The sequence below is a fragment of the Molossus molossus genome, unplaced genomic scaffold (assembly GCF_014108415.1).
Source record: "Molossus molossus isolate mMolMol1 unplaced genomic scaffold, mMolMol1.p scaffold_m16_p_8, whole genome shotgun sequence".
NCBI lineage: Eukaryota > Metazoa > Chordata > Mammalia > Chiroptera > Molossidae > Molossus > Molossus molossus.
The window spans coordinates 70,353,426-70,425,514 of record NW_023425402.1 but is presented as its reverse complement, the minus strand read 5'-3'; positions in this window follow the sequence as shown (position 1 = coordinate 70,425,514).

Here is a 72,089-nt window from a genome sequence, read left to right as displayed (position 1 = left end):
CCTGTTTCCCAAAGCAAAAAAAAATTAACCCTAAAGGCTACGGTCTACTTCTGTAAAGATATATTATTTTGGTTTTTAAGAATTTTCTAACTGTACACTGTTATTTTAAGCAAAGAACATTTTCCCTTTATTACCCTTCTCTATGAAACTAAGTGAGATATAACTCCAACCTGGGGAAGCTGACCATTCTCTTTAGTCTGAGAAATGGACTATGGATAACTGTGTTAAAGCTGTCATCAGGAGGATCTATGTTTGAATAGAAACAAATATTGTAAAAAGCTTACCTTAGCAAAGTTTAATATTAGGTTAAATCGTATAAAATTTCAGTTATAAGGCTCAAAAATGGATGAATAACAATGATTTTATATACTTCAGCATAAGACATTGAGATATGAAATGTTAAAGAGATATTAGTTATTAGCTCAAAGACAAAATGAAAATTGGTTCTCAAATAAAAAATTAAATTGCCTACTAGAAGATCAATATCAAGGGTTGTCAAAGTGACTCTAGACCAGCAGCATCAGAATCACCTAGGACCTTATTAGAAATGTATACTGTAGTCCCACTCTACACCCCCTAAGTCAGACACTCTGAGGAGGAGCTTACAAATCTGTTCTTTAATAAACCCTTGGGTGATTTTGATGCATGCTAACATTTAAGAAACAATGGGCTATGTGTTTTCCAGCATAAATTATGTATGCCTTCACAATCATTAAAAATTGAATTGAACTTGTATTTAATAAGTATTCATGCCAACTGATATAGGCAACACAGCATCAGCATAATCTTTCTGCTTTACAAATTTCAACATTAGTTATTATATGCTCATAGTAATATCTTTTATGCTATCTTTTATTCTCCTATTTGGAAAGTCTTTAATGGTAGTAGGAAATCATACTTCCTTATTATCAAGGAAGGAGGTGAGATTTAGAAGAAAGGAATAAAACCACTTGGCACATGTATAATCACAAAGGTAAAAACATAAATGAAATACAGATCTAAATTTATGAGATGTTTAGATAACTGAAAAAATAAAGAAAGTGATCAAGAGGAATGAACTAAGGAATAGAAATTTGACTAGGTACAGTGTTTTGAGGGGTTAAGGGTAGTGGAACATGTGTGGGAACACTGGTCTTCTAAGCAGGTCAAGGCTGGAGCTCAAAATGTGAAACAGTTCTAGCACATCTGAGCTTAGTATGTGTGTTACTTCTTTAGTGTATGGTTAGGGAACAGCAAATGCTTTTTGTATTTTAAAATTAATGTGTTTTTTTCCTCAAGTGAGAAGCAAGTGACTGTAATGAATAGAAAACACTATAAAAATGATGATTGGATTCATATCTGAAAAAGTGGGTTTTAACAAGATAATGGAACGTTTTAAACATTCTTAACTGCTAACACTCTAAGATTAACTCACTCCCTTTTTTTTTTGTAATGGTCTACTTGAAAGTGTAGATTTTACGCTTTTATCACCAAATACTTCAACCGGTTCAATTCACAAGAAATACTAGGTAAGACAAAACTATGTGATGAAAACCTACAGCACGTATCAGCCCTAATGAAGGAATTCCAAGCCCAGTCCATTTTTGGTTGGGGAAAAGACAAGAATGTCCACTTTCAACCCTGAAGACAAAATATTATGGGATCTTCTAGAAAATAAAATAAGGAAAACAAGTACATTTTAGAAGGGTAGAGACAAAGATGACCTCATTTATATATAACAGAAAATTCAAAAGATCCAATACATTATTAACATAATGAAAGGACAAAAAAGAAGACTTCAACAAACAGAAAATATATTTAGTACTTTATATGTTTATAATTCAAAATTTTACAGCCTAATCGATAAATTATATAATCCAGTCATAATCTCAGGAGAATTTTTGAGTAACTTTAAAAATGGATTCTAAAATAGTATGTAGAAACATAAAGGTCCATGAATAGTTGAAATAATCTTTAAAAAGAAGACAAGAATAGCCACAGCAATCTTGAAAAAGAAGAACAAAGTTGGAGGGATCATATTACCAGATTTCAGGTTATACTACAAAGCCACTGTAATCAAAACAGCCTGGTACTGGCACAAGAACAGGCAGCTAGATCAATGGAACAGAACAGAGAACCCAGAAATGGACCCAAGACAACATGCTCAATTAATATTTGACAAAGGGGGCAAAAGCATACAGTAAAGTAAAGACTGCCTCTTTAATAAATGGTGTTGGTAAAATTGGACAGCTACATGCAAAAAAATGAAACTAGACCATCAACTTACACCATCCACAAGAATAAACGCAAAATGGATAAAAGACTTAAATGTGACTCATGAATCCATAAAAATTCTAGAAGAAAATGTAGGCATCAAAATTTCATACATCATATGCAGCAGAATTTTCACAGATACATCACCTAAGGCAACAGAAACAAAGGAAAAATTGAACACAAGGGACTACATCAAACTCAAAAGCTTCTTTTGCACAGCAAAAGATACAACCACCAAAATGGAAAGGCAACCCACTCTATGGAAGAGCATAATTGCCAACGATACATCAAATAAGGGGTTAATTTCCAAAATATATAGAGTGCAACTCAACCAAAGGAAGACAAAGAACCCAATTAAAAATGGGCAGAGGAACTAAATAGACACCTCTCCAAACAGGACATACAAATGGCCAAGAGACATATGAAGAAAAGCTCAACATCACTATTCATCAGAGAGATGCAAATTAAAACAACAATGAGGTATCACCTCACATCTGCCAGAATGGCCGCCATCAACAAATCATCAAACAACAAGTGTTGGCGAGGGTGTGGAGAAAGGGGGACTCTAGTACACTGCTGGTGGGAATGCAGACTGGTGCAGCCACTATGAAAACAATATGGTGTTACCTCAAAAAATTAAAAATTGAACTGCCATTTGACCCAGTGATCCTAGTTTTAAGAATACATCCTAAGAAGCCTGAAACACCAATCAGAAAGAATATATGTACCCCCATGTTCATAGTAGCACTATTTACAATAGTTAAGATCTGGAAACAGCCCAAATGTCCATCAGTAGACAAGTGGATAAAAAAGCAGTGATACATATGCACAATGGAATACTATGCAGCTGTAAGAAAGAATGATCTCTTATCCTTTGAGATGACATGGAGGGACCTGGAAAGTATTATTCATCCTAAGTGAAACAAGCCAAGCAGAAGAAGACAAATACCACATGATCTCACTTATTTGTGGAATATAATGAACATAACAGTCTGAGGAATGGGGTAGTCACAGAGACGTGGAAGTGGGGTACAGACTCACAATCCCCAGAAGAGGGGGTGGGGGGAAGAGATAAACCACAGAACTTATATGCACGTGTGCATGAACAATGGACATGGACAACAAAGCTGAAGACAGGGCGGGGAGGGAAGTGGAGAGGGGAATCAGTGGGGGGAAAAGGAGAAACATCTGTAACAAAAATAAATAAATAAAGAGGAGACAAGAAAGGACTTGTCCAACCAGCACAAATGTTAAGCTTTATGAAAGAAAATATAGAAAGTTAACTTTGTGATCTCATTTAAGGGAAACCCCAATAATATTCCAAAGCACATATGAGAAGAAAGAAAGTTTATATAAGTTGCAATATCCAAATATATACATTTTATTTAACAAAGGACTCCATAAGCCAAGTTAACAGGGAGATATATTTTGAAAGAAGGTATTTACAAAGTGAAAACCAACAAATGATAATTATATTACATATACACACATAGTATACATATTGGTTTTTTATAAATAAGCAAGAAACTCTGTAAACCCAATAACACATGGATAAAAATAAATAAATAATTTCACAAAAGCATGGGGATCAAATAGCTAATAAGTAGCAGATATTTATTAATTGAAATAATCATGAGGTATCATTATTAGACTGACAAAAATTAGAAAGCCTTATAATATCAAGTGCTCATAATATCAACTATTGGTAGAGGTTAAGATGATATAGTCACTTGGTACAGTGATTTGCCAGTATTTAGTGAAATAAAATATTCATGTATCTATGATCCAACAATCCCAACTCCTGGTGTACACTCTAGAGAAACTCTCTGCACCTTCATGGGAAGATCTGTTTATTACAGTGTTAGTTATGTTAGCAAAAGCATAGGAGGCAACTACATGTGTTTATCACCAGAGGATTATGCAAGTATCATGTGTAAATGCCAACCATGAAACCTGGATTTACCAAAGCTACTGGGGTTCTGCAGGAGGCCCCCAGTAAAGAATGATCCTATTCCTTACTTGGATTCCTCAAAAATTAAGAAATAAAAGCAAGAAGAGATGAAGGCCTAAATATTGCTTTTATTACTGATAGCACAGCACTGGAAGCTGTAGTTTGGGGAGGGAGAAATGGGGCCCACTAATTGAAAACCAGAGTAAGCAGTCTACACTTCTGACAGAACATGAAGCGGACTTCCTGTAGGTAGCCAGGATTCATGAGAAAGCAGGCAGAACAGAGCAAAGCGTGCCAGCTGATCAAGAAGTCACTTCACCTCCCAAAGGCAGAGAGAAAAAAAAACGTGTAGAATGAATGAGAGGGGAAGTGACAGCCTGTGTGAAAAAATTAGCAACAGGGGTAGATCTGAAAGCAAATATTGGACCTGGCTGGTTTGGCTGAGCAGTTAAAGCATCAGCCCGTGGACCAATGAGTCGCGGGTTCAATTCCAGTCAGGGGTACGTACCTCGGTTGTGATTCATCCCCTGCCCTGGTTGGGGTCATGCGGGAGGCAGCCACTCGATGTGTCCCTTTCACATCAATGTTTCTCTCTCTTTCTCTCTCTGTCTCTTCCTCTCTCTCTCCCTCCCACTCTATCTGAACAAAAATGGAAAAAATGTCCTCAGGTGAGGATAAAAATAAAAAATAAATAAAAGCAAATATTGGTGAAAAAGTTGGAAATGATACAATTGAGAGTTTAATGTAATATATATAATTTTTTATTAACTACACAAGTACAAAACAAACAGCATATTTTTTAGGGATGCTTATCTGAGGAAATCTATGGAAGATAGATTAGAAAGGCAACATTACATTTTTACTTTTAAAAAATGTTTTTTAATGATTTCTTTTCTTTTTTTTTTTTTTTTTTAGTAGAGAGGGAGGGAGAGGGAGAGATAGACACATCAATGTGAAAGAACCATTATTAGTTGCCTCCTTGAACCCACAACCTGGGCATGTGCCCTGACTGGGAATCGAACTGGTGACCTCTTGGTGCATGGGACACATCCACTGAGCCACACCACCCAGGCCATTATATATATTTTGTGAATATCAATGTCTATGAGGGATTAATACTAAAAGTTTAAAAAAATAATAGAAGATGCAATTTGCACAGATAGAAGATAGTGTGCCCTGAATTTAGGCATATGAATAACTCACTTTTGTACTTCTGGGATTCAAAAGAAAACATTATAGATACAGAAATGATATGGCATATTATTATTCTGCTTTCATTTGCATTCATATATATGAACTCATATATATGACCAAAAATATCCTCCCAAAAAACCAGTTATTGAATGACTGCAGTGGTCCCTGGATTCAATGATGGACAAGGTCTACTCTAGAGCTTGGAGAAACAGCTTTCATTTGTATGTGACTTTTGCATCTAAGGAGAGTTCATTATTACCCTGGTGATAGGATGTTTGTGAGAGAGAAGAGAAAACAAACAAGTATTCATTTCAATGTTTCATGTATCCTTTTCACTTCCGGAGTGTGCTCTGCTATTATATCACTCACTAGTGATGGAGACATGTTAATCTAGTTCATCTTGTTGCTTTCCCAGAATCTAAAAGGAAAAACAGAGCCAGTTTTGGTGTTTTTGTTACATAAATATCTTAGGAGAAATCTACTAACAAACTGCCCCTGCATGGAGCCAGGTTGGGGGCCAGGCCAGGCAGGGAGGAGGGAGGGATTGCTAGTTGGGGTGGACCTCAGGCTCAGGGCTTCCAGAGCCTGGATGCCATCTTGAGGCAACTCATGTTTGGGCTGCGCGAACAACACAGGGCTGCTAAGCGGCATGACTACAGGGACTTGGAAAGTACCACTGAGCTCCACAGTCGACAGATGGTATTTCTTCTGCGTCTGTGTGGAGGGGGTGGGGGAGTGGTGGGAACAATAAGCAGCAGCAGCCACTTGACAGGCTCCCTGCTGCCAAGAATTTGCATGAGGAGTGCTTGCTGCCATCTGGAGAACTTCAGCTCATTGAGGAAGAATCAGCAGCTCAGCTCCACCACCCTCTCTGCCCCAGTCAGGGCTGAGAATCTCCCCTCCCAGGGGAAGTAGAGAGCAAAAGGCAAATCAATCAGATGAACCTGGCCTGGGGGAGGCAGGCTGCACCGCCCCTTCGGGAAAGGCAGGGCGAGGTGGACCTGCTGGTCTAACCCAGAGGAGGTGTGGACAGGTCTGGCACTTCAGAGTGGATTAGGTCAGCGGAGTCCGTCACCTTTTGAACGTGAGTTTGTTTATGTGCCGGTAGTTGGTGGAGGAAATGTGGAACTGGGAAGGAGAAAACTCAAACAAGTACCCCCTTTCCCATGACCTCCAGTGTCGAGTTCAGTGAGGCCAAAGGCTGACCATACACCCTGGGGATCCATTCACCGGCCACAGTCCTGTGTATTATAAACATATGTGTGGGCCATTTAATTAAACACACAACAGGTTTTCAGCTGTGGAGATTTCGGTGTTTAAAGCAAAATGTCTTTTCAAAGTGTGAAAAAAGTTTCACTCAAATCTTGGTTTTGCATGTTAGATGCTTTTCTTCTTTTCTTGTTAACTCTCTGGGAAACTTGTATGGTATTTTTTTTTTCAAACATTTGTTCTAAAGTTTTTTGCTTTTAATATGTTTCTCTAAAACATAATTTTTTTCTTCAAAATATTTCTAATTGCTATTTAAATTGTACTAGGATCAAATGCTATCTTAAATGAAACAACATTTTACTGGGAGATTATATCCTATAGCTAAAAAAATAAAGTTATCAGCATCAGTTAAGGCCTATATTTAATACACAGAACCACAGAACTTTATATATACCCTGTCTTCCCAGGATTACTAACATCAAACAGTATCAAGGGAATTCACCATAAGAAAAAAGACATGGGTCCATATACATTAATTTAGACAAATCAAATAAGTGAGACTCATACCACATTTACTTCTGATGCTCTATGAGATCTGCATAGGTGGAAACTATACACGTCTGCCCTCATTCTCCTAGCACCTAGCACAATTCCTGCTATAAAGGAGAGTGTGTGTCTGTTTCAGCTTTGGGAGTTACAAGGAACAGAAATTAATGACAAACTTCAACCCAAAAGGGGATTTAGTGAAAAGGTGCTGAGTCATCATATGGACTTTAAATGATGAACAAGCAATACTAGAAACACAAGGTCAGCACCTCAACTGCAGGAATGTGTGGACCTCGTCTCTGCAATTTGGCAGACTTTTAGTCTCTGAATCTTAAGTTCAGCTTCTCTAAAGGTAGATTTTGAGCCCCGCACGGTGTGGCTCAGGGGTTAGAGTTGGCCTGCAGTCTGGAGAGACCCAGGTTCGGTTCCCGCTGAGGGCATGTACCTTGGTTGCAGTTTGTCCCTGGCTCTGGTTGGGTTGTGCAGTGGCAGCCACTCGATGTGTCCCTTTCATGTCTATGTTTCTCTCTTTCTCCCTCTCTCTATCCGAACAAAAAATGGAAAAATGTCCTTGGGTGAGGATAAAAAAAATAAAATAATAAAAAAAATAGTAAAGGTAGATTTTGATTAACTCAGCTTGGATCAGTGTTAGGTGACCACTCTGGACCAATCAGAGAGAAGAAGAAGGTGGCGGGTGCAAATAGTACAGTAGCGATAGGTGGAGCCTAATCCAGGCATCAAGAGCAGTTTCCAGACAAGGGGAAAGCTGTGTCTACATTACTGTGTCAACACTGATGTGCGGTCGTCATGGGAGTCCTGTAACATTAGTAGGGATGAGGCATTCTGCTAGACTAAATATTGCAGAGAATTTGAGCTCAAAGCTCTGTTTACCAAAACTTAAAATTTAAATTATTTAAAACCTTTAAGTGTGTTTTCCTGCATTATTAGGTAAAATGATTCAGGTCAATTAGTATTTCAATGATTCAGAATAATAATTATGCACATTAATTATTATACATTATTTTAACATAATTCTGTCAAGAACCACTGAGGGATATGAGAGGTGCACCTGGGACTAGGGTGAGGAGAATGAGGCACCCAGGATATAACTTTTTTTGGGTAATCTTTATTAATTTATTTTTGTTACAGATGTTTCTCCTTTTCCCTCCTAGACACCCTCCTCCTGATTCCCCCCACTCCCCAGCATTGTTGTCTATGTCCATTGGTTAAGCATACATGCATATAAATTCTTTGGTTTATCTCATCCCTCCCCCTCACCCCCCTCCTCTGAGGGTTGTCAGTCTGAACCGTACTCCTTTCTATGTCTCTGGGTCTATTTTTTTCATCAGCTTATTTTATTCATTATATTCCACAAATAAGTGAGATCATGTGATATTGGTCTTCCTCTGATTGGCTTATTTCACTTAGCATAATACTCTCCAGGTCCCTCCATGTCATCTCAAAGGATAAGAGGTCTCTCTTTCTTACAACTGCATAGTATTCCATTGTGTATATGTACCACTGCTTTTTTATCCATTCATCTATTGATGGACATTTGGGCTGTTTCCAGTTCTTAGCAATTGTAAACAGTGCTGCTAGAACATAGGGGTACATATATTTTTTCTGATTAGTGTTTCAAGCTTCTTAGGATGTATTCTTAGAACTAGGATCACTGGGTCAAATGGCAGTTCAATTTTTAATTTTCTGAGGTAACACCATATTGTTTTCCATCGTGGCTGCACCAGTCTGCATTCCCACCAGCAGTGTACTAGAGTCCCCCTTTCTCCACACCCTCGCCAACACTTGTTGTTTGATGATTTGTTGATGGTGGCCATTCTGGCAGATGTGAAGTGATACCTCATTGTTGTTTTAATTTGCATCTCTCTGATGATTAGTGATATTGAATATTTTTTTGTATGTCTCTTGGCCACTCGTATGTCCTGTTTGGAAAGGTGCCTATTTAGGTCCTCTGCCCATTTTCTAATTGGGTTCTTTGTCTTCCTTTTGTTGAGTTGCACTCTATATATTTTGGAAATTAACCCCTTATCTGATGTATTATTGGTGATTATGCTCTCCCATACAGTGGGTTCCCTTTCCATTTTGATGCTTGTTTCTTTAGCTGTGCAGAAGCTTTTTAGTTTGATGTAGTCCCATGCATTAATTTTTTCCTTTGTTTCTCTTGCCTACCCAGGATATGCCATTTAAGGAGACAGTCTGCTGTGAGAGTGAGTTAGGAATATTTCTCTACATGCTATGTCCTAGGTGCCTTACTCGCTTCACCCTGCTGTGAGCCCTGACGAGAGGGCTCTTGGTCCTTATACAAAGTGGCTCCATATTACTCACCTGGGTGGTTTTGTCAGCTGTCCCTTCTCAAGAAACCCATGGTGCTTGCCCTCATCATTCGCACTTCCCTACGCATTCAAACTTTTCTAGTCTTGTTTGCCATGTACTATGGTGTCCTAACGCCTCCCCCTCCTCCCACCCCGCCCCCACCCAACTACAGCAATCTTGATGTTTACTATTCCATCCTATGGTTTCATTGCTATATGACCACAAATGTCAATGTAATATTCATATATACATACGAATTCTAAACAATCTGAAACTTTGAGAAAAGGATCATTTTGAAACAAATACAAAATGAGTAGTCATTATGTGCAAACATATTGGGATAAACACATTTCCTGTCAGAGCATGTGTCCTGAGTTTTAGATTTGAAACATGGCAGTTATGACCATAATCGGGAAGAACTAAAGTTTAAAGAAGAAACCAGACAAGTACACTCATACAAGTATATACAGTCATCCCTCATTTATCGCGGTTAATCTGTTCCAGACTCTAGGGGTTGCACTTGGCATTGAAGGATGGGGTGCTCGAATACATAGGCCTACAGTCCATACATACAGTAATTTTAATTTTAATTGCAATACAGGGGTGTATAATGGACTCAGACAACCGAGCGCACGCTGTATCATTTTCACTGTCTCGATCAACTTTTTAATGAATATATTTGAAAAAACCGCCAGAGAGTGAAAGTTGAAGCGTGAAGTGGCGAGGGATGACTACTACATTTTAAATAAAGCTCTAAGACAATACAGATTTTGTGTGAGTCCCTGAAGGTGATTATAGTTCTGGCCTGTGGAAAAACAGCGCATGACCTTTGTGATAGATTCTAAGCTTCTTTCTAGGCTTCATGTGTCCATTAAGGGCCTAATTCCAAGTATAAGAGGTGATTCCCAGACAAGGGTGATATGATGGTGATACAGTAGCAGAACATCCTTAACCTGGAGGGGAGGACAAGTCTCAGGTTATTTTCCTGGCTCTACTCTAATTTACTAGATCACCATGGACAAGTCACTTGCTCTCTGAGACATACAGTTTTCAGGTCCATAAATGGACTAAACAACTTTGAAGTCCCCTTTTAGTTGGAATATTTTGTATTCTCATATCAAAACAAGTTGACTGTTTTAATATACAACTTGGAAAATGTTCTACTGTTTCAAGAAGAGCCTGAAGTGATCCATACATATCAATAGAGAAGCCATTCATTTCAAGGGTTTTCTTTTTGGCTCCCACTTGATATTCATAAGAACAGCGTGTTGTACGCATGTGACCTGTGGTTTTCACTCTGCATCATCCCAGTGGTACAGAAGTTTTAGTTTTGCTGTTAATATTTTATAACAATTAAATTAAAAAAATTAACCATTGGCTTGTTTACCTCCAAAAACTAGGTGATGAGCTACTTCAATCTGAGGACTGAATTAAAATGTCCATGTGTTCTGGTATTAAGAACACGTCTTGGCATAATAAACAGAGTAATATAAGCATTTAGTTTTGTAAAATACGCTTGCTTGCTTGCTTGTTGTTGTTTTTTTTTATTGCCTACTCTACAATGTTATTATTCTTTTAGGGGATATGTTATTGGATCAATTGTATATCTCCCTTCCCTCAAAAGGGAACCTTATTTGAAGATAGGGTCTTCACTAAGGTCTTCAAATTACAATGAGATCTTTAGGGTGGACCCTAATCCAATATGATTGATAACCTTATAAAAAGGGAAAATTTGAATGGAGAAATGCTCATAAGGAGAATGCTATGTGAAGACAAAGACAGATCTAGGTTGAGGTGATGCTTTTCCAAGCCAAGGAATGCCAGTGATTGCCGTAAACGACCAGAAGCTAGGCGAGAGGCATGGAACAGATTCTTTCTCTCAGCCCTCAGAAAGAACTCACCCTGTCAACACCTTAATCTTGGATTTCTAACCTCCAGAACTGTGAGACAATAAATCACTGTTGTTTAACTACTCAGTTTGTGGTGCTTTATTACAGCAGTCCTAGCATATTAATACAAGTACTTACTGGAACAGTGTCTAGATAAAAACCCTTGGTTAATTTCAACACTGGTTTTAAACACACGCACATTTAAAAATTACACATTCTTTTAGATATCTTAGTAAAACAAAAAATTTGCTTTAAAGAGGGCCATATTAAATTTGTACTTTGTACACATGCTTCCCAGTGACTTGGAAACATAATTGCTCCCTGAACTTCATTTTATTAGTTGAATGGTTACTATTGAAATAATTTTCAAAATCATCTTGCTACTCAAAAGAACACAGATAATTAGGAATTTACTCTAGAGCATTTATGAAGCATTACTAGGCAAAGGAACAAGGAATGGTTTGCCCACCCCGTGGAAAAAAATGGTGTCTTGCCATTGGCGAGGTTATGGGATATAAGAGCATTCATATCTTTTTCTAGGGAATATTACTGATAGACTATTATTAAAAATATTACTTTCTTCTTTGTAATATCTTTTTAAAAAATCCATAATCTTCCTGGTTTCCTCTTTCAGTGTCTCAGAGTCCCCTAAAGGAAGAAAATTATTCCAAATGTCTAAGTAAAATCCCCTTTTTTAGGATTTATGCTTGAACTTTTTTTTACATTTAGTAAGAAAGAGCTGCTTACTGCAACTACCACATTTTATATCCTTTCACATGGATATAATGAATATGGAAATCAAGGATATTATACTTTTAGTCACTTCTATATGCTTTGCCAGTTTTAAAGTAAGATTATATACTTAGAGAAATGTTGTTTTCCTTTCTGGATCACTAGGCTGCATTTCCCCTCCCTCTTTGATATACAGGGAGCAATTTAAATATATCTTTTGAGCCAAGAAAGCTAACAAAAAAATCACAATTTTAAGAAAAAAGGAGACATGGTGACAGTGTTTAAGATTACATTGTGTTTGGATTCTGTTAATTACTGCTACCAGTCCGCAAGCTGTCGCAAAGATCCCCTAGGGACCATTTCCAATCTATTTATGGAATCTTCAGAGGCCAAGCTATGAGAATGTCTTTTTATGATATTCTCTTTAGACTTTCATTTTCAATAGCTCCCAATTAGCTGCCTGGAATGAGGATGTGTATTAGGCTAAATATGCAGGGGTCATAATTCTCTGACCCACTTCCTTTTTCATGTCCAAATACATTTGGAAAGAATTCTTCCCCAGATTCTGTTTGTCTGTTTTATTAACTTACAATGACATCTTTTCAACTGTCTTGGCTTTGAAAGTTTCTTGTAGCTTTTAAGTAACGGTTTCCTATTTGAAGGGATCCATTATCATACCTTCAAGAATGTGGGTGGATTGGAAAAGCCACTCCACAATAGATCGTAACTTGTGGAGAAAGTGTAGAACTGAGATGAGCAGAATGAAGATGGGAGAAAATTGTTGCTGAGAAAGGAGGTGGCCACTAGAGAGAAGCCCAATGCAGCCATCTTGCAGAATGGGCTCATTTGGGCAGTTTTCTCTTTCTTCAGATTACAATGGAAGTTTTTGTCTTCTTTATTATAAAATCAGAATTGATAAGTCCATTTATTTACAGTCCCTCTCTAAGTAAGAAAGAAATATTTGGTTTTATCCATCAGTTTCCACAGAGTAGAAATTTATACCTTCCTTTTGGGCACCATATGTCCATGTGAGAATGCAGGGCTTCCTTAATTCCCTGAAATGGGCTTTGTGTATGCCAAAGGGCAGCATGTGACATTCTCCCATCTGGCATGCAAGTTGCCACTTGGCTGCCACCTGTGCTGCCACCCAGGACCCTTGCCACTCCTCCCCCATTCAGTGCTGTAGACGCTGAATCCCCACAGCCCCTTCCTGGCTGCTGTCTCTTGTCCTGTGGCAGATGTTGGGGTGGAAAGCACTTTGAGGACCAAGCGTTTGCTCTTACCAGCCTGGCATAGACTCAAATCCTCCTCTACTAGCAAAATATAATATAAGAATATTTACAATATTTGCCTCTAAGTATATGATCACGTCCCTCCTTTTCCCCCTAACCCAAACTCATTCTGTCAGTGAACCCAGTTGGATGTCACTCCTTGTTCTAACTTGGAGTGTGTCTGTTTGGACCAGCATCACCTGCTGTGTATGCCATCCCCAGTCCTCACGAAGAGATCTCTAGTGAGTCCTCCTTTGCATGATGAGGAGGATTAATTCATGGTGTCTTTGATCAGCTGAGCTTAGGTTCCTTTCTGAAGTGCTCCTGGTCCTTGGACATGCAAACCCCAGACCATTAAGAGTCTGCGCTCTGCATATGATTACAGGACCACTGAAAGTGCCACAGAGGCCAAGAGGTGTGAATGGATTTGATGCCTTTGATGATGAAAGAACAGCTCTAAGACCATAAACTCATTAATTTTAGAGCTTAAAGTAATTTTAGACTCATTCGTTTGACCTATTTTATAACTCACAGAAACAAAAGTGTCCTGTAACTCAGTCATGCATTGTTTATACATTGCTGCTATTCCTATTAATTGTTACTCTATAAAACCACCTGTCATGAAATTTATTGTTATAAGAATTTGAGATTTATACTTACTGTTTCTGCATATATCTTTAGACCCTTGGAACAGAGCTTTTCATTTGAATGAGACCATATGAGTGTTAAGATTACCTTCTGGGAATGGGTTTAGGACATTTTACACACCAAAGAAATGTATACCTTTTGCTAGTTGAAAATCAATGGGACTATCTTTAGAGAAAAACAAACAAACATTATTCAAATCTATAACTATTCATTTGTTCAACATGCACTTATTGAATATTTGTTGGAAAATGCCAGGCACTATTTCTTAAAATATTTATTGGAAACTTAAGTGCTGGGGATACAATGAGGAACAAAACCAGATTCCAGATGCTAAAATGAATGGCATATATTTTTATTTAATGGGCCAGTGAATATGGTCTTAAAGACATAAACCTAGTTTTTGTTTGTTTGTTTTCTTTTCTTTAATGTCACCTTTGCAAAGTGTTTGATAGGTACCCAAGTGCATTTGGCTGCGAGTGAAAGAAAAGTCAATTAAATTCAAACTGGCTTAAATAATGAAGGGAATTTATTGGCTCAGTAATTGAAAAGTCCAGCTGGAAGGTGGGCTTCCAGCATGGCTTAATCAGGACTCCACATCTATTGCTCTGTGACTACTCCAGCCCGGTCCAACTCCACGCATGCATCATGTTAGTCCCTGGCAGACGTCTCTCGTGGTTGCAAGAGGAATATCAAGAGAAAAAAGGATTTAGTGTTTTCTTATTCATATACAAGGGAGAAAAATAATATTCCTATCTTAGGATTCCCAGAAAACTCTTAAAATTATTCTTACTGAATTTGATTAAATTATGTGTATATACTTGAACCAGTTATTATGGCCGGGGAAAGAAGTGGATCCTATGATTTAAACCAATCCAGGGCCTAAAACCCGAGGTGAGGTGGATCTATTTCCCTCAAAGTAATTTCCCTCAAAGGGGAAATAAGAGATCCTTGAACCAAATCTGAATGGTATTAAAGAGTGGAAAGTGGAGCCCTAGCCGGTTTGGCTCAGAGGTTAGAGTGTTGGCTCGTGGACCAAAGACTCTCGGGTTCGATTCTGGTCAAAGGCACGTACCTCAGTTTTGTTTTCAGTCTCTGGTCTGTCGATATCTCTCTCTCACATCAATGTTTCTCTCTCTCTCTCTCTCTCTCCCCCCCTTCCCTCCAACTGTACCTGAAGGTAAATGAAAAAAAAAAAGGAAATATTCTTAGGTGAGGGTTAAAAAAAAAGTGGAAAGTAGATAATGGATACCAGGTATAGAATTATCAAATATTTACAAGATACATTTTGGAGTACTACATCAGGTTCTATGATCTTGTTAGTTCCCACTCATGGACAAACAGGTTTAAAATGAATTTACATTAAAGGCAATGTTTAAACTAATAAAAAAGTAAACATTAAATATTAAACTTAGTAAGAAAAAACCACAATAAAACAAACCGCAGACAAGTACACTAAAGAAATTAATAAAGCCCTGGCCGGTTTGGCTCAGCGGTTAGAGCGTCGGCCTGCGGTCCTGAGAGACCCGGGTTCGGTTCCTGCTAAGGGCACGTACTTCGGTTGCAGTTTGTCCCCGACCTTGGTCGGTTGTGCGGGTGGCAGCCACTCGATGTGTTCCTTTCGCGTCGATGTTTTTCTCTCTCTCTCTCTGTTCCTCTCTCTTCCTCCCACTTTACCTGAACAGAAAGTGGAAAAATGTCCTCAGGTGAGGATTAAAAAAAAAAGAAAGAAAGAAAAGAAATTAATAAAGATAAAAGTAGAAATTAACTAGTGAGAAAAATGAACAAAACGTTTTCTTCTGTGGCTACGGCAGACTCTTTACTGTTAAATCAACACTGCATACTGAGAAAACCTAAATAAGCTGAACAACAACAGTAACATCTGAAGCCCTGAGGAGCTACCAAAGTAACAAGGACTTGAGGGCCGACATCCGGGAGAGAAGAGCACGGAGAAATGCCCTTTATGTTGGCACCACTGTCATCTTAAGCACTGCGAATTAGAACATGGGTAAAGGCTTGAAGTTTTGCAGAAAGTGGTATTTGAGAGGCTATGCAGCTGAGCAGAGTTCGGGGTGGTCTTAGGGGGCTAAGGTGACCCGAACTAGAGTTGCAGGCCCACTAAAGCGGAATTGCCCTAGTAAGAACCCAGGGCTTTCACTGGGGACTTCCAAAGGGTTACACCCTAGGGGTATGGGCTATTTCCAGCTGCTACAAGGGGGTGGGGGTGGGGAATCCAGATATTGAAATTATCAGGCATGGATAATAAAATATATGTGATTCACTTATATATACATGCTTAGTATGAAAATAACATGACATTTCATTCCGGAGCCGTCAAAATGGTACTAGAAGTGGTTCCAATGTGGAATATCATAAAATCAGATTCCTACCTTAGTGGGAACTGAACTCAAGTCTCTCTGGACTGCAGGCCGATGCTCCAACCACTGAGCCAAACCAGCCAGGGCTAGATTCCTGGCTTAAATCCATGTAATCAATCGTAGTCAGATCACCTACAACGAAGAAACAACTGCTCCTCTCTCCCATGAAAGAGAACTTGAAGAAATTGAAGAAAAATAGATGTAAATAGGATAGAATCATCTTTTAAAATAAAAAGGATGGGAAAATCTTAAAGACAGCATTGAACTATTTAATTACATAAAAATTTTAAAAATACCTAAAGACGTGTGGCCAGTTGGGTATCATTATTCAAAACAACTATGACAGTTTTTATATTCTGAATTTGTTAATGGCATTTATAATTCTATAAGCAAATTATGCTTATTGAATAAAATATAGACAAAGGACACAAACTGGAAACTCACAGAAGAACAACAAATGGCCAGTGCACTCAACAGAAACATGTTCAACATTGCTAGCAATCGAACGAACGGGAAATAACTGTAAAGCATCAGTGAGGTTAGGTGGTTATGTTTGATGAGGCATGACGTGCACTGTTGTGCCTGATACATTAACATCACTAAACCACCTTCATTGTCCTTAATGTGAACATTTACCTGGTAAAAGAATCTTTTTAAAATGTGGCAGGTTGGTTGCTGTTTGTCTGCCAACATTTCAGCAGCGTTTTTTTCTATTTTTGTCAATATAGCAGTGTTTATGAAACTACTTAAATATTTTATCACTTTTTGCTTTCTTTATTTAAAAAACCAGTGGAAATAAAAAGATCAAGATTATTTATGTTATTGATAAGAAATGAATGGCTCAAAGTTGAGACAATGGAAACAAAGATGGAGATCATCAGGCATCCTGAAAGCATTTCGTAGTCAGTCTTCATTAGTTGCTTATTCAACTTCAGCTAAGCAGTCCAATTCAGTGTGCACTCCTGAAGGACATCATAAAGGAAAGATATAGTATCGAGAAGCATGTCTGAAAAAGTGAAAGGGAATTGGGAATTTTATATTTTTTGCCGTCCTTTGAACCTATATTGATGTGTGTTTTTGTTCAGTTTTCATACATTTGAATTTCACACTGGTTGGCAGAAATGCATCCTGTGTGAAAGCAATGCAGAGAATACATTTCAACTCATCAAATGAGTAGACATGAAATAATTTACTCTATTTTTTAAAAGTTTTTGGCAACAAGCCGTTTAATAGATTGCTGTTGGTGGTATAAAATTGGTAAGTCTTCTTGGAGGACAACAGGGCTGGATATTTCAGAAGTTTTAAAAATATTAATTTCCTCTGTCCTACCAATTCCATTTCTAGGTATTAATGTCTAAGAAATAACTATGGTGTATAAAATGATTTATGTATCAGGATATCCTTTTCATTGTGGCATTATTATGGTAGTGAAAATTTGGAAACCACCTAAATGTCAACAAGGGACTGATTAAGTAGATTATGATGTAGCCAAGATTGGATATAGTATCTTAAAACAATATTTTAATGACATGAAAATATTAGTTATATATTAATAAAAAGTCATCTCACAACTTTGTAGACATCAAAAATGTATATTATACACATAAAGACAGAACAGATAAAAAACAAAACTATAACAGGGATTATTTCTCTGAGTAGTGTAGTTGCAGGTGATTTTCATTTTTTCCTTTGGGATTTTCTGTAATTCCACATTTCCAAAATTTCCACAATAAACATGTCCTGTTTTTGTAATCAGAAAAATATTATTTTAAAATTTGTGCTTAAAGTAAGTAAGGCAAAAAAGCTGAGGTTATTTTTTGGGGGAAGAGCTGGAAACTTTTTAATAGTTTCCAACATTACATCTATGATTGGGAAAAGCATATTATTTCCTTTTCCCTCCTAAATTAAGTACTCCTTACATACTATTTTTTCTTCTTAATATCTAACATTTAAAAGTTATTATTATTATTACCCAGAGTGTTACCTCCTGATAAATATTTACAACAGAATGACCCTTTGAGAACATGTCTGTCATAAATGTAAATCTTTTTGGAGCTCTCTTTTCAAGGGCATAGGTCAGATAGAACATTTCTTTTTAGCTTTTATTTTTTTTAATTCTCACCTGAGGATATATTTTTATTGGTTTTAGAGAGAGAAGGAAAGAGGGTGGGGGAAACATTGATGTGAGAGAGAAACATCAATTGATTGCCTCCTGTATGTGCCCTGACAGAGGATCAAACCCACAGCTTAGGTATGTGCCCTGGCTGGGAATAGAACCACAAACTTTGGGTGCATGGGACAATGCTCCAACCAACTGAGCTACCCAGCCAGGGTAGAGAGCCACATTTCTTAAAATATAAAATCAGAATCTGATATGATTGGATCCTGTGTCTTAAAATAGTATTTTAATGCATTTTGTTTTTGGTACGTGCCCCTAGCGGGAACCGAACCCAGGACTCTGTGGTCCACAGGCCGACGCTCCAACCACTGAGCCAAACTGGCCAGGACTTAAAATAGTATTTTAATTGCCTGAGAATCAATTAAAAATCTCAGTCACTCATACTATTGTTCTCTGATCTCAAGTGCATCACATGACACTGTGAGATGAGCAGAGAAGATATACTGAAGAGCAGGATAAAGTGACATGCAAAATGATTTAATGAGAAAAGGTTTACTTGGGTAATGGTTGCAAATTTAGGAGTTCTGTGCAAATATATTTAATAAGAAAACTTCTAAAGAAACGATTAATAAAATAAAATAAAAAGAAACTGTAATGTCTGGTGAGATGACAAAAATATTACATGCATGAAAGAAGAACAGGATGGAATAAAAAGAGGCATTTAGAGACTAGAAATGAACTTTTAGATATTGAAAATATGACAGTGAAAATTATTAAAGGGAGATTTAGAATATGCTTGTGGCAATTTACCAGAAAGCAGAACTAAAGACAAAAAGATATATAACAGAATGAAATAAATATATGTGGTTAATCAAGGATATCTCATATCCAGAGGCCCAGAACATAAGAAGAAAAAGTCATTGAAGTATTTTCAAAGAAATAATCTGATATTCCTATAATGAAACAATCTGAGTCTATAGGTTGGAAGGGCTTGCAACCCAGCCCAAAGCAGAGACACACACCAAAGCCCACACTAAACTGTCGCAAAATTGTCCCCTCAAGGATAATGAGACAAAATTAAAAAGCAAACACACACACACACACACACACACACACACACACACACCAAACAACAATGACAAAATAGGTAATGAGTAATAGAAAAAGAAGCATAATTTTTAATAACAACTGGAAGCAGAAGACATTGATTGGAAAATGCTTATAAAATTCTGAGGATTTTTAATTTAGGACTTCCTGCCTATTCAGATTATTAATCAAGTGAAGGTAATGTAGCTGCTATAAAAAGTAATCCCCTAATTTTAGTGGGTGAAGACAATAGAAAATCTTCTCACTCACATCAAGTCCAATACAGGGGAGGGTTGGTGAGAACTCCCAGCCACTTACCCGTTCAGGAACTCAGGGTGAGTCCACCAAATACAGTACACACCTTTCAAGGTAGGCTTCAGTGTTAACTTCCGGTCAGCAGAAGGAAGAAAAGATGGCGAAGCCCAATCTGCTCTTCATAGTCCCCAGCCTGGAACTGTCACACATCAATTCTGCTCACTTTTCTATTGTGGAGAACTAGTTGCATGACCTTTCCCGGGTGTAAGGTCGAAGTCCCTGGCAGGGTAGGCATGTGCAGTGACAGCCCCAAATTATGAAAAGGGGAGCACACATTTTGGTGGACAACTTGCTGTTATCAAAACTTTCCCTCCCATTTACTCTTTTTTGGAAAGCTACGGAGAGCAGGGAAAAAGGAGAAACATCTGTAACAAAAATAAATTAATTTTTAAAAATTTAAAAAAGAGCCCTGGCCGGTTTGGCTCAGCGGTTGGAGCGTCGGCCTGCAGTCCAGAGGGACCTGGGTTCGGTTCCCGCTGGGGGCACGTGTCAGTTGCAGTTTGTCCCCGGCCCTGGTTGGGCTGTGCGGGTGGCAGCCACTCGAAGTGTACCTTTCGCATTGATGTTTCTCTCTCTCTCTCCCTCCCACTCTATCTGAACACACACACAAGGAAGGGTGTCCTTGGGTGAGTATAAAAAAAAAAAATTAAAAAAAGAAAGATGAAGACACAGGATTGTGAAAACAGGAATCCCAGGAGAGTTTCTGAAGGACAGCGAAGCAGCCATGTAGCAAGCCTGGTGGAGCAGACAGTCCAGATGGAGAGGGGGAGAGAGAGGGCTTGGAGGGGGAGCTTCCCAGAGAAAAATATGCAGCCCTGAGACTCTCTGATGCTTTTGACCATGTGGAAAAGAGTGCTGTGAATCATTTTATGTGTGTAGTGTGAGGGAAGAATAAACTTGACTCTCTTAGTTTTTTGGGCTGATCTAATAATTAAATGTACATGAAACACATTAACAAGAGAAAATAACCAAATTTAATTACATACATGTGTATGGGAAACTCACATACACGAGAGAACAGAGACCCCACATATATGAGAGGTTCAGAGACAGCAAGGGAAAACGAGGTATGTAATATGACATTCTGACCTAAGACTGAGGTAAGATGCCTGGGGCTTCAGAGGGGAGGAAAGTCATTTGCAGGGTGATAAGAAGTGCAGATGTTCAGTAATTGGAAGTTTGCCCTGCCCTATAGATAGGTCATAAAAAGTTGTTTCTGGTGATAAGGCTTATTATGGGCAAGGCCCCTAATTTAAATTCTTTAAGGGAGAGGTAAACTTTTTCTCTGAGCACGCAGGGTCTTGATTGCCTTCAGCTCTAAACAATCCATGTCAAAGTAGTACATTCAGGGAGGTGGGGGGGGGGGGCTGTTCTGAACATCTTCAGTATTATGTTAAAACTTCTGAGAAAAAATAGCTGTAGGTATATAGAAGCATAAGCAAAGAAAAAATAGAGATAATTATTAACTTCAAGAAAAATAAAAAATAATGCAGAAATGGAAACATGATCATATTATACTACTTGGCTCAGAAACAAACAGCAGTTACACAGTTATAATGAAGTACCTCTAAACAGGAATTGAACCAAAAATTGTTGTATACATATATTAGGAGGAAGGTGGGGATAGGAAGTGATGTTATCAAGTAATTTACTTTTATCAAGGCGGTGGCGGGGGGGGGGGGGGGGGAGGGGGGAGCAGGTAGTGTAAGATAAAAAAAAATCTGCCATAATTGAAAGCCAGTAGATGATATATAACTATATTAATTAGAAATGCAGAGGCAGAAGCCAGACAAAAATAGCTTATAATTTATTGCACATATTTGCCCTGAGGAATAGAACTTGTAGTACAGGTGTGTAGCAGTGCATGCTGGTTTTCATTGCAAGTTTCACAAAACTATTTGACTTTCAAAACCATGTATTTGAATTACTTGATAAAATTAAAAATCAAGGACTTTTAAGAGATCATATAGCTAGTGAGAAGCAAAGCTAGGACTGCAAAAGAAAACTAAAATCATCCACTTGTATTTCTAGTCTATCTCCAGAAGGAAGAGAATTCGGTCTACCCCAAGTTCTTTTAACATCAAAACCTTTGTGGTGTCTGCTTTAGACTTGGACTGTGGTCTTCAAATTCTGTAAACTGGTCACTGCACCATGTCATCTCAAAATCACTTGGTACATTGTTTGATGCGAAAACAACTTGACTCCAGCTATTCTACTGAAAAGATTTTCCTTCTCTGCTCCTCTTAGAAATAAAGATTTGATTCCTGGGTTCTCCCCGAGCTTACTTGGTGTTAAACAGTCTATCTAATCAGTAAAAATAAAGTCTTTTTCCATCCCTTATGTCCCAAGACCTAGTCTTTGCTTCGGCGGGATGTTGATACTATACTGGTGGGCTGTCAACTCCTAGTGTAAGGCTTGATTCTGGCAAAATTCAAAGAGCCATAGGAAGAATAGCTCCATATGATTATCAGCCACTGACAGAGAAAGTATTAATAAGGGTTCAAAAGACACATTTGGAGTGTGTGCATCTGTGTGATTAGTTTGGAAGATAGAGGGCGAGGAGAAGAATTTGAGGGGAGGTACTGGATAAAGGATTTGAGACACAAATATGTAAGCTTCTCAGCCTTCAATGTTTTGCCTGGTGGCCCAAAACTTTGAGTAGGGGCTCTTTGTAATTCTTTAAACTTGTGATAGTGAGAAAGTGAAAAGAAAAGCATATCATTGTTATTGACTTAGATTCTTATCCACAATGGAGAATGTGATAGCTTCTTTGCAAATCATTTGTTCTCCACTGAAGGGGCGCCTATTGTTGATGGCTTCCGGAGCTGAAACTGAACACTCTGGGATTTTACCCAAAACCATTTGCTCTGCTGCTGCAAGAGAAGCTAGGCTTAGCTTTGGACCCCAAGGTGAATATTTTAGGGAACACTGCTTTGGTGCATTTTAAAAAGCCTCTTACTTATCACTTCTCTTTATCCTCAGCCCATTTTGGTGGAATTCGAAACAGGTTGGAGCTTTGCTGTACTTCATAACAGATAAATTACTAAAAGTTAAAGTGTAGCTAAAGGCAAAATGACTAGGGAAGTACTTGCCACAGCCAAATTCTTCCAACTTCATCAACAACAAAAAACCCGGCAAGATATTTAACAGTTGAATAGCCTAGGTTTGCTCTGGTCAGCTTCAGGTGGGCATTGAGTCATCTCAAATAGGACTTTCTCCTGGACATTAAGAACTTAAGGAAACTCAATAATCATGTGACATTATTTAATTCATGAACCATCTTGAAATTTTTTGTTATCATCTGCATTGCATCCAGTCACTCACAAATTTGATTTTTAAGAGTTAACATTCCACCAAATTTAATTTTCTTTCAGCTCTTATTTGTCTACTCATGACAAGCAATAAAGTGGATACACTTAGTTGGGGAATATTAAAATATTTGTATGATTATGTGTTTTGTTTTCTCTGGGGTTGGTGACATAATATTTCTAGTCTTCTAAGATTACATTAGCTAAGAAGAACCAATAACATGTTCCAGTCTCCATTTATTTTCTTAATAGCCACAGGCTACTCTACATCACCACTCAGATTTCTCCTTCTAGTACACATGGCATTTGCTACCTAATGATCTGTGACACTAGAGCTGAGCTAATAACCATGAGGTGAAAGGCATTTGTCATAGTTACTACAAAAGTATGCATTTTTTGTTTTAAGCTCATTTTTCCTGAACCGTTAGAGTTTCCATGTCTGTTTCAAGTTCAAAAATGACATTGAATATTGTGATACCAGGATATATATAAATCTTAAGGTTACAAGTAACTTTTCCCTAATTACTTTTAATATTTTACTGATACTATATTCAAGCTTTGTAACATACTCCTATGTTTTCTACAAATATACCAAAATCATGAGGGTGAGGGTGGAGGGGTGAGTGGGTTAGCCCTGAAAGAACTAATGTAAAGATGTTTTAAGTTGGTGGAATGCTGAAGTTAATTTATTTACCACCTCCTTTTCTGTTGCTTTCTCCCCCCCCTTTCTTTCTACATGTATGTGTGCATGTGCACAGTGGAGGAATGGACATGTGTGTATGTGTGTCACACATGTCCATCCCTCCACGTGTCTCACACTATAGAAGTCTGATGAAATGCAGAGAGAAACAATGACAGGAAACTAGAGGATCAAGGACTAGACTACAGTGATCCCTTCTTTCTTATCAGAACATTGTCAACCATTTTTCTACTAAGGCAAATTCATTTTGATTTTCCTTAAAGTAAAAATAAATGGCTATCTATAATTTTTTTTTTTCACATTGGACTTAAATTTCTTCCTTCCTCAACCTTATCTGGTTCCAATTGCTCTTGGAATTATTTTCTTAGTCCACAAATACAGACAAAGCTCCTGCTCTTCTTAGTTGCCCAAGGGCAATGCGGTCTCAGAGCAGTGTGGTAATGTATTTTCATGAATAAGAGCATCCTTGGGTGAGTCACCCACCTCCCACAGACCCCTGTGCAGGCACATGTGGTTTCTGAGCACTGGTCAAAGAGGAGAGGCCCGATCTGGCCCTGTCTGAGCTCACTGTGAACCCTGCACACAACCTCAGTGCCTGGGATTATTTGAAACTAAAAAATTTTAGCGTCTGACTATTCTTTTTCACCAGTATGAGTAATTTAATTGGGCTAAGTTTTAACAGACAAAGATATTAAAGAGTCTTTTGTTTTTATGAATGAGTTATTTAAAATATACTCCATCTTTAAAGAAAGTAATTTATTCTTTTTCTAAAGATAATTTCCAAAGACAGAGATTTTAATGTACATTTTAACTTTTTGAACTCTAAAGTAAGTACCATTTTGGAAAAAGAAATACTTATTTCCAACAGGAAAAACAATAATAAGCAAACCAAATAGTATAATTTCTAAAGTTATTTTTTATTTATCGCTTTGAGGACCTATTACCACTTATTTTTAACAATAATTAAATGTTTTTATTAAAAATTATGCATCATTGTACTTTGTCATCAATACAAATGGAAACATTGATATATTTTCCTTGATTAACTTAAAGATAACCATTGTTTTAGATTTCTGTTATGTACAAGACACGGTATTATTCATTTAGGTTTCAAAAAGCACATACATTATCCCAGTATAGTGGCAGTATAAAAATAAACAAGGTTCTAGCTCTTACTGGGCTGATGGTCTAGTTTGCTACCTTAAGAAGTCAAAGAAATAGGAACCAATTGTGTTGGGCCTAGAAAAATGGAAAGAATTTAGGTAAAAAGAAGAAAGGTATTTCAGGAAGTAGTAATGGAGTGAGTATAACTACGGAAGCAAGAAATAGGAAGAAAGCGGTACTGAAATGAATGGTTGGGTTCTCCCCAGATCCCTATGGTCTAACCCAATAGGATGGTATTAGGAAGTGGGGCCTTTGGGAGGTGATTCGCTTTAGATGAGGTCCCGAGGGTAAAGCCCCATGAAGGGATTAGTGCCCTTATGAGAGGAAGACACACCAGAGCTTCCTTGATCCACCATAGAGGATACAACAAGAATATAGACACTTGCAAACCAGGAAGAAGGCCCTCACAAAGAACTACATGGGTCTACCCCTTGATCTTAGACTTCTCAGTCTCCAGAACTGTGAGAAATAAATGTCTATTGTTTAGGCCACCCAGTCTATAGTATTTTGTTATAGCAACTCAAGCTGACTGAGATACAAGGGAAGAAATCAATTTGACTCAAGTAGACAGTTTAAGTTGAGGACTGTATTATTTATGTGTTGCTGTATAATGGTATTAGCACTCTGTGGTGGGTTAAAACAACACACATTTATTATCTCTCAGTTTCTGTGGATCTAGATTTGGGGCAGTTTAGCTGGTACTTCTGCCTCAGTGTCTCACAGGCTGCGATTACTATTGGCTGGGGCTGGGGTCTCATCTGAGGCTTGACTGGGAAAGGGTTTGATTCTAAGTCCAGGCAGTATTGACAGCATTTTGTTCCTCATAGGCTATCAGACTGAGAGCTGAACACTTTTGCTAGCTGTTGGTCAGCCCTCAGCTCCTTGTCATGTGGACCTTACAAACCTGATTGCTGACTTCCTAAAGCAAGGAGTGAAGGGAGAGTCTCCTGGTAAGGACATTACAATTTTATATAATGTAATTGTGGATATGTAACCATGTACATCCCATCCCCTTTGCTGTATTCTATTGGTGAGACCCAAATCACAGTTGCCACCTACACACAAGGATGTAAACACCATAGGGCAATGATCAAGGGGCCACTTTAGGGTCTGTCCACCACAAGGATAAAGCAGAAAAATGTCAGGAAATATATCAGGGTTGTTTTTAAATAAAGAAGGGTAAATGTAAATGATTATCTTCATTTTGAGTAAAAAAAAGAAATCAAATTTATTATCTCTTACTGATTTCCAACCTGTGCTTTCCACTAAGGTATATGTTAGTGTTGGCCAAGGAACATATATGCATAGCCCATGGACACAGACAACAGTGTGGTGAGGGCCAGGGAAGGGGAGTAGGGTTGGGTGGAGGGGGCAAGGGGAGGAAATGGGGGACATTTGTAATAATATCAACAAGAAAAATTAAATATAATTTTAAAAAAGAAGACCCTGAATTTACGAAGAAATATGATCCAACTCTATGCAGACAATTTGATTAGCCTTGCTTCAGTTCTTCGGGCCCTCCCTGTTAGACTGGTGTGGTGCAGCCATGGTGCTGAGCAATGTGGAGAGGCCATGTGGTGAGGTTTTTGGAGAGAATCTGGTAACTGGAGGGGAGAAGGAGCCTTTGGCAAAGGATTCACTACACGTGCATCTGAGCAGAGTTTGATAAACATGAAGGCCATATTTGGGGCAAAAATAAATAAAAAAATTACAGAAACAGAGAAGTGGAGAGCCAGAGTGAAAACCAAGCCACCTGACCCGAGTCTGCACTCTTCACCGCCACCCCTAGGGCCTTTGAACTATGGGGTCCTTGTGAAAGGGAGATCTTAGAGATCATTCAGTTCTACCTTATCAACGTCCAGATAAGGACACTGAGGGCCCAAAGGGGTTAAGTGTCAGCTCCAAATCATGAAATGAGTCCTCTGGCATAGCCAGCATCAGAAGTTAAAACAAAATTTAAAGCACTGCTTTTAAACTTTCCTGGATTATAATTCTTATTTTATAGGAGGAGGGCCCTCACAATAACATTGATTATCTCTTCCAGTTTCTAAAGAAGAGATATCCACATGGCTGAAAGGAATTGAGTGTCTAAAGAACTCTGTCAGGCCTCTTTTGCTTGGGGGATTAGGATATAAAGTACTTCTGTCAAAGCAATATTGTAATAGCAGCAGCAAATACTCTAGAATGAAGCATATGATATATATGATATACATGAAGCATATCATGTCTCAGACTTTTTCTCCTCCTCTTCAGTACAAATCCAGTCTGAGGCTTTTGAAAGCAATATGGCATGAGGGTCAGGGGAGAAACTTAAAGAAATCTAATCAAGCTAACTTCAAAGGGAAGCCAGGCATGAGGGACATTTGTGAAGATTCGACAGGCAGGAGGCTTTAAGATATCTTATGACAGTTTGCTTATGTGTATGGGATTTGTAAGTATTAGGAGCATCTAATGAAGCCAGAAGGCGCCTTGGGGAGAAAAGAAGTATTACCTGCATCTAATCACTCAAGAGGTTCAGGTATGTTAGCAGGAATCACATCAGCTTGACAGATTATCTGAAAACTCTGTGTGAAGTGTTTGATATTCAAAATAATGATCTGACTATATCTTCATTTGCCAGAACCAATCAATCACTGTCTCATTACTGTTCATTTCCACCAGATCAATAGGTTGAGGGATTTGGTGGCAAAGACCAGATACAGAAGATGAAAGACTTGTGGAAACAACATGCATTTGAATTGTAGTGCAGGTGTCTGCCATTTAATCTTCCCTTCAGTCAGAATCAGTTCATATCTAACTCCCTATTGATGCTCCAACCATCAATTACAGTGGCTGTGCATCCTTCACATGTGCACAGTCTAAGGCCTAGGAAGGTAAAGTGGTGTTCCTTGGCCAAGGTCCAGCACTCGGACCCAGGTCTTTAATAGTTTGTTCACCATTTCAAGGCTCTTAGTGCCAATCCAGTTCACATATGCTGACTTCACAAAGAAAAAACAAACCAAAACATAAGTTGAAATGATCACATACCTGAGAACAGGACAAACCTTCGATGAATGATATTTCTTTCCCATCTAGGCATTGATCTTTAGCCTTAAAATTCTGCATCTTCTCTAATACTTGGGCAGCTGACTTGATGTTACAAGACTTAATTATTAACTAAAGTATATTTAGAAATCCTTAGATGAGAGGTGATGCATAAAATTAAAGTATCATATTAGAGAGTATCTGCATAAAGCCGGGTATGCCTTTGGATTGGATGCCTGTCACATGGTTAGCCAGCCACCAGGATGTATACTTGTTGCAACAGCAGGAATAGAGAGAAAGCAGCACTTTCTCATAACAAGTCCCAGAGTAAGCCCAACCCAAGCCTCTCCTATTTATTACAAGTACATTTACTTTTTTTGGCCTTTTATTTAATATCTTTATATTTCAAGGTTTGTAACATCTTATCTGATCACAGTCCTTTGTAGTTGATAAAATATTCATACAGATTCTCTCTTTTGAGATTCTCAAAGTGTGAGGTAGGTGGGTGGGTAAACCACCCTCTTTGTGTGCATAAATACAGCCAGTTATTGGGACTACAGCATCCAAAAATGAAATTCCTTACCACAACAAGGCTGCTTCCCTAACTGAGGTTCGGTCCTGAGCAGAGGTAACACTGATGTCATCCTTCCTAGGGCATGCTGGGGCATCGCAGCTGAGTGGGAGGTTGGCGGCTCTGGGAGGATTACTGAGAGGGATTCAGGTTATCCTGGTTATAAGTGCCAGGAAGTTAGATCTCTCTCTTTGGTGTTATCAGCGTGTGCTATGAAGTTTTATGGAAGAACTGACTCACTGTTCTGGCCTCAGGTCCACGTCTTACTTCATCTGGGTGACTCCGTACACTGGAGCAGAGGGGAAAAGGCACCAGGACGACTTCCCAGGGCTGCTGTGTATGGTTGTGCAGGCTCTCGGGGCACCATTCGCATCACAGATGTTATAGATGTTTACATTTATTATGATATTGTTCCAAAAGGTTGAAAGTGAAGTGTTGAGGAGCAGGTAGTTTTTTTCCAATTTATACAAAAGTTCAAGGCCAAGTAGTGACCCTGAATCAGGACAAATTTATATATGTATTTTAAAAAAGTGAGAATTAAGCCAGAAAGAAGGGTTATTAGGATTCTTTATTTTTTCATTAAACTTATAGGGGTGACATTAGTTAATAAAACTACACAGGTTTCCACTGTACACGTTTATATCGTATCATCTGCATACTGCTGTACACTCACCACCCAAAGTCAAGTCTCTTTCCGCCACTATTTATCCCCCTTTGCCCTCCCCCACTTTCCCTCTGGTAATCACCATCCTGTTGTCTGTGTCTGTTTTTGACTTTTTGCTTATTAGGATTCTTTATTTCATGGTCAGTTCATTTAGAAGCCAATTAATGAAAACATAATCCTATTTATATTTAAGGACAAAAAAGACAGTAAATTCTGTTACATTATACATGGCCCATCAGAGAACACTGTGAATACAAAAATTTTAGGAGTCAGGACTAAATTTTAAAAATGTTAGAATTAATTAGAAAATAAGTTTACACAGCTTCAGGTCTCAAGCAACCTAGGAAAAGAGGAGTTCTTTCCCATGGGAATTTCACAGGAGACTGAAGGACCTAGTTCTAAAGTCCCAAGTCATTGTAAGAACTTATCCAAAGGATATTTTCTTTTTCTTCCCATCTTTGTAATCTCCTTAAGAGACACTTTTCTCAAATACTTCCCAATGCTTCTTCGAACTATGTCACAGTGAAAAATGGATCTATTCATAAAGGAGTAATGGTGTAAAATATTTTAGTTAGCTTGAATGAGGTTTAATTGAACTGAAGCTTGACTAATAGGCATTTAGAACCAAAATTGAATGTAAAGTTATAAGTCAGTAAACTAAAGTTACCGAGAGTGAGAGTGTCAAAAGAGGTAAAATAAAATGAATTTTACACATTGAATGCGACAATGAATAACTGCAACAAAAGAGCAGCCACAAGCAATTTTATCCAAAATTCCAAAAAAATTCCTATTTTCCAATTCTATTTCCAGTCAACTCCTTATATCATGTGCAAAGGATTGTAGGTCGTTCTCAAAGTACTGAAACACCTCTCATTTTTCATAACCACATTTACAAACATTGATCTCTGGCTTCCACTTCTCAGTGAAATCTCTCAGTGATGTCCCTCAAACCAAATCTGCTCTCTTTTCTTCTACTCAGTCTTGATACTGTAACACCACTGACCACCTTCTCCTCTTGGACGCTCTTTTCGAAGTGACTATGCTCTTTTAGCTATCCTCACACCTCTCACTTCCCCTTCCATTTGTATTCTCCTGGACTCCTCCATGTCCTTGTCTTGTAGTCTATCTACATGCCCATATTTTTCACATGTACTTCCTGAGCATTTTTGTTGGTTATATCGTTGTGTTGTTTTAACTGGCCAGCCATCAGTGGTCCATCTATCCTGTATTCTTTTCCCCTCAGATGTTTCCTAAGTCTACTCTTGCCATCTTTTCATTCTACAACCACAGAGCCTTGAGCTCGCTGCCTTCAGCAATGTCTCTGTCTTTATTCTATCTTCATCTGATAAACTGCATTTATACAACAAATATCATTTTCTTCATCTTATGTGATATCTTTTGTAGTAGTTTTCGGTAACCTGTCACATCAAACTTAAACAATTTCTCAAGAAATTCTGTTCTTTCCATTGGCCTCTTCCTTTTCATCTCATTACCCCCTGCTCTCTGTGAGGAATTGTATGCCCTGGTTGCTCCAGGATAGTCCTGGTTTATGCCCGTTGCTCTAGGGCAATTATTAAGTGTGTCTTTTTACTCTCAAAAGTGTCCTGTTTGCTTAAGAAATTATAGGATCGGCCTGGCCGGTTTGGCTCAGCGGTTAGAGCGTCGGCCTGCAGTCCGAAGAGACCCGGGTTCGGTTCCCGCTAAGGGCACATACTTCGGTTGCAGTTTGTCCCCGGCCCTGGTTGGTCGTGCGGGTGGCAGCCACTCAATGGTCCCTTTCACGTCGATGTTTCTCTCTCTCCCTCTCTCTCCCTCCCACTCTATCTGTACAAAAAAAAGAAATTATAGGATCATTCCATCTGTGTGAAACCTTGGTCATGACTGTGCCTGCTATACAAATCTCCTTTGCAAGTCTCTGTATTTGAGTTGCCCTCATGCTTATCAGTAATGATACACGCCATTGTGTGTGTGTGTGTGTGTGTGTGAAAAAAAGAAGTTTTTTCATGCTCTTCTGATTGTGACTCTCACATCTGTGAAAATGTGCTGAACCTCACATGGGGTAAAGCCTTTTGATCCTCTTCTCTAGCCACCAGGTTCTCTTCTGAAGCCTTAGTCTATTTCATCTCGTGTAGTGCAGTTTATTGAATCTGTTCCCCACACTATGGTGAGGGGCTGGGAGTTCTATTCCCTCTTCTTATTAATGTCACCAGGGTTCATTTTTTACATTGGGGTTCTAATCACTACTGTTTATAACTGAAAGCTATATATATATATATACACACATATATACATATATACATATATACATATATATACATATATATATTTATGTTCAGGACCTGTTTATGGCTCACTATAAAATCACTACTTATAAAATCCTAAAAAAATAAAAATTCTGAATAGAAATTATGTAAACAAAACAAAAAATAAGATTTCGATCTTATTCAGTGTACTTATAATTTAACTGTGTAACTATGCAGGAGCCCTTTTTGATCTATGTATTAATCAATTTGTGGTGTTACCGTATCTATATTTCTGTGTAAAATAATATAGATCTGGGCTCTTTTATTTCATTTTCTCAGGAAAGAAAACCTTTACTGTCTATAGTTGAAGAGGATTCTGGCATAAAGAATTTTAAAATGAAAATACATTTATGTCATTTCAGATAAATTAATGAATAAAAAGTTGGAATTTTTTCTTAGACAAAACTTTGGTATTTTAGCACCTTCAGTTTTTGCACATTGATTGAAGGTCAACCATAATCTGGAAGTATTCTTGCTTCTCTCTTGGGTTTATAAAATAACAAGGTTGCTAAGTATTTAGTAGGATCATACAGATTTATTATTATCTACAAAGTGTTTCAGTGGAATCCAGGATAAATGTTAGTTAGCTAGGGAGGAACAGATGACTGAAATCAATAATTTCTGTCTCTTTCCTTATTCCCAAAAGAATTCTGCGGGGCCTTCTCAGAGTGGCTAAAGGAAAACAGCCGAAGACTGAGTACAGTAAACTCATTTCCTCACATCCTTGAATAAGCAGTAGCTGGTGGAAAGGAATGTAAACATTCTTATGGAAAAAGGAGTTTTAAAAGCCCTAAATCCTTAAAATTAATAAGCCAATAAACCAGAACATGAAACTGTACAGCTATTTGCATGGCTGATAAGAAGAAGGAAAATAATTTCAGATATCTTTTTGAAGAAAGGAAAAATAAAACAAGCATGTTAAACAATCCAACATTAAATGCTATACAATAGAAAGAATGTACAAGGCACCAAATCAAAGGACTTTGAAAAGCTTCTGTTGACAGAGATACCTTTAAGAGTCATGATTCAGTTTGCTAACTTCCTTTTAAAAGGAAGTTCCATTGCCCAACATTCTGAATTTCCTTTTTCCAGAAACTTCTCTTGTACCTTTCACCTCTCCATGATCATCAGGACATTTCAGAAAGCTTACTTTTTCCCTATATGCTGCAGCTCTGGTTACATGCTTTTCAGTTGTTGGTACTTGCACTGAACTCAGCAGTCCACTTTTTTTTTCTTTATTGATTTTAGAGAGAGAGGAAAGGAGAGGGAGAGAGAGATAGAAATATTGATGAGAGAGAACATTGATTGGCCACCTCTTGCATGCCCCCCACTTGGGACCTGGCCCAAAACCTGGGCATGTTTCCTGACCGGGAATTGAACTGACAACCTCTTGGTGCAAAGGTCAGTGCTCAACCACTGAGCCACACCAGCCGGGCTTAGCAGTCCACTTTAAAAAAACAAATAAATAAAGTTATCCTTCCTTTCACTAAGATGATACTAGTTATTAGTCATCAATATTAGATGCTTTAGGTTGTTTTCTAGAAGTAATGATGGATTTGCATTGCCTGCTAATAATTTTCCAATGTGATTCCCTGGCAAGAATGGGCATTAATTTAACTGAGGGTTTTTTAGGGCTGGAGATGCAGTTTGGGTCATGGAATAAAATGATGGTTCTTAAAGTTTGCTGCATATCAGAATCATGTAGGAAACAAACAAACAAAGCCCTTGGTGTCTAGGTCATACCTCTTACCAATTCATCCCAAATGTCTGTGTAAGGGACCCAAGGATCAGGTTTGTGGTGGTTGTTTTTTAATCTATGTTCATGAGGAATATGGGACTTTAGATTTGTTTTCTTATAATATCTTTCTCTTTTAGAACAGTTTTATTGAGGAACAATTAACATATAAATTTTGACATATGTATATACCTATGAAACCATCACCACAATAAAGGTAACAACCCTATTCATATGTTTCCTCATGCCCTTTTGTAAACCCTTCCTCTTGACCCTCCCTGCCATCCCCACTATCTGTCTCTATATATTAGTCTGCACTTTCTATAATTGTATATAAGTGGAACTGTACAGGTTGTACTCTGTCTGGCTTCTTTCACCAGAAAGAGGTTGTGTGTATCAATGGCTCATTTTTTTCTTTTATTGCTAAATAGTAGTCCATTGTATGGAAAAACCATAATTTGCTTATCAATTCATTATTGAAGGATATTTGAGTTGTGGTGATTATAGACAAAACTGCTATGAAACTCATATCCTAGACTTTGTATAAATGTATGCTTTCATTTTTCTTGCATAAATATCTAAGAGTAGAATGGCTTAGTCATATGGTAAGTGTAAGTTTAAGTTCTGAAAATCTGATGAACTGTTTTTTTCCCAAGTGGCTGTATAATTTTACATTTCCTTCAGCAGCATGTAAGAGTTCTAGTTTCTTCACATCATTTCTAACACTCTATATGGTCAGTCTTTTTAATTTTTAGTCAGTGATATCCCATTGTGGTTTTAATTTGTGCTTGCCTAATCACTAATAATGATGTTGGGCATATTTTTATGTGCTTATTTGCTAACCATATACATTCTTTGGTGTAGTGTTTGTTCAACTTTTTAAAAATTAGGCAATTTATCCTTTTTTATTTGGTATAACATTTTTAATGTCTTATAAATAAAAGTTTACTCTGTGGACTTGCCCTTTAATTTTCTTGACAGTGTTTTTTTGAAGAATAAAAATTGTAATTTTGATATAGTCCAATTTATTGATTTTTTCTTCTATGGTTTGTGTTTTTGGCAAAGTCAAGGTTGCTAAGATTTTTCTAGATATTTTCTTCTAGAAGTTGTATTGTTTTAGCTCTTCGGTTCCTAGCTTGCTGAGACTTTTTACTCTATTTATTTATTTTTTTAATCAGAAATAGATGTTGAATCTTGTCAAATGACTCTTCTGCATCTGTTGAAATGATGATATGGCTATACTGTAAGATGATGAATTACATTTATTTATTTATTTATTTAATTTATTATGTAGATGTCTACTTATTCCAGAGACCTTTGCTGAAAAGATTATTTTTTCCCATTGGCAACCAGTAAAAATAAACTGACTAAACATGCATGAGTCTCTTTCTGAACTCACTAAAGAGAAATGACAACTAAATGCAATACAGAATCCCAGACTGGATTCTAGAACAGAAAAAGAGCATTTCTTCCAATACTGGGAAATCTAAATAACATCTGTAGTTTAGTTAAGAGTTTTTTTTACCGATATTAATTTCTTAATTTTGATAATTGTACTATAGTTTTATAAGATGTTAAAGTTAGGAGAAGCTGGGTGAACAGAAATTCTCTGTTCTATTTTTGCAACTTTTCTGTGGCTCTAAATTAAATGCAAAATTAAAAGTTAAAGACATGTTAGCATCTGCTGGAGCCCTAATGCCTAAACAAGGGGGGAAAGAGGTCACATGGCTGGGTACAGCAATACACCAGCCGGGAGGAGATTAACACAGCTCCAGGCTGAAAAGCAGGAGTCCAGGGAAGAAGAGGAACAAGGAGAAGAAAGTGGATATGGGGCTTCAGATGACCCCAAAAAGGAGAAGAAATCACTAGATGCAGATGAGAATGAGGTTGAAGAAGATGAGCACCAGTAAAAGCACAAAGGAGCAGAGGAGCTTATTGAGAACTCCAATCAGGTGGCACCAACAACCAACAAGGTCACACAAGTGGACCTCATGCTCACTTTGGAGGAAGTAGGAGACATGCAGTCCAACCCAGAGACTGCCTACCATGTGGAGAGGCCATGAGCTGGAGCTCTGGTCAGACCTGGCTGAATGCTGAGTAACACAGCATTATCTGCCAGCCCTGTGCGGAGGACACCTCGAATGCTCGGCACAGTAGAACCTTCCGCTGACTCCAGCTGCAACTCACAGCTTGCTGTAACCTCCTGAGAGATCCCATTTGAGAACTGCCCAGCCAAGCCCATCTTATATTCCTGATCTACAAAATACTGCCACAAGTAAAACAATTATTTTAAGGCACTAAGTTTTGTGATAATTTGTGATGCTGCAAGTTAACTAGAAGAACATCAGAAAATGTATATACAACTATCCATTTACATATTCATTCATTTATGTAATTCTGGAACAATTTGTAGGTTTGAGGTCTTCACCAGTTAGGATCACATACAGTCTGCCAAAGTTGGTTCACTGTCCTGGCCAATTTTTGTCTAACTTAATTGTGTATTCTTGATTTTATATGCATTTATCTAAAATCTGTCACCAATTAATTGTACTTTTAAGTGGGGGAAAAATCAGTTTAAATGCCTGAGAATGGCAGCTGCTTCCAGGGAGGAAACATGTTTCAGTGGGTTGGAGATTTAGGTCCAGGTTTTTTGGCTCCAGCCACCTGTTTCAACTGAGCTAAAAACAAAAAAACAAGAGTGACAACAACAACAAACAACAACACTGTATGCAAAGATTTTGGATGTAGACATTAGGAAAGAAAATAAACTATATTCATTTTGAAAACTCAATTTTATGGAGAGAAAAAGATTTGAAGGCTCAATTTAGCATATAGTTATGGAAGCAATTTGCAAATGATTTAGGACTTCTTAGTGTGGAATTTTATGTTCAAAGGGTAAAACATTTGGCACTGCTGCTAACAGCAAGAATAGGAGGTCATGTTGAGAAAGAAGTTTGGTGAGGGCTGATTTCATGAAGCGGCATTGTTGAAAATGATGTAATCTGAGCAAGTCACTGTGCAAATATGCCACATAAGCCTTCTATTCTCGGGGGGCAGGTCCTCCATGACAGGCACAGGATGTGGTGCTGTCTGCAAAATGGAATGAATTCACTGTTACATGAAAATGTCTCCATCACTAAGTTATTACAATGACTATACCTGATGAATTTGGAAATTGTACTAATTTTCTGAAACTTACAAACTCCTGCCTTTATTGTTTGTTTCTTTTTTCTTCTCTTCTAATTAAACTAATTTTTTAAAGTAAATTTAAAATGGAAGAATCTGGGAAAGGAGAAGAAAGAGGGAAGGTCAACCATTTATCTGAGAAAGAAAAACTAAGGTGTGCGATGTAACAACAGTTTAATATTTTTCTATTTGTACTTTTTCTTTATTTTATTCTATTTTTTCATTACCATTTATACCCCCTCTACTCTCCTCCATCTCCACCCATCCCACTCTCCCCTATCAATTTAATTTTTAATTAATATATAAGTGTTCTGAGGAGAATGTGGGTACTTTATATTATTAGGTATCCCAGTGTGGTGTGTGTGTGTGTGATATTTCAATTGTTTTGTCTTTCATTTTGAATAGTAATCCTTAGCCATATAAATGATTTAATAAATGAGTTGGTCCTGAGAGGGTATAAATCAGGAAAAACACTTTTTCCCCATGACCTTTTAGATTTCCCTTCCCAGGAACCAGAGATCCCATTGCTTTCACAGTTACTTTTAGGTATGAGATGAATCTTTTATTTTTCCAGCTATAAAAACTTTAATTAAAATGAAAAGTAGATTAAACTGGCACTCAATTCAAAGGTGTACTCCTTCTCCCTAAGGCTTAACTCAGGAATGGCTTTTGTTCTCCTAGGCATTAGACTAAAAGGAGCGAAGCACCCCCTACCTGCCTGGTGGGTACTAGTCCAGCTGTCAGCTCTCTGTGGCAGATGCCCAATGCTTGCCAGGTGCCTTGGTGGGTTCCTTGCGGGAGGCCCCTCTGGGGATGGACACACTGCAGTTTCCTCGCTCAGTGAGGCTTCCTCTGGTTCACCTCTCTGAACCTTGCTGCTCTCTGCTACAGAGGCACACCTCTGGGATTTCTTCCACCCAGGGTAGCCTTCTCCATTGGAATCCTTTCAACATGGCGAGACCCTGGCTACTTACTGGAACATTTAGTTGTCCTGAAGGAAAACTCTGGAAGTGTCCTGGCCAATTTGATGCAGCAGTAGAGCCTCGGCCTGCAGACCAATGAGTTGCAGGTTGAATTCTGACCAAGGGCACGTTCCTTGGTTGCGGTTCGTCCCTTGCCCTGGTCGGGATCGTGTAGGAGGCAACCAGTCAATGTGTCCTTCCCACGCTGATGTTTCTCTCCCTCTCTCCCCCTCCCACTCTGTCTGAAGATAAATAGAAAAATATCCTCGGGTGAGGATTTAAAAAAAAAAGAAACCTGTGAAAGTGCAGATCACCCCAACTGCTGCCTTGTCCCCTTACCCTCTGTTATAGTTTCCTCCCCAGCCTCTCACCCTCAGACTTCTCTAAGGAGAGGCAGTCTCTATGTCTATCCTCATGTAAAGCCCCAAACTCATGGAGATACTTGTTAACATGTCAGATTTTCCCCAGTCCTCTCTTCAGATGTAGGTACCCAAGACTCTGTAACTCAGCAAATATCTGTCTGGAGCTGAGGTACCAGTTACTTCTTAGAGGAGATAATTCTAGTCTCTATGGGAGCTTCCCTCAAGGTCTTCCTGTCTTGATTTGAGGGCTGTGTGTGTGTGTGTGTGTGTGTGTGCGCACGCGCGCATATGCACACATGCACATATGCACACACTCGTGCATGTAGGAGAGGAAGCATCCCCGAAGGAGGCGAGAGAACAGGTCAAGTGCTCTCCATTTCTACTAATGCCTTTCAAGAAAAATCTTTATTGTAAGGGAAAAATGAGACTGAAAATTTGATAAGGTTTTTCAAGTCATTCTTTTCTTTTTCTTTTTTAAATGGTGTTTTAAGCTAATCATATTTCTTTGTATCTACTTTTAAAATTTAGTCTTTCTATAGGTAATAAAAGAGCTGTTATAATGAAAACTTTCTAAACATTTTCCAATTTGGAAGTTTTTCCAATTAAAAAGGATCTATCTTCTGGCTGTTGATGGTAGGATCTATTCATCTCCATAGGGAGTCAAACCAATAAGCCTTTTTATGGCTTAACCAAGTAAGCAAGAAGCACCTATGAGAGGTGCAAAGGATGCAGCCCTCACAAGACCCAGACAGTTTATTCTCACAGTGAGCCTAAGAAAGATGACAGACCCTATCTTTTTTTTTTTAAAAAAACAGCTCTTCCAAAACACAGAGAATCACACATTTTCCCCCTTTTGAAGAGAATAAAGGTTTTTTATTCCCTGAGCTTGGATCCACAACCTACTCAGTTTCCTACCAGATGCATATGTGTCTTCTAGCTTGCAGAGAAAATAGACAAAAGAAAACAATAACCACTCTGGGAGGAAGAGAATCAAAGAAATAAGAGTACTCAAACTAACTTTTTATCAAAGCCACTACGCCCAAGAAACTAATTCCATAAATATTTTCTCCTGCTAATCTAAATTTAAAAAGAGAAGAAAGAATTCTCACCACTTTCACTTCTACTGGATCCGGTAGACAGAGATCTGCAGGGTGAGGTGAGGGACTGACATGGTAAGAACTCTTACCTTCTGCTAGTCTTTGTCCGATGCTGTAGGATCTCTTTATATGCAGCAGCCCAAAGCGAACAGTGTTCCTCCAGTAAAGGCTCTTGGCTGGCTCACCCTCTTAGTTCTTCTGACTGGCCTGAGACACATTGACAGAGAAAATGACCAAATTTAACTACATATGCACGTACAGGGGTTCCATAAGAACATAAGGTCCAAATCAGGCAGTTGAGGTTTATGTGCCATCTTGAGCTCATGAGAAAGGGAGGGAGGGGGAGGGTTTGTACTTCAAAGGGGAGGAAGCAATTCACGCGGAAATGGAGAAGCAAATGTTTAGTATACAAATATTTGCTGGAACACCTTTAACAATGGGACACAGCGAGGACTTGGATCAGATGGACCTTGTTCAGTTCCTGTCTATCACACTTGGTTCATATTAAAATATAGATATCTATGATGATATCTCCCTCCTGGAGCTGGACCTACATTTAAATTCTCTTAGGCAGTTAGGGAGAATGTCAAAGATTCTTCCTGAGTCTTTTGTTTAAAAAAAAACACAAAAAACAGCTTAACATAATCAATATCCCCAAAAAGGCTTATTTTGGGGTAACAAACTCAATTACATCTTGAGTTTGTTACCCCTTCGGGCTGGTGTTGGTTGATGACCTTGGTAGCTGAAGAAACCAGTTTGGTCACCTATTAGTAAATCCTGTAGGGATATGTGTAGAACATCATTTTAGAATGGAGAAGAGAATAATAGTCAACTTTTGTCCTTAGATCTGAAGCCAAACTTCTGAAACAACAGAAAAAAAGCTCTATTCCATATCTTGTTACATTTAAATTTGAACACAATTAAATAGCAATAGATAGTGAACAACGCAGCTGGAGAGCAGTTCTCAAATTTTAGCATTCATATAATTCACACCTATAGTAATCTATATGCTACTTCCTTTTATATGACCGCTTTACTGTTTATAACTGTAAGACTATGGCCCTTTCCCTTCCTTGCCTTATATTTTCTCTTTTTGCATATCCTCCCTTCCCTCTTTTCTTCCTTCCTTCCTTCCTTCCTCTTCTCCTTTCTCCCTGATTTGTGTCCCATCTCTTCTTTTGTCATTCTCTCTTTACCTGACATTTTCTTCTAGTTACAACTGAGGTATTTTACAATGAGATATAACAAAGTGTAAGTAGTTGAGAAAAGAGGAAGCAAGGGATACAGCATGGAGCTAAGAACAAACCAAATATAAAAACACATTTCACAAAAGCCAGCTCAGTTGGTACAAAAAACTGTGAATCTGGGACTAATTGGCGTCCTAGTGGCCAAGAAGAAAGAGAAAGCTGCTTGATCACTTATACAACTTACAGCGTCCATGACATAAAAAGAGACTAATTGGACAGGAAAAACTTAACTATTGCTTGTAATAAGAACAGACAGGAATTTCTCCTGAGGGTGTAACATTATGAAAAACAAACCCAACATACTACCTCTTAGTAGACACAAGAATGGGTTTTGTGGGGCTGTTTCATAGGGAAACCCTTGGTGTAAGCGGGTGGCATCTTGCCAAAACTCAGTTCAGTAACAACAATTTGATGAGCCCTAGTCACTACTCTGCCCCTTCTGATCTGTTAGGCAGACAAGGCTGTGACTCAAAAAGCTCAGGAGAGAAAGGGAAGGAAAGCAGTCTAAGTGTGAGAATTTGACCACAGGCAAACACCTAGATCCCCTTTGACGTGAAATGTTAGCTAAGAGTTATATTCCACTCAGAGAGGAAGCAAATACAGTCTATAAAATTAATTGAGTTCCAGAGAGGATAAAATGTGGTAGTATGTTCTCATGTGCAATATTTAATCAGGACCAGCACACCAGGCAGTAAATAATGCCAGAGTATAGTTGGGCCCTCCTGAGGTGTGAAAGGCCAGGTCCAGCCTAGAGCATACTGCTTGTTAACAATTAATTCTGAATCTGGAAATGGTAGGAAATATAAAACTACCGATGGACTACATTTGAGTCCCAAGAACATACTTTTTGTTCAATAACATTGAGAAGACTTTCCAAAAAATAAAATATGTTTTCTGTGGCAGCTATTAGGCAAGAGAGAGTTTCTAAAAATGCTTTAGGTGTTTTGTTTATTTTGTTAGTGTCTTTAAGATGTCTCATATCCCAGAGCCCCACATTCTAAAGCACAGCATCTTAATTTGACATTTTATTTGTGGTTAGAGTTTTCTTGTGGTTCTTGACCTACTTCTTAGTCTTGGTTAAAAAACAGACTCTAACTCTTGGGCAGTGCTTTTCAAAACATCTATGGTAAGAACCAGAGTACTTGCTCTTCCCATCTGACATGGACTTATATTTTGATAAATTTCAATGAAAATGAATGACTAAAAAAATGCTCATGTATTTGGATATCGTGGCAATGTCAAACTGTTTAAAAAAATGTATAATTTGAAAACTCTCCATTTCTGTATTGTCTCTTTTAGGATTGGTAACAGTTTTCAGATGGGCTTGCAGAATCTGGGCTATAGTTGGAGAAGAACGGTTCCGAAGTACTTAATGCCGTTCAAAGTCAAATTCTAATTGGTGTATGATCAATTTCAGATGCTGCTTGGCTTAATATCTTTTGAAATAAGATATTATTTAACTTTCCTGTTTATTTAGAAGGCATTATGCTGACTAGCAGATAGGAAGATGCAGGGTAGTCAGTGGGACCGGCACTGAGTGTATAATGTACAGATTTCAGTGCAAAATGAAAATACGGGGCTCCTTATTCAGAAATTATTAAGAATTTCAAGACAGAGACAGCAGAAGGTTAAACTGAGTATGGGGCTTTCTAAGGGTAGGGCTCTGTGTAATTGCACAGATCATATGTCTATGATGTGACTGGGATCCTCAAGTTGCTCTCGCTAAACTTAATGCTTTAGCAAGATGCCATGTGCCTGCACTGATGTGCTCTGAGAGGTAGCCCAGTGAAACTCATTCTGGTGTCTGCTCAGGCCAATGTGCAATCTAACTTCAAAGATGCTGCTTCTGTTGCTAACATAGTTGTTCCTTGACACATGTGCATGACCTAAAAAACGAACATGAACAATAGTCCTTTTCACTTGCATTCAGGTGAGACCAGGTATGTGTTAGAGACTATTATTAATGCAATTCTAGTTTCTTAGCCCTTTAGAGGGCATTTATTTAAAATTGGCTTTTGACTTTTTCTGGTTCCTGAATGCTAGGGCAACAATTGTAAATAAAAATGGTTATCTTGGTGGCAAGTGCCAGAATTATTTTTAGGGAACAAATTGCTTTTTCCTTTCTTTAGGAACTAAATTGAATAGACCAATAGGATGAACAAAGAGGTCCCAGGTTTATTTGGGAGATTTGGTCTGGAAGGTGAGGACAGAAAAAAAGGAAGGCCTTTTAGGTTCACTGGTATTTACAATTCATTTTTAAGTTGTTTTAATTGCTGTAAGGCAGGCTTACTCCATCCATCTTCTCAAACCTTAATAAAGTCTACTACACACATAAATGCTTTGTGTAATACTTTTACTTTGTAAATCAAATAATGATATTATTTCATTTCGGGTAGGGTCTGTGAGGTACAGAATAGAAACAGCACACACAGGACAGGACAGCATTAGGTCCTCAAAGCTCAGTGGATGAGAACTTGGAGCCAAACTGCCTGGCCTTGAAACTCAGTGCCAACACTTACCAGCTCTGTTATCTTGGGAAGTTTTTATCTTCTGTGTGCTTTGGTTTTGAATAATACAGTTGACCCTTGAATGATACAGTTGACTCTTGAATAACCAGGGGTTAGGGGCACCAACCCCATGCAGTCGAAAATCCGCAAATAACTTTTGACTCCCACAAAGCTTAATTTCAGTCAGCCCTTTGCATCTGTGGATCCAAAGAACCACAGATGGACAACAGTATTCCAGTCTGAGGTTGGGATTCTGCTCCTGGGAATGAGAAAATACTGTTTTAAATCAGCAGTTCATTGAATCTTCAGATGTAAAACCTGTGGATAGAAAGCCCTGACTTTATTGAAGAAACAAGCCGCTGTAGAAATGGATCTGTGCAGTTCAAACCCGTGTTGTTCAAAGGCCGATTGTAGTGCTCGATCCCTCTAAGATTGTTGTGATTGTCAAACAAGTTCTTGTCTGCAAAGTTCAGAGAACAGTGCCTGGTTCTGTAAGTATGTTAGCTATTATTATTAACCTATAAATTACATTAATTTGATGAGGACCTTAAGAACTTAAGTCCACTGGAAAGGCGCAGGAATCTGGGGAGAGCATTGAGCCATGGGGGTGTATACCAATCTGATCTGCATCTTAACGTCCAGGTGGCCTCAGTGGTCATTGTGACTGTTCTAAGCAGAAGTCTTCCTCCCGCTTTCCTTTTGGGGTCCATATGTCTTACTATGGCCACTTTGATTGATAAGGCCATTTTGATGAGGCTGTTTTGCCAAAGGTAAAACAAATAATTGAACTTCTTCCCTGTTTGAAAAAGTACTGAAGTGATGGGACCATGTTTTATCCCTGCCATTCATCTTGTTATCTGTGATCCTCCCTCCCTTATTTTTCTTCATTACTTCTTTAGCTGTAGAAAATATCCTGTTTGGGTCTCCATGTTAGGCTACCTGGCTTAACTTTGTTTCCCTATATAATTTGTTTCCTAATGTGTTTTTACATTTCCCTTAGTTATTTGGCATTCACCTCGCCCTTCCCCAATAACTGAGTGCCTATTTAAGAGCTCTGAGTATTCATGCACTCTCAGCATCTTGTCCAGGTTCATCATCACTCTATGTACCTGCCAAGGAGAGGCCATTATCAGTCGTCTTATTGGGCTAGACAGTGAGGAATCTGTGTGGGGAGCCTGCCTTGAGGTCCAGAGGTTGCTATCAATGCAACAAGTACAAATACTTTCGAACAATAAAGAATTTAAGAGCAGATAACAGAATTAAAGTTTGGTTGTCCCAAACCTAGTTTTTGAATTATGCCCATGAACCATTTCAAAAAGTTAAATAACTATGTTGGTAGCAATGGTACTGATTATAAGCTAATATTTACTGGGCATGTATATGCCAAGCTTTGTTTTAAGTATTTTAAATGTACTAACTCATTAATCGTTATAGCAATCTGTGAAGTAGATATTTTTTATTTTTCATTTTTATAGATTATTAAACTCTTGATTCCTAGAATTGGGTTCCCTGTTTGTGAAGTGAAAGGGCTAGATTTCTATGGTGCCTCTCAGCTCTGAAGGTAAGAATGATCTGCTAGGGAATGCAGTGGTGCGGTATTCTCCACCAATGGTCTTTAAACTTTGGTGCATAATAGAATCACCTGGAGGGCATGTTAAATAAAAACAGATTGCCAGGCCCCACTGTCAGAGTTTCTGATTTAGTGGATCTTGGAAATACCTGGAAATTTGTAGTTCTTTCAATTTTCCAGGTGATGCTGATGCTGCATTGGGCTGAGCCCAGTAATGGGAGGTTGTGATGTCATTCAGGAGAGAAGAGAACCTAAGGCAGAAATCTCTGGCTGTGGGATCACTGCTCATACAAATATGTAAGCTGCAAGGCCAGCGAGTTACACAGGGTGTGGAAAAGTAGGTTTACAGTCATTCATAATGGCAACAATATAATACTTAACAAACAACACAAGAATAAATTGTGTTTCTCATACTCACAGCTGTAAAACTACTTTTGTCCCACTCTATGTATATGATTCTATCTATCTATCTATCTATCTATCTATCTATCTATCTATCATCTATCTATCTATCTATCTATCTATCTATCTATCTATCATTCTGTCTATTATACTGGAATAAATATATATGTCTATATGTTTTTTAATTTATTAAGTATATAGGTATATATATATTTCTGTTTATTCCACTGGAACATGAAAAACATCTTTTACTTCTTTGTAAAACCTAGAGAGTACATTTTTTGGTGCTTTTTAAAAACAGACTATTTTTAGAACAATTTTAGGTTCATAGCAAAATTGAGCAGAAAATACAGTTTACATACATTTCCTGCTCCCAAACATGCAGAGCCTCCTTTACTATCAACATCCCCCAGCAGAGTGGTACATTGTTATAAATGATAAACCTACATCAATATCCCATCACCTATATGCCATAGTTTAAATTATGGTTCACTCTTGGTGTTGTGCATTCTATAGATTTTGACAAAGTACAATGACAGCTATCCAATATGAAGCTTTTAAAAAATTATTTTTAGCTACTATTAAGTAATCAAATTTTCACATTTTTCTTTGCTTTTATGGAATGTGTTGTAATTTTTCTTAGAGGTAAGAGAATACTCTTCTGCTGAAAGCATCCATCTGCTCCCTACCTCCTACCCCCCCCCCCAATCACACACACTCACACACCCTTTGTTTTGAGCGTTAAGGAGGGGACAGTAAAAAGATCTTATTGGCTAATTTAAAATTTTTTTTCAAAGTTAGGACATTTCTGGCAAAAGACACTCTGCCTCAGATTTCAATGGCAAATCAGCCATGGGATTGATGGGATTAATGTAAAAAGCTTTCTCAGAAAGAAAAAGAAAACCCACTCCTCTTTTTGTCTGAGGGAATGTCTGTGATTTCAACGACCCGGGCGGCACCAGTACAGAAAAGCCGCAGCGAATGGATGGTAACAGCTGTGCTGGGTCGCAGGCGACAGTGCTTGGACGTGGGTGCGCAGCTCTGAAAGGCCTCTTGTCCTGCACGAGACCACTTATTGTACGTGGTGAGGTCGTCTTTTCAACAAAGCTTCACTTCAGTACATTAACAATGTTTGAAAAGCAGTGCATATGCTGGAAAGAGCTATAGATTTTTTTGATTCAGTTGGATCTGGGTTTGAATTTTGACTTCATAGCTTGGAGAAGTTCCTCCTTCTCTCAGTCAGGGACCACTGAAAGGTGGAGATAGATTACAAAACTTACCTAGTCGGGTTACTGTGAAGGTTAGCAATGAGCTAAAAACAAAACAAAACAAACAGAAAAACCAGTAATTACTGTTATTATTTTCGTATTTTATTAAACCATTCAACTTTCCACAAACATAATTATTATAAGTTAATTTATTCAGTCATTCATTCACTTATTTTCACTGAACACTTAACACAAGTACCAGAGAGTATCAATAGCTCTTTTTTTGTACTTTCTTTGACATAATAATCTCACTAGGAAAGGTATCAACATGATGTATTTTAGAGGGTTATAAAAATATAAGTATGGTATGGTATTTCATTTTTAATGTGTAAAAGTGAGATAGAGATAAGGAGCATCTCCAAATGTTAAGGGTGATTTTCTACAGAAGTGAGATTATCTGTGCTTTATATTTTCTTCTTTGTGTTTATTTACATTTTCAAAGCATTTCTACAATGAGTTTAGATAATTCTGGAATAACAAAAAGACAATAATTCTTATCAACATTTAAAAAAAGTGTTTGGCTAATTCTGATCATTATCATTAACAATAATTAATTGGTTCCCCCTGAGTATAGGACTTTGTGTTATACATTATGTGACAGAGAAGATGAAGGAACAAAACCTGTGCTTAAGAGTATTTTAACAGCCCTGGCTGGTTTGGCTCAGCGGTTAGAGCATTGGCCTGCGGTCCGGAGAGACCCGGGTTCGGTTCCCGCTAAGGGCACGTACTTCGGTTACAGTTTGTCCCCGGCCCTGGTTGGTCGTGCGGTGGCAGCCACTCGATGTGTCCCTTCACGTCGATGTTTCTCTCTCTCTGTCTCTTCCTCTCTCTCCCTCCCACTCTGTACAAAAAAAAATGGAAAAATGTCCTCAGGTGAGGATAAAAAATAAAAAAAAAAGTATTTTAACAAAGTTATGTAGGGAAGTCCTCATGTATTTTCATATGGTTACAGAACCTGAATGTTATGTCATGAATCAGTTATATTGTTATTATTTTTGTTGGTTGCCATATCTAATTTGATCAATGATATCCTGCTATCTTTTCAATTTAAAAAAGACAAAGGATAAAGCATAAAATTTAGAAATACAGGAGTATGAAAATAATGAGAAATGATAAAAATATCTTGCTTAGAAAAAAGAAATCTACATTTATAAAAAGATCTTAGAAATCTTCCCCATGTTCCAAAGTTAAATATTATATGTATTTACTCTCTTAGGATAAGGAGTTTTAAAGACTTAGTTTCATTTCTGTTCTTTCCAATTATGGTCTAACTGTACCTCCCACTGGCTCTAATTGCAGGTTAACGTGAGCACTAATAGGCTTGTTCAGTCTAAGAATATTTACCATGTCACTGATAATGTCATTCACCATGTCTGAGTGATTACAGAAAGAAATTCAAAGCAGACAGAGATGAAACCTTGTTGCAGTTCTTCAGGAAGACCAAATCTGTGGCAAATGGGAGGATGTCCTCTGTATAAAAAAGCTTTGCTGTTTCCTACCAGATATCAAATGTCAATTGCTCTGAGATCACAAACGTAAAAACAACCTGAATTTATCAAGAACATTTTTTTTTTTAAAAGATATAAACTAATTCAGCAGCCAGATACAGAATATTTTAGAATTTTGAAATGCATCCAGGGATTTTGGAGCCCTGGCAGAGTTGTGGATTCTGGAGACAAAGTGTTACAGTTGTTGTATTTACCTATAGCTGGGATATTTCTACCTATTCATGATATTAGAGACTTAGACCACCTGCTCTGTGAGTGCTGCAGAGGCCTCAGAATGTACACCTGTGGTTTGAGACCCGAGGAGGCCTGATAGCTCATACGTTTTTTCCAGCATGAAACCCAAGTATAGTTCAAGGACTTATAAAAGCAAAAACAATTATTTCTTTTTCAAACCTGATTCAAATCACTATCACAGCTGTCAGACCTGAAGTGGGAAAAAAAAAATCACATAAGGTACTATTATCTTTTTTTAAAGAAAAACAAAATGTAAGAATACTATTTACTCCCCAATTCCCTATCTTTGAAGAAAAATTTTATATAAAAGGTATGATTTTTTTCAACTTAAAGTGGTTTTATCATGGACTTGATTAGTGAATTTAAAATAAAAAAAAAAAAGAGGAAAATGTATTCTATTTAATGCATATATGCTTGTGGTTGGTAAATGCAGTTTTATGTAAGATAGCCAGCAAGTGGTCAGTTAAGTCCTGCATGGCTGTCAAGTGTGGGCGATGGGATGGACATCTGGGCCCTTTGGCTCATGGATGTAGTTGACAAGGGAGCAGTGATGGTTCTAACACTGGGTGTGGGAAAAGCTGGAGGCCCACTTATCACAATGCAGTTCATTCCACAAACCTCTTTTGGGCTCAGTGGGCCAGGCACCACACTTTATTGGGTATATAGAACCACTGAGGCACAGCTCTATCTTTAAGGAGCTCACAGCACAGTGGGGACAGTCAGACAGATACCAACACCCTGTTAGAGGGTACTATGGGAGCCCTGATTAGGGGGTCCTGAGGTTTCTAGGGTGGTAGGGAAAGGTTTTCTTCTTTCTTTCTTTTAGAGAGAATGGATACTGAAGCTTAGAAAGGCCAAATAACCAGAAAGTGAGAGAACTGGAATTTGAAGTTCATGGCCTTTCCCCATAGGAGGTAAACTTCTTGGGGGAGGAAGGTAGAGACATTCAAAGGAAGCAGTGGGACAGAGGTAGAAGGAAAGATTTTAAGAAGTAAGATGGGATGACTGGTGGAATGTTCTGTGTGACATAGGGTAATAAGTCTGGGTAACTGCTGGGAAAAACTGACGAGCAACTAGGAGATAGTGATAGCATGTGTCAAGAAACAGTGGATGGGAAACAGCAGGCATGGTGGTGATCCCAGTTTTAGATCTGTTGCATTCTTATTGCTATGAGTCTAACTGATATTTGGAGCCATTAGGACAGGAATGTGAATAGGAAAATGGATTTTGGAAGTCCTCAGCTCACATGTGGTGGTTGAAGCTATGTGTGAGGATGACATTTCTCAGAGAGAATGTGTAGGAAAATAATAGTAGTTGGAGGATGGGATACTGAAAAACGCAGATGTGGCATGAGGAAAGGCAGCCAAAGATGAGTTAGTGGAGAAATGATCTGCAAAGGAGATAGAGAACTAACTGTACAGTGGTAAAGAAAAAAGGGCATTGGTTTCAGGAATGATGATGGTGGTAACAAAGGCTAATAGTTACACGTTACATGGCAAGCACTGCCCTAGACACTATACAGTTAGTTTCTTTGACCTTTACAACAACTTGATGAGGCATGTGTTAGAGTTATTTCTATTTTATAGCTGTCCCTTGACTAGGATCGTGAAGTTAGAACATAGAAAAGCTGGGATTTGAACCCAGGCAGTCTGGGTCTGGTTCCCAGAATCACATTGCATTACACCACGAGTTTGGTCTGTGAAGTTTCCAAAGAAGATAAAAATTTCATGGTATCTTTATTTTTGCTTTTTTTGTTATTTATTTATTTGTTCTCCTTACAGATGTTTCTCCTTTTTCCACCATTAACACCCTCTTCCTCTCCCTCCCCGCCCTGTCCCCAGCTTTGTTGTCCACATCTATTGGTTATGCACACATACATACAAGTTCTGTGGTTTATCTCTCACCCCACCCCCTCTTCTGGGGATTGTCAGTCTGTACCCCACTTCTATATCTCTGGGACTACCCTGTTCTTCAGACTGTTATGGTCACTATATTCCACAAATAAGTGAGATCATATGATACTTGTCTTTCTCTGCTTGGCTTCTTTCACTTAGGATAATAGTTTCCAGATCCCTCCATGTTGTCTCAAAGGATAAGAGATCTTTCTGTCTTATAGCTGCATAGTACTCCATTGTGTATATGTACCACTGCTTTTTTATCCACTTGTCTACTGATGGACATTTGGGCTGTTTCCAGATCTTAGCTATTGTAAATAGTGCTGTTATGAACATGGGGGGACATATATTCTTTCTGATTGGTGTTTCAGGCTTCTTAGGGTATATTCCTAGAAGTGGGATCACTGGGTCAAATGGCAATTCAATTTTTAATTTTTTGAGGTAACAACATAGTGTTTTCCATAGTGGCTGCACCCACCAGTCTGCATTCCCACCAGCAGTATACTAGAGTCCCCTTTTCTCCACACCCTCCCCAACACTTGTTTGATGATTTGTTGATGGCGGACATTTTCACAGGTGTGAGGTGATACCTCATTGTTGTTTTAATTTGCACCTCTCTAATGATTAGTGATGTTGAGCATTTCTTCATCTGTCTCTTGGCCATTTGTATGTCCTGTTTGGAGAGGTGTCTATTTAGTTCCTCTGCCCATTTTTTAATTGGGTTCTTTGTCTTCCTTTTGTTGAGTTGTATGAGCACTCTTTATATGTTGGAGATTAACCTCTTATCTGATGTATCATTGGCAGTTATGCTCTCCCATACAGTGGTTGTTTCTTTTGCTGTGCAGAAGCGTTTTAGTTTGATGTAGTCCCATGTATTCATTTTCTCCTTTGTTTCTGTTGCCTTGGGTGATGTATCAGTGAAAATTCTGCTGCGCATGATGTCTGAAATTTTGTTGCCTATATTTTCTTCTAGGATTTTAATGGATCCACGAATCACAATGAAATCTTTTATCCACTTTGAGTTTAGTCTTGTGTATAGTGCAAGTTGATAGTCTAGTTTCATTTTTTTGCATGTTGCTGTCCAATTTTCCCAGCATCATTTATTAAAGGGGCTGTCTTTACTCCATTGTATGCTCTTGCCACCTTTATCGAATATTAACTGAGCATAATGTTTTGGGTCCATTTCTGGGTTCTCTGTTCTGTTGCACTGGTCTATATGCCTGTTCTTGTGCCAGTAACAGCCTGTTTTGATTACAGTCGCTTTGTAGTATAACCTGATGTTCGGTATTGTGATCCCGCCTACTTAGTCTTTCTTTTTCAAGAAGGCTGTGGCTATTCAGGGTCTTTTTGGGTTCCATATGAACTTTTGAAGTATTTGTTCTAGTTCTGTGAAGTATGTTATTGGTATTTTGATGGGGATTGCATTGAATCTATAGATTGCTTAGGATAGTATGGACATTTTAATGATGTTAATTCTTTCAATCCATGAACAAGGTATGTGCTTCCACTTTTTATACTTTCCTCTATTTTTTTTTTTTTTAATGTCCTGTAGTTTTCTGCAAATAGATCCTTTACTTCTTTGATTAATTTTATTCCTAGGTATCTTACCTTTTTTTGCCACGATGATAAATGAGATTGTTTTATAGGTTTTCTTTCTGTGAGTTCATCATTGGTGTATAAGCATGCCATAAATTTCTTGACTGTAATGTTGTATCCTGCTACTTTGCCAAATTCATTTATTAAGTGTAGTAAATTTTTTATGAAGTCTTTAGGGTTTTCTATGTATATCATGTCATCTGCGAATAAGGACTGTTTCACTTCCTCCTTTAGAATTTGGATCCCTTTTTGTTTTTTCATGTCTCATTGCTGTGGCTAAGACTTCCAGTACTATGTTAAATAAGAGTGGCGAAAGTGGGCATCCTTGTCTTGTTCCTGTTCTTAAGGGAAATGCTTTTAGTTTTTGTCCATTGAGTATGATATTGGCTGTAGGTCTTTAATATATGGCCTTTATTATGTAAAGATATGATCCCTCTATTCTCAGATTGCTGAGCGTTTTTATCAGAAATGGGTGATGAATTTTGTCAAATCCCTCAGATGAATCCCACTTGGACATGGTGAATAATTTTTTTGATGTATTGATGGATCGGATTTGCTAGTATTTTGTTCAGGATTTTGGCATCTATGTTCATCAGGGATATTGGCCTGTAGTTTTCTTTCTTGGTAGTGTCTTTTTCTGGTTTTCAAATTAGAATTATGCTGGCCTCATAAAATGAGTTTGGAAGTCTTTCTTCTTCTTGAATATTTTGGACTAGTTTGAGGAAGATGGGTGTTAGTTCTTCAAATGTTTGGTAAAACTCCCCCTTGAAGCCATCCGGGCCAGGGCTTTTGTTTGCTTCAAGAGTATTGATTACATCTTCAATCTACTTTGTTGTTATTGGTCTGTTCAAAGTTTTCTATCTCTTCCTGATCCAGTTTTGGGAGACTATATGTTTCTAGAAATTTGTCCATTTCACTTAGATTGTCCTATTCGTTGCCGTATAATTGGCCATAATATTTGTTAACAATCCTTTGTATTTCTGTGGTGTCAGTTATTATTTCTCCTCTTTCATTTCTGATTTTGTATATTTGAGTTCTCTCTCTTTGTTCCTTGAGTCTAGCTAACAGTCCATCAATCTTGTTTATCTTTTCAAAGAACCAGGTCTTTGTTTCATTGATCCTTTGAATTGTTTTTTTGTTTTTTTTTTTTGGTTTCCATGCCATTTATTTCTGCTCTGATCTTTACTATTTCCGTCCTTCTACTTGCTCTGGGGTTTTCTTTTTGTTTGCTTTCTAGTTCTTTAAGTTGTGAGGTTAGGTAGTAAATTAGAAATTTTTCTTGCTTCTTGGGGTAGGCCTGTAATGCTATGAACTTCCCTCTCAGAACTGCCTTTGCTGCACCCCATTAATTTTGTGTTGTGTGTTCATTTTCATTGATTATCAGAAAGTTTTTAATTTCTTCCTTGATCTCCACCCATTCATTTTTCAGTAACATGCTATTTAGCCACTATGTTTTCAAATGTCTTTGCATGTTCTGATTGCAATTGATTTCTAGTTGCATGCCATTGTGATCTGAGAAGATGTTTGATATGATTTCAATCTTCTTGAACTTGTAGAGACTTAGTTTGTGCCCTAACATGTGTTCTGTCTTTGAGAATGTCCCATGTGCACTTGAGAAGAATGTGAATTCTGCGGTTTTGGGGTGTAATTCTCTGTAGATATCTATTAAATCCATTTGATCTAGCTTCATTTAGAGTCTCTGTTTCCCCGTTAATTTTTTGTCTAGATTATCTATCCAGTGATGTCAGTGGGGTGTTGAAGTCTCCTGCTATGATTGTATTGCTATCAATCTCTCCTTTGAAGTCCTCCAGAAGATTTTTAATATATTTTGGTGCTCCTATATTGGGTGCATATATGTTTACCAAGGTTATATTTTCCTGTTGGATAGATCCTTTCAATATTATGTAGTGGCCTTCTTTGTCTCTAGTTATGGCCTTCATTTTGAAATCTATTTTTGTCATATATGAGTATTGCTACCCAAACTTTTTTTCCCTTTCTGTTTGCTTGGAAGATTTTTTTCCATCCCTTCACTTTCAAGCTATGTGAGTATTTTGTTGTGAGGTGGGTTTCTTGGAAACAACATATATGTGAGTCATGCTTTCCTTTTCTTTTTATCCTCACCCTAGGACTTTTTTTTCATTTTTTGTTCAGATAGAGTGGGAAGGAGAGAGAGGAAGAGAGAGAGAGAGAGAAACATCGATGTGAAAGGGACACATGGAGTGGCTGCCACCCGCATGACCAACCAGGGCCTGGGACAAACTGCAACTGAGGAACACGTGCCTAGCAGGAACCGAACCCTGGTCTCTCTGGACCGCAGGCTAATGCTCCAACTGCTGAGCCAAACCGGCCAGGGTGAGTCATGCTTTCTTATCCAGTCAGCTACTCTGTCTTTTTATTGGAGCATTCAAACCATTTACATTTAAGGTTATTATTCATATGTATTTATTTATTGCCATTTTTGTTTAGTGTGGTTGTATCTTTTTTCCTATTTCTTCTACTAATTATAACATTTCTTGCAGTGCTGGGTTGGTGCTAATATATTCCCTTAGCCTTTTTTTTTTTTTTGTCTGGGAAGCTCTTTATTTGACCTATTTTGAATGATAGCCTTGCTGGATAGAGTAGTCTTGAATTCAGATCCTTGTTTTTCATGACCTTGATTAATTCATGCCATTCCCTTCTGGCCTGTAGTGTTTCAGTTGAGAAGTCAGCTGAGAGCCTTATGGTGTTTCCTTTGTAGGTAACCTGTTGCTTATCTCTTTCTGCCTTTAGGATCTCTCTTTGTCTTTAATTTCTGGCATTTCAATTATTATGTGTTTTGGTGTGGGCCTGTTTGGGTTCTTCTTTCTTGGGGCTGTCTGTGCTTCTTGAACTTGAATGCCTTCTTCTATCACCAAGTTAGGAAAGTTTTCTGTCACTATTTCTTCAAATATATTTTCTAACCCTTGCCCATTTTTTTCCTCTTCAGGGACTTCTATGATCCAAATGTTATTACATTTCCAGTTGTCCCACAGTTCTCTTAAGCTGTATTCCTGTTTTTTAATAGTTTTTTTCTTTTTGTTGTCTGTTTTTTTTTTTTTTCCTACCCTGTTTTTTAATTCACTGATCCAGTCCTCAGGTTCCTCTACTCTACTGGTTAGTCCTTCCAACGTGTTCTTAATTTCTGCTATGTCATTCTTCATTTCCACTTGGTTGGTTTTCAGTGTTTCTATATCTTTACTCATGGTGCTGATGTCCTTACTCATGCTTTTGAGCTTCCTCAAGATCATGTCTCTGAACTCTACCTCTGATAATTTGCATAGCTGCATTTCATTGATCTCATCTTCGATAGAGTTCTCTTATTCTTTAGTTTGGGATTTGTTTCATTTCACCATTTTGGCTATCTCATTAGGTTTTGAAGCTTGCCAAATTTTCCCTGTTGGTGTTGGTGTTCTGCTGTTTGAGGATTCATCCACTGGGATTGGATGAGCATGGGAGGGCCCATGTTAAACACCAGTCAAGTCTTGCTTTCCTGGGTAGATTTGCAAGCCCAAAAAAGGTTCAGTTATCCTATAGCTTTTTGCCTGGAGGCTATTAATCTCAGTTACTCAGGACCTTGGAATGTAGCCCTGGTGTTCTGGGTAAGTGAATTCCCAGAGGGTAGGACAGATCCTGGTTGTTAATGAGCCTCAATTTGCATTTCTTTGCCTCACCTGGAAGGGGCTGAATCTCTGAGGGAGGTGCTGCTGCTTTTCCCCACAGCTCTGGGAAGGAGCAAGCTGGCTACCGACCTCTGTGGCTGCAACTCAGCAAAAACTCTGAGTGCCTTCCAAATCTGTCCCCACACAGTTCCAGTCCAGTCCACCCTCCCTCTGCTGGAGCCCCAGGTAAGTGGCTGTAGCCAATTCAGTGCTCTGTTTCAGCCCTGTGCACTGTGGAGCAGGCTTGGTATTTTATCCCTGGGGGCGCTGCTCATAGCTAAGACATCTGCTGTCTTTTGGCTCCCAGCCTGCCACCCTCTTGTGCCTCCGCAGATCCTACCAGTGTCCCTGGTTATATGGCCCTGTCCCACTACTTTTCTGTTGCTTTTTTCCAATGATCTGTCTTTATTTAGTTGTAATTCCCGTTTGGTCCTGGGAGATCATTTGTGTAGCTTCCATTCACTCTGCCGCCATTTTTTCTCTCTTCTATTTTTGCTTTTTATACATACTTTCCCTTTTAAGGTTAACCTTGAAATTCTTTTAAGCCAAATTTCTCCTATGTAAACTCCCAGGGGAGTTTATTAAAGTGCTCCTTGCCTTGGGAACTGTTCTGTTCCAATTATTCTCCTGGTGAAAGCTCAAACAGGGGTGCTTCCCATGCTATTGGGTCCATAACAAATGCTGGTTGAATAAAAAAGTGAAGGTGTCTCAACTAGACACTTACTGGTGTTTTCACCACATTCCTTTAGTATCCGTACCATACCGTACTGTACCATACCAGACCATAATGTATCATACCATGCTGTGGGAGTCAATTTCCCATATGGCTGAAATGATACTTGTATTCTGGGATGCATATCTTTTTATAATTCCCTTCATTCCAGTGTGAGCTGGGCTCAGTGTCTTGAGAAGACTATTAGAGTAGAAGTGAGGTTATATGATTGGAGATTAGGCCCTCTCTGAAGGTGTTATGAGCTTGTCTGTGGAGAGTTATATACAGCAAAGAACTGAAGTCTCCTGCCAATAGTCACGTAAGTAAACTTGGAAATGGATCCTCCAGCCCCAGTCAAGTTTTCTGATACTGTAGCCCCAAATGAAACATGATTTAGGGGGATTAACTCTCCTTTTTTTTAGCCTCACCCGAGGACATTTTTGCATTTATCTTCAGATAGAGCGGGTGGAAGAGAAGGAAGATAAGAGAGAGAAAGAAACATCAATGTGAGAGAGACACATTGAGGGTTGCCACACATATGGCCCCACTGGGGCCGGGGACAAACTGCAACTGTGTATGTGCCCTTAGTGGGGAACCAAACCCGGGACTCTCTGGTTCGTGGGCCGAAGCTCTAACCGCTGAGCCAAATCGGCCAGGGCGGGGGCTCAACTCTCTAGGTTTTCTAGCAACTTTCTAAGATTTAGCACTAGAATTCTGTATCCTGGCAAATTCCTGTCATGGGCAAACTGGGACAGTTGTCAGCCTAGCTTGATTATAAACTCTGGCTACTCTCTGAGCCAGAACCACTCAGCTAGACCCCTCTCAGACCCCTGAATTCCCAGAAACTGGGTGAGACATTAATTTGTGTGTGTGTTAATTTTGGGAATAATTTGTAACCAGCAATAGATAAATAATGCACATATCATATCATACTGCATCGAGAAGCCATGTTGTCTTTACCCAAAGCGTGTTGAAAAAGGAAAAATACAGGGGATTAGATATAATTTTCTACAGCTCTGTTTAGGAGATTTTTCCAGATCCCACTTTCCTATGTGACAGAGAATGTTTTCTTTTTCTTGGCACCTTAATTTATATTTTAACTGCTATGGAGAAACATTTGCAGAATGCCGTTTCACTGGTCTAGTAGAAATGCCCTACATAAAAATTAATGGAATAACTGCCTGGGAAGATTTCAAAACAAAAACAAAAATGCCTGTGAAGAATAGCCTAGAGTAAAATTCTCGATCAGGGCACTTACCTAGGTTGCCAGTTTGATCCTCAGTCAGGGCATGAGCGGGAGGCATCTACTGATGTTTCTCTCTCTCTCAAATCAATCAAACAAAATAAATAAATAAAAAAGATATTATCTAAATATTCTGAAGATACAGTTTTTGTATTAGTCATACATATGCATTATGTTACTGCAAAATATTAATCCAATCCATGTCACTGGCTTTTCAAGCTCAGAAAGAATACATTTGCCTTTAATCTCAAATAATATGTACATGAGTTTTTTTTTTTCTGTTATTTCATTTTACCAGAGGGACAAAACAAAACGCTCTATGTATAATTGTCTGCTTGTATAAGCTGGATTCCATTATGAAACCTGAGTCTTTAGAAATAGTTATTTAAGAAACTGTTATGTTGCTCTTGATGGCTGAGCTGGGAGTCACATGCCTTTGGAGAAACAGCAAAAGAAAGAGTGAGGCTAAGTCCTGGCAGTTGAAGGGATACTTGAGCCTGGAGAGTTTTGGGATTGGATTTTATGATGGTGCTTTCATAGAAGGAGAGCCACTGGATAAGAGTGGAATATAAATCTCCAAATGCCAATATTGCAAATTAGAAAATAAACCAGTACAGTCAGACCATCTAATGAGCTGTATCATATCTAGAACCAAATATTTAAGACAAGTTGTTTAATTCTTTATTTATGAAGCTTAAATAAAAATTGGTGACATTTAACATAAGATTTGACAAAAAAGACATTAAGCAGGTAAAGAACTAAAATACTTTCTCATCTATAAATCTGAAAAACTTTCTGATTACAAAAACGATTCTCTTCCTTACTGTATTTCCTCATTGGGGATCATCTCCCAAGCAAAGGCTGTTAGACCTGGTCATCCTCAGATATTGCTGCATTGCTTTTGTCAGTTTTTTGAGTGAAAAACATATTCTTTCAAAATTTTCCTTGTAATCATTTTTGCACAGTGGGTACTAATTATCTGACTTACTTCATTTTTATCTCTTGAAGCCTCTTGGGGTTTTGTGTGTGTGTGTGTGTGTGTGTGTGTGTGTGTGTTTTCACATCTCTTCAAATAGTTTTTCCATTGTCTATGCTACTTTGCTCTTGTCTTAAAAAGTATTCATATCCTATTCCCTAAAACTTCCAGTTTCCACTCACTTAATCACTCCCTGTGAAACCTGCCCATTGTAACCTTCCTGCCTCTGACCTGTAGCACCCAGATGCTTCCTGTGAGACAAAGCCCAAGCCCTAACTTGTGAGCTACAGGAAGCACTGTTGTTTTTTTCTAGAGCTGAAAATGCTAAACTAGTGTAAAAATGCACTATATTATCTCTTGATTATTGGAAGGGTGGTTCCCATGCTTTTAGGTTTACCTCCTCTTCTCTTTGGTGACCAAGTTTGACATCAGTTATCACCCCTGTACCAGGAGTTGGATAAAAACCAGACATACAGGTGAAACTACTCGTTGGAACCTTCAGTGAAAAATTTGAAATGGGAACTATAGGCAACATTTGACTGTGTCCTCTCTTGGAGGAAATGTCATACATTTTCCACAGTGGGAACTATTTTGAAAGGATTACTTTTGAAATGTAATTTGATGGCCATATTTAGATCTGGGTGTTTGATATTCTGCAAGTCTCCAACATTTCAAACAAAATCCTGAGGCTGAACTTTTTAAAGGAAATGGGGATAAAATCATTTGTTACACTACCCTGCTCAGTCTCCTCTCCAGTAGAAAGAAATGACATCACATCTCAAATTGATGCTAAAAGCCCAGTCAGCAGGAAGTCAACCTGTTATTCCACACTCATTCACTCAACAAACATTCATGAGAACGAACTCTTCTCAGACATTATGCTAAAGACTGAGGATGAATATGCAGGAGAGAGATATATAAAAATTATGAGGTCTGGGGTGGGGTATGTGTGTGTTTCTGTGAGAAAAGCTTTAGAAGTTTTTTTTGTTGTTGTTATTATTATCTCATTCTCAAAGGATGAGTAGAAGCTAGATATGTAGGAGTTGTGGGCAGAGGTGAGGAGAAGATAAGATGAGATGGGAATAGAGACAACCTGAGCAAAGTATGAAGGCAAAAAATTGAATGCTGGGTGGGAACTACAGGCATTTCAAGGTTTCTGAAATATGAACTGTAAGACTGAGTGGTGAAAAATTAAAGGTGTGAGATTGAGTGGCAAGAAATGAGGGCATAGAGGTGGGCAAGGTGCCACGTTCTGTGTAAAGGAGCTTGGACTTCATTCTGAGACAGAGCCACTAAACAGGTGGACATCATAGATATAACCCTAATGGCTAGTGGAAGATGAAAAGAGTGTAAATAAGGTGATTGAGGAGTTGCCACACTGTTTATTGGGAGACAAGAGCCTTAGTTATAATAGTAGTAGTTGGGGGTCATCAAACAGTTAGATTTTAGAATTATTTAGAGGTTAAAACATCAGGATTTTATGACTTCATTGATTACATAGGAGGATTGAGGGAGGTAGCAGAGTCAAGAATGACACCCAGGTTTCTAGTTTAAATATTCGTTTGAATGGCAATGCCATAAACTAGAGAATATAGGAATAGGAAAAAATTTAAAGGAGAAATAAATAATTTTGGCTCTGGACATGTTGAATTTGAACTTTTGTTTTTTATTCTGGTGGAGTTACCTAGCTTATAGTTCAGCATATGCGTCTTAATCTGAGTCAAGGATTGGAACTTGGAAGCTATTAGCAAACATGATTCTTTTTTTTTTATCCTCACCTGAGGACACTTTTCCATATTTTGTTTAGACAGAGTGGGAGGGAGAGGGAGGGGGAGAGAAACATCGATATGAAAGGGACACATCGCGTGGTTGCCACCCGCACGACCCAACCAGGGCCAGGGACAAACTGCAACTGAGTTACGCGCCCTTAGTGGGAACTGAACCCGGGTCTCTCTGGACCGCAGGCCAAAGTTCTAACCGCTGAGCCAAACTGGCCAGGGCGCAAACATGATTCTTGAACTACAGGTGTAGGTGAAACTATAGATGTTCAGGACATAGATGGAAAATAGTGAGAAAAAGTTCTATGCCTGGGCAATGTATAATGGTTGAACAGAGAAAACGGGCAAATGGAAGACTCAGAAATAGAAAGGAGGTCAGGAAGATGTGGTGGCATGGACACCAAGGGAGTGGAGTTTTAAGAAGTAGGAGATAATCAACAGCACTAAAATCCAGTTGCCCTGCACAGGTAAAGACTAAAAAATATCCTTTGGATGTGGAAAACTTAGAAGTTCCTTGTGCCTTGTGACCTTAGGCGACACAAGAGCAATTCAGTCAGGTAATGAAGCAGATTTTAGCCTTCAGTGACTACTCAAGCAAATGGGAGTACAGGCTGTGCTTCTGAGTCATCTGGAGAAGAGGGTAAAAACATTTGAATTGTAGGCCAGAAAACAGAATGGGATCAAAAGAGAAATTTATTTTTTAATGATTATGGGAGAGTCTTATACATGTTTGAAGAGTATTGGAAGGAAAGGTACAGAAGAAAAAGCCAGAAACTAACTCAAGCCTTTTGGGTCTCCCAGGTACTGCCCTAACCTATAGTGCTTCACCGAGGACAGAATTCAGAAACCTGACCCTGACGGAGCAGAATCTAGTTGATCCAGTTTTTCCAGCCACAGATACTCACTAATGAAATATGTTGTCTTTCTGGTTTGCACACTGCTTGGGGGTGAGTTGGGTAATTAGATGGATTAGTTGAAGAGGAGTGATCTAACGCCTTCATAACTATAGACTACTGCTGGGGTTAGGAGGCAAAAAATTGGATGGAGATTTAGGAAGGTGAATAGGCAAAGCTATTAGTAAGAAATGAAAAGCAATGTTTATCATAAATGAATAAATTAACAAATTGAATATGTTGTTTTAAATAATAGTTTTTGGATTAAACTAATCTTGCCACTTATGAACATGTGTAATTAGGGCTCCTTCTACTCTACTTTTACTGTATTTTCAGAATAAATGTTCAACCTCAGGACTCCCTCTAGGCACTACTTTCTCTTTTTTACATATAAGAAAGAGGGCTTATGTTTAAAAAAAAAAAATGTTTGGACACATCTAGGCATCAAGGCCAAGCAACTAGAATGCAAAGAACATTGGTTATGGACTACCTGGATTTGGATAGAGCCTTAACAAGACTTGGAAAAAATGAGGCTATTTTCTTATTTGTGAGCAATACTCATATTTGGTATTTTTATTATGCTGTCTAGGCAGACCTTTAGGCTTTTAAGGATATTCTTCCTGTGCTATTCTTATGCAAGAAAACCACATTTTACCTTTGATAGATGTGTTCCTTAAAATGAATAAATAAAATTGTATTCAAATGCAGTAAAAGAGCTATTTAAAGTATCCTCTAGCAAATCTTTAAAAAAAAATCCAAGGGGTAAAAAAGGAGCTCTTACCTTTGAAGCAGCATGAATGGACCTGGAGACCATTATGCTAAGTGAAATAAGCCAGTTAGAGAAGGACAAATATCACATGATGTCAATTATATGTGGAATCGAATGAATAAAATAAATGAACAAAATGGGGCCAGAGATATGGATGCATGGAATAAAATAACAGATCTTGGTTGGGGTGAGGGTTGGGAGGGGACAAGAAGAGATTAATCAAAGAACATACATGCAAATATGCATAACCCATGGGCAAAGACAATAGTATGGGGAAGGTCTGGGATGGGGTGTAGGTTGGGTGGAGGGGGGCAAAAAGGGAGAAAATGGAAGACATCTGTAATACTGTCAACAATAGAAAAATAAAAACAAAACAAAAAAAATGGGCATTTTTAAATAGATCCATTTAGAAAGTAGGCATTTTTGTGACTCAGATTTTGTCAGATGGGAGTGGGATGAATTTCACCGTAGACAAAGTCCTACCATAGACAGAAATCAAGACTTCAATTAGAGTTAACTCCAAATTTACTTCAGTGGGTCAAGTTCTGATTAGCAGTGATAGCTCCTGAAGATCAGGGCTGAGGTTTTCTTCATCCAAGTGCAATTCCCCTGATCTGTTAAATTATAATAAAGCAAGAGACCCCCGGAATGTTTGTAAGATGAACTGAACTGGGGCAAATAGAGTGTGGAGTACAGATGAGCCTGAGCCTGGATGTGGAAAATAAACAACTGCAGCACAAAGAGCAGTTTGGAGCACAATCACTAGAACAGCTCTTGGGCCAAAAGTTCAAGGTCATCCCATATCATAAGGGGCTGAGGGGTAAGTAGGGACAGGATCTGTAAACATCAGGTATACCCACAAAGAGAACTGACATAGTTCTTTGATTTATACAATCTCTAAATGTCACTTTTAAAATGTACCTTAGTGATGCTCATTATAGTCTCTAACAGCTTTATTGCTAAATTTTATGAGCGCAATTATATTTTGTTTGTCTGTGTTATCACCTCTGTACCAACTCCTTTATTTTCTCATTTTTTCTAGATGCTCTTCCTTTTCTCTACTTTCATCCTTAGCACATGTACGTCCTCTGTCAGACATCATTTTGACATACCTTCTGTCAGCACACTCTTTTGGATATGATGTCTCTTGTTTTCCTCCTTTAACATGAAATATAAAACATGTTGAGAGACTTTTAGTGATACCCTGTTCTGGGACTCATTTACAAAAATAACTAAAACTATTTGCATGTCTTAAAACTAATAAAAGACTTTCACATTCACTAGTCTATTCACTTTTCACAACTATCCCAAGAGAAAGAAAGTGTTATGCATTTTGTTTTTCAGAGGAGGAACTGATGCTCTATAAGGTTATGCGCCTCGGAGTGGTAGATTCTGAACCCATATGTCAAATAAAAATTTGCTTAGGAAATCATAGAGGCTATTCCCTCAAGTAGCTTTAACAAATTCTGTAGTTAGTTTGAGACAGAAGAAGAGGTGGAAAGCAGTGACTTTAGGAAGAAGAACAAACAACAGCAGCCCAGCAGTTGCAGCTGCGTCGTAGGCCGCACACCAGCTCCCTGGGCAAATGCCTGTTGATGGCAAGGTGTATAGAACCCAGCCCCCAACCATGTCCCAGTTCCTATCAGAAGCTATTTTAAAGAGTCTAAGATTGCAAAGAGGAGAGTGGATATTTCGTATTCATTTAGATTGTGCAGGACGAAGATGGTTGGGCCTGGTTGGTGGCATTTGGCTACATTAGGGACCCTGATTTAATTATGAGACTTGCATGTGTGCATGTACAAACATATGTACATAGATGTATAAATCAATTCAGTGAAAATAAAAATTAGAGGTGATGTTGGTTAGTTTTACTTGAAGTTATCTAATAATTATTTTACATGTACTTAATCCTCTTCTTTGAAATAATTTATTTTAAAAAGGTATTATAGTTATAATGGATTAATCCAGGGAAAATATTGGTCAAATCATGAACCAATTAACCTTCAATGTAAAATAGCAGAGTAAAAGAAAACCTAGGGTGTATTTCCCTGGCATATGAAGATTTCCAGTGGAGAATGGATGGAGTCTGCTTAATTATGAAACACATTCTCAAGAAATTATCTCCTTAATCTCCATCACCATTCATTTCGGCCTCAGCTGTGTTGGTTGTGCAGTACTAGCCCAGAAGTAAGTAGCACATACATGCTCACTAGTCAACATTTGCATCTTTGACTTGTATTTGGGGGTGTATTGAGGGGTGGCCGGTGTTCAAGTGACTACATGGCCAAACGTGAAATCTTGAGGTCTAATTCTAGTGCTGGTCTGGAACATAGTTTCAGTTCAGGCAAAACAGTGAGCTTCATGTCTAGGCACTTCCTGTGGTAAAGATCATTATCGTGGTTGCTATTGTGCTCAGCATCCATTGCCATCCATGGAGTTCTGGGCAGGATGGTAACACTTTAATCTCTCTAACTTAACAAAGATTACAATGTGAGTTCCAATGAGTGTGTGAAATCACCAAGTACCCTTCAAGGGTGAGGGATTCTGAAAACGAGCAAGTAGGTAATAAAAACATCAAGACAAAATTAATAACTTCTAGAAGCATGCACAACTGTAGCAGCCTACATAGAGAAATTCTATTTAGATGAAAGATTCCAGGCTTTTAATGTAATTTTTCCCTGACTTCTGAAAAGAATAATCCATCTTGATCTTTTAGGGTTTAGCAGCCGAAAAACATATAAGAATCATCCTAATTTAACTTGAACACAGGAACTATGTTATGTTTCTATTTTTTCTTTATCCTCACCTGAGGATATTGATATTCATTGATTTTTAGAGAGAGAAAGAGAAACATCAATTGATTGCCTCACATACATGCCCTGGCTTGGAATTGATCCCACAACCTAGGTATGTGCCCTGACAGAGAATCAAACCTGCAACATTTTTTGGTGTACAAGACGATGCTCCAGCCAGCTGAGCTACCTGATCAGGGCAGGAACTATGTTATGTTTGCCATGAGACTAGACTAGATTGGCCCACAGACTTCCAGGAACTCATGGGAAAGACAATGAAATACCACTATATACCCTTTTGTATGTGAAGCAACTGGAACTCTCATCTCTTATTACTAGGGAGAAAATAAAATGGTATACCACTTTGTATACCACAGTTTCTAATAAAAAGATATCCTACAACTAATCCATTCCACTTTTAGATACAATCCATGAAAAGACTTTTATTAGCACATCCACAGTGATTTTGTTCATAATAACCCCCAGATGGAAACTACCAAAATGTCCATCAACACAATAATGAGCAAACCAACTGTGGCATATATCCTACCCAGCAATAAAAATGAATGAACTACAAATAAATTCAGAGATTATGTGAGCAAAACATCCTGACACAGAAAGTAGATGTATGATTCTATTTACATAAAATTCACAAATAGTTCAAACTCATTCATGGTGACAGAATTCAGAATAGTAGCTGTTTGCAGAGCTGGAATGTTATTGATTGTGAAGGGACTGAAGAAATTCTTTCGAATTGTGAAAATGTTCTCTGTGTTGACCAGGCAATACTGGAGTATAATGTATATAAAATTCCATCAAGCTGTACACTTAACGCTTCTTATTATTCTGTAGGTAAGTTATTTTTCAGTGGAGTATAAGAAATTGTAAAGAAATAAAAGATTACAAGGGAAATTTGCGCGGGCTCCTCAGTGAGGACCGCCTGAGGAAGTGGGAGAGGTGGTAAGGAGATTGTCTAATCTGTAGTATGGCTTTTGTATTTTGACTGATAAAGGGAGGGGCTTGTGCATCATCGTTAGGAGAGGTGGGAAGATAGAAATAAAGATCACTGATGGTGGAATATTGATTCATATCTCTAGCTTAGAAAGAATGTGAACACAGCTCTGTTTCAGTACCTGAGGGTCATATAATTCCAATACGTGAGGAGACAGTACCTTTAGCAAGACACTGATATCTACAAGTAGTAGAAATAATGGGGGACACAGGAGATGCTCGTGGGCATGATGGTTAACTAATACAAGCCTGGGAAAAGTTATCCACTAGGTCCAGTGGATTAGGCATTTTCCCAGAATGCATATGAGAGCTTTGCTGGGTATTCTCCCCTAATACATCTTTGGGGCCCAGGTTATTATTTCAAAGGAGGCTAAACTTCTATATTAAAAAGTGAAAGATGAGAGTCAGAGACATTGGGTATGAAAAGTTCTGTGACTTTAGCTGACCCTGATTTCTGGGGCTTTGGATTACAGAAGGAGATGGTGTGTATATTTGTATTAATGTGTATGCCCTTGGTCCTCAAGGTCAAAGCTTAATGAGTTTGACTAGGTTTGATCATCAGTTTTATTGCTATAACCTGTAAGCAGTTAGAAACTAACGTTCTGTTTCCTGACTTTCAAAATAGTATAGGTGGGCTTGCCAGGAATTTTGTAAAATCCTATAGCAAGTCCAGCAGTAGCTGCCAAATGGCTACACTCAGTAGGAGTCAATCCCCAAGTAGAGGAAGCCAGTTCTTTTGGAAAGGCTTCCTGATAGTCTCTGAGCCACCTAGAATGCTAGGACAGAGAGGTTCCCACCCACAGACTAGCCTACCAGCACCTTGCCAACATCAAAGCAGAAGCCTTAAAAAAGTCCTTTTCCTCCTTCACAGGAATGGTTTGCAAATAGGAGGTGACATGCACCCATGAGCTCAATTAATAGTCCTAAAGCAAAAGCACAGGGAATTGGCCTGAATGTAGGTTTTCTGTTTGAACACTAATTAGTTAAACTAATCCAACACATGACATCTTAGTATGGTGCCAGTCTGTAGGCATGAGTGGCAGTTTTCTAGGGTGGTAGATTAAATCTTTAAAATAGCTTATAGCATAATGAAAGATATAGGAATCACAAGGAAGCAAAGTACTATTTATTTTAGTTTTGCATTTGGAAAACATCGCTGATCCACAAAACTTATTGTTGTAGTATATATATATATATTTTTTTCTCAGCATAAAAATAAATTTCATCAAAATAATTGATAAGAGAAAATCTCATGTTGTAGTGGAAAGAGCATGGACACGAGCTAAACAGACCTGGGTTTGAATTTGTCCGTACCAGCTACTAATGACTCTTAATCAGCATAGGTTAGGTTAAATTGTACAGCTACTGATCTCAGTAGTTTATGACAGCAAAGTCTTATTGCTCAATCACATTACATGTTTTATTGGGTTGGCCATGCCTCTGCTCCATGTTTTCTTTATTTCAGAACCAAATGAAGAAACAGCTCATATTTTGTTGTTGTTGTGAGCATTGTTGGCCTCATGGGAGAGGGAAAAAAGAGGGTCAGTGGTGAACAATGTGATATTTTTGCCCATTGGCCTACACACGGCACATGGCCAAGGCAAGTCAAAGGGGTGGCATTGTATAGCCTTCAGGCAGGGAGGAGATCATTGGAAGTAGCAGAGAATAGTCTGAATCAAATCTACTTCAGTGATCTCAGTGAAGTTACTTCTCTAAATTTCAACCTCCTGAAAATGTAAAACAACGCCAATAATCCCTGCCTCAAACAATAGTTCCCAGTAAACAGGTGTAAGTGATCTGACATCCAATGGCTCTCAGCAAAATCTAGCTCTTTTTTTCTTCCTTTGTAAAGTCTCTGGATGAGTACTGATTTGCATTACTATGAATTTCAGAGAGTTTAGAAATGAAAGTATTTCATCTTCATAAGGTATAATTTCTAAACAACTATTTGTAGACCACATTTTACTATGTGCCCTGGAAGTCATTAATCTGAAAGAAATAGAGACGTTATTATTTTTGTTTAAAATTTTACTAACCTATGGAGGAAACTAATGTTAACAATTTGGATGCAAAGTATAATAGTGTTTTCATTAAGCTTCAGATATGGGAGGGAGAATAGTATTATTAATTCCATTTTAGAGTTAAATTAGTTCAATAAAAGTTTTTAATTTATCAATTTATTGGCAAAGTTTTAAGACTTTTTCTTCTAATCACTAAGCAACACTACATTATAGAAAACCATAAATACAGAAAATAATTTAGAAGAAAAATAATAGTGTATCATTTTACTTTCAGAGTATCCATGCTTAACATTTCATTATATTTTCACAGTCTTTTAATCCTTGTGTGTTTGGTTGTGTATACTTGTGTTCATGTTTATAATATTGCACAACTGGAATCACAGTGCACAGGTTTTTTAATACTTAGCTTCTTAATAGTATGCTTTACTTTCCTGTCTATTAAAACATCAGTTCTCCCATTGGCCAGTGTGGCTCAGTTGGCTGAGCATCATCCAGTGCACTGAGGGGTCACCAGTTCAATTCCTGGTTAGGGCATATGCCCAGGTTGTGGGTTTGATTCCTGGTTGGGGTGTGTACAGGAGGCAGCTCACTGATATTTCTCTCTCCTTCTCCCTCTAAAAAATCAATTAAAAATATTTGAAAAACCATCATTTCTTGAGGATGCTTAGTATCCTTCTATCATATATTGTACCATATATATGAAGCTTCTATCATTGGATAGTCCATAAATTACTCAGCCTTATTATCTTGATGATTATTTATATTGTTCCATTGTTTTTTGTTGCTGTTTTATTTTTATTTTTACTTTTTGCAATCAATACAATACTGTGTCTGAACATCTTTGTATAGAGATTCTTGTTGCATTGTGGAATTACTTATTAAGACTATGGTACTAAAAGACTAATTAGGTCAAAGAATATATTTATTTATTTATTTTAATCATTAGATAGAGTGAAAGGGAGATAGAGAGACAGAGAGAAACATCAATGTGATAGAGCCACATCGACTGGTTGCCTCCCACACGACCCCAACCAGGGCCAGGGATGAACCGCAACTGAGGGTCATGCCCTTGACTAGAATTGAACCCATGACTCATTGGTCCACGGGTTGACACTCTAACCACTGAGCAAAACTGGCCGGGGCAGAATATGTTTCATTTTAAAGTACTTGATATATATTACTACTTTGTTTTCCAGAAAGTTTTGACAAACACTTTTTATTTTCTTCCATATGAATAATACTGGTGAGGTGTGGTTGGAAGATGGGATGTAGACATGAACAGGAACTTAAAGAGCATATTGCCCAGGGAGAGAAATTAAACAATAAGCTGATAAGGGGCATTGTGGAAAGAACTGAGTGGGGGCTAAATTTAAAAGCAGCCAAGGTCAAGTTACTAAATGAGAACAGCAGCATTTAAAAATCCTAACTCAAAAGAATGATGCATGGTTTGTGTTCCAGTTGGTCTGGAGGGCAGGGAGCAGACTGGTTATCAGGATTGGGCATATGTGGGTCTTCTGCAAGGTCACGTAGCTAGTTAATGACCTAAGACCTGGTGTTCTGGTTCCATAATCAGTACACTTTGCGCCACACCACATTGACTCTCAAGAAAAGGCATACGCATGTACGTTACAGTCAAATTACCACACCAGGTATGGTGTAATTAGGTGATAAAATGTGTGACAGACACACGCTTCCTGAGTCAGTGGTTCTCTGCCCAGGGATTAAAGTTGGGTCAGATTAATTTCAAAACAATTACTGAAAATGTGCTCTTTCTTAGTCCTCATGACCTCCTGCAAATTGGCTCACTATTTTCTGCAAACCCTACCTCTGACTGAAATCATCCATGTGGGGATTCTAGCAGGCTGTTACATTCTCAAAACCGGTGTTTCTCTTGATGTTCTCCCCCCCTCTTCCCTCCCACAGGTGTTTTGGATGTGCCTCCCCATGGTCAGTGGAAGGCTCAGCATTTATTAGTTACTTGTTAGAAATCATTAAGCATTACTCTCCACCAGCACTATTCTAGCTCCTGGAGGTAGAGCCATGAACAAGAAAGGCATGGCTGTTCTTCACAGGGTGTTTTTTTATTGAGGGGAGACAGACAAAAACCCAGAAAGTTAATGGGCACAATAATTTCAGAGATTAATATGTTAAAAAACAAGTAAAACAGGACACTGTAATAGAGATGAAGCATGGAACATATTTAGGTTTATGGACAGGAAGGACTCTTTGAGGTGATGTCTTAGTACCAGAATGGCAAGAAGGAACCAACCTTATGAGGACTGGTGTAGAGTGTTGTATACAGAGGAATACCCACTGCAAAAGGCTCACATCAAGAATAAGCTTGGCATAGTCAAGAAATAGCAGGAAGGCCCGTATAACCCTGACCAGTTTTGTTCAGGGGTTAGAGTGTTGGCCAGCGGACCAAAGAGTCACAGGTTTGATTCTAGTCAAGGGCACATACCTCGGTTGTGGTTTGTCCCTGGCCCTGGTCTGGGTTGTGTCTCTCTCACATGGATGTTTTTCTCTCTCTCCCCACCCAAATACTCTATCTGAATGAAGATAAATGGAAAAATATCCTAGGATATTTTTTTAAAAAGAAGGCCTATGTGGCTATAACAGTAGTGAGTCAGGAGGAGAAAAGGAAAACATGATCTTAGAAACAGACAGGAGCCAGATCAAGTAGGTTATGGTATCACTTTTGTATTAGTTTCTTTCTTTTTTTTTTGTATGTGCCCCTAGCGGGAACCGAACCCAGGACTCTCTGGTCCGCAGGCTGACTTTTGTATTAGTTTCAATAGGAAGATATTAGAGGACTAAAGAGACCACAGTGAATGTGCTTATTTAATAACTAATAATAATTAAAGTAATAATAGCAACAATAAAAAATGTTGCTAAGAGCCCAGTCGGTGTGGCCCAGTGGTTGAGCATCGACCCATGCACCGAGAGGTTGCCGGTTCGATTGCCAGTCAGGGCACATGCCCAGGTTGAGGGCCAAATCCCCAGTGGGGGGCATGCAGGAGGCAGCCAGTCGATGTTCTCTCTCATTGATGTTCCTCTCTCTCTAAAAATCAATAAAGAAAAATTTTTTAAAAATGTAAAACAAAAAAATGTTGCTATGAGAGTAGCTCTTAAAAGTTCTCATCCTGAGAAATAATATTTTTGTAACTATGTATGGTGAGGGCTGTTAAAACTAGATTTATTGTGGTGATCATTTTGTAATATATTCTAATATTGAATGATTATGTTGTACACCTGAAACATATATAATTTTACATATAAATGTATATGTACACCTAACATATATAATTTTATATGTTAATTATACCTCACTAAAAAGATTAAAAAATAGTTAGAAGTTGGTTAGATCTTCTCTCCCCAGCCCTTACTCTGATTCCCATGAGATGAGAAGATGAAGAAATCAGAGCGCTGGAGGAGAATCGTAACAGCAAAGGACTCTAGACACTGATCAGACTGCTGCCCGTATGAACCTCTGAAATTATCTTGCTGAAGTCACAAACGAACTTGTTACTATCCCAATTTTTTCTCCTCTGTGGGTGGTTTTCTTCTACTCCTCCCTTAAATGCGGGTTTTCCTCAGAGTTCTGCTTTCAGATACCTCCTTTCTCACCAGACAACATTCCAGATTCATTTGATTATTCCTCATTTCTTGAAATGCCACCTGTGGGTGGAAGGTTCCCAAATCCACAACTCCAGCCCCCCGCTAGCTGTCTTCTCAGTCCAGATTCCCCCCTCCCCACCTCCAACCAGAGGAAACCTCTGCCAGAGGTTCCGCAGACACCTCAAACTTCACATGAAGAACGCTGTAGGAATGTCTCTCCGAATGCTCACCTCCTCTACGCTGCGCACTATGCGTTTACTTCTTCCTGTTATGTTCAGTAAGGGCGCCACCATCCATGGAGTTACTCCAACTGAAAAACTGCCAGTCACTCATGATTCCTCCCTCTTTCATCCTCCACCTCAAACTGGTCACCTCAAATCTCAAGCCCATCTCCCTTCCATGTCCACTGGCATTCCCTTTTGTAGACCCTACTCGTTTCTCTCAGCAACAGATCATCTTCTAAACCTCTCCTTAACTTCAAACTTCCTCACCCTGATTCACTCCCACATGAACACCGGAGGAATGTTTGTTAAATGCAATTGAACTACCACTCTCACTTTCAAGTAACACACAAAAAAAGCCTTTCCAAAGGAAATAAAATCCCTGGTATCTGGCCCAGCCTCATTTCTTACCACACTCTTCTCCTCCCCTGGCACTCCATACTCCCTCCTCCCTTTTTATCCCCCCTCCTCATATTCCCTTTTTCTTTTTTTAATATTCACTCAAGGATATTTTTCCATTGATTTTTTTCAGATAGAGTAGGAGGAAGGGAGGGTCAGAGGGAGAGAGAGAGAGAAACATTGATGTGAGAGAGAGAGACATCAAGTGGTTGCCTCCTGCACGACCCCAACCAGGGCCAGGGATTGAACCACAACCAAGGTACGTGCCCTTGACTGAAATTGAACCCACGACTCTTTGGTGCACGGGCTGACTCTCTAACCACTGAGCCAAACTAGCCAGGTCTATGTTCACTTTTTCTCCCACCAGCCAGAGCCACTCCCCACAAACTGGCCACGCTTGTATTTGCACTAGTGCCAGCATCGCCTTGTGCCATGTACACATGACCTATCTTCTCCCCTCTTCATGTCCCTCCCAGTGTCCCTGCTGCCAACAGGGATGGAGCTAGCTGCCCTCCCTGGTGCCCTAGTACTTGTGCTGGGAAAGATTGTAGCTTCTTCTACACACACAGGATTTCTTACACACCTTTCTTCCTCACTAGAATGGGAGCTCCTGGAGGTAGGGTCTGAGATGATTTGCCTCTGTTCTCAGAATTAAAATTAGACCAGTGCTAGGCACAGAGGAGCTGCTCTGTGTTCACATCCATTGTGTCCTGAGAGGTGCAGTATTTGGGCAGAGGGAGCCTTGCATTTTTGCTTT